Below are 72,089 nucleotides of genomic sequence, written 5' to 3'. Positions count from 1 at the left end.
CAGTCTGATCCGAGCACTAATTTTGATAACTAATAGTTTCATTTGGTATGTTCACATGGTACTCCCATTACGCTAACACCCTATAATCCACGATAAACGCTGCAGCAGCTGTTTCTATCACCCTCATGCCACAGGCCAGAGAACAGGAGTGCAACTACATTAACATTGCCATGTTCAGAAAACATTCACTAATTTTGTGCATCCAAGTGAAAAAACCTAAGATTACTTTTTTTTTTCCCCCCCAGTACTAGGTGTTCTTGTACTTGGCACACAGGTGTAGTTATGAACTTTCAGCATTTCTGCAGTCTCATTTTAGGCAACCAATAAATGAAAATCCTGTTGTGCGTACGTTATGGCTGAGTCAGCACTTGAATAAAATCTTGCCTCATCTGACCAAGTTGTGCAGATGAAAATCTTTGCTCACATGCGAGTCCAAGGCCTCTGGGGAGTGCCAGAGCTGTAACCTTCCGTATCCCTATGTATCCATCTACGATGACCTTTGTTCTTAAGTGAGCCCTTCTGAATCACATACAAACTTGTTGGTGTCAGAGACAAAATCTCTCCTCCAGTTTCCCCATTTTCTTAATCATGAGAACACACTTTCTCTATGTTAGCCCTTCCCTCTCTAATTATACCCTCCAACACTTGCAAATTAATAAATAAATAAAGACTCTTTCTGGCAGAAACCTCAATTGCTGATTCACCTGCAGATAAGGTTCACCTATAGTTGAAATCTGTGCAAGAAAAAATATGAAGTGATGTAAGGATATAATGCTCTACTTTTATAAGGTTTTTACTTGATTTTCCTGTCCCTCTAACTCTAGCTTAACTCTGCTTTCTGCTCCTACCTACCACCCTCTGTCCTGCTTCTGTTTGAGTTGTCCGTGCTCAGCAGACTGAAAGACTTCACAAGCCTCAACATGTGGAGCAGTTTCAAGGTAGCTTATTCAGCTCTGTGTCCTGCAGTTCCGTTGCTATATCTTCACCTGGATTAACACATAAAAAAACCTTCTCCATTATTCTTAAACACAACAGCATGATTTACGACTGTATGGCTAACATAAGTAAGACCATACAGCTTCTGTGAGCTGATTTTTGGACTGCAGTAGTACTGCAGTTAATGTTTGGGGCATTATGTGAAACAGTCTTTGCCCTTCATTGTGCCTCTGTGTAACATGTTTCTGTAGCCTTTGCCTCTACCAAAATCACTCTTTTCAGACACCAGAATGACTATTTACAATACTTATTTTTCTACTCAGTTATTGCTGAAATAATAATGGTGACTGTAATAATAAAGGACTGATGAGTTTTGGTAACTATACACTAATTACTGAAAGAGATGCTTACAGACAGAAAAGAATTAAATGCTTTGATGGAGTTGGGTCTAACTTCTCTTCCTCTAAAAAAAAAAAAAAAAAAAAAAAAAAGGCAATTCAGAAGGCATGGAGACTTCCTGAACATTCACTTTAGCATGACTCTCAGTTTCCATATAAGACAGTTTTCAGTAACTTGCAGAACAGCAATATTTCTAGAAGCTGGTATTTATTTTGTCAAAACAGAACTTAACAGCTTCAAAACTTGTTCATACACTTAGTTTCCATTAGTAGTTCCTAATGCATTATCATCATTGCCTCTTTTCCTCAATCTATCTTAAATGAATCTGAATATTATATTTATTAATGCACATATTTATCAGATTCTTAGTATTCACTTTATGTGTTCCAAGTATTCACAGTGTAATAGTATTAAAGTCTACATATTGAAATATTGAAGTGCAATTCCCATTTTATACTGCAGCTTAATAAATTTATAAAAAAGCTTGTTAGCGTCAACAGATAATTATTTAGTCAAGTTTTATGGCAAATTTTTAGGGGCACAAGGTTACTGATAATATTTTAAAGCCTTGTTAAGGCTAGGACTAAAAGTGGTATCAGAAAGCTAATGCATTCTGCAATAATGTCAATGCTCTAAACAATCAGCCCAGTTAACATTATAATTAGCTACTAAAATAATGCATGTAATAAACTTGCCTACTTTGAGAAATTCTTTTCCAATACAAACATAGGATAGAAATTGTAAATTGATATAAAGAAAAGATTCTGTCCATGCAGACCATGTTTCTATATTTGGAAAATATACTGTACAAATATATAGTACTGGATTTCTTTCAACAAAGAATCTTAATTTCTGACCGAAACCCATGCCTTGCATATGTCGATCAACTCAATAAGATTTTGCACTGATACTTGTTTTCTTGCAAGTTTTATAAAACAAGCACAGGATTATCTTGGAAACGGTTAAGTATTTTTCTGTGATCTCATGACCACAGCTGCCTTAGCTGGATGGACACCTGAAACTGATTATTGGATTCCTTTTGCAGGAAGAAGAGGCACTACCAGCTGAGCTTACAGAAGATCAAATATTGATGTTACCCTGAAATTAAGAAAATGGGATTTACAAGAGGAAACAAGTTGAAAATACTCAGTATAGAAGTTGAGTAGCAAGATGGTTTACTTCGTACTCAAGATGAGTTCTGTTTCTTCAGAATGGATCTTAACCACGGAGTTGTAACAGAGCAGGTAAATATCAGCTATATATAGCTGAGAATTTTGATGCTTAAATACTGTATTTTTTTCCTTATATTATATTGATATGAACCTGGAGATTATTTAATAGTGAAATCTTGAGGACAGTCCTGCTTTCTACAGAACCTTTGAGGATGCAAAATGCTTTTTGTAGTTATTAGCTAACTCCATAATTATTTTTGTTTTATTATTAGATAGTTATCCTACATTATCTCTGCAGGAATGTTGGATACCTGGAATTATGGGGTGTCTAAATATGCATTTATACGCTGTCCTAAGGTGTATGCAAGCTAGAGGATTGCCCAAGGAACTGCATATATGGAATCATCTCACCAATTTTAGTCCAGAAATCTAGAATTATCTGCAGATGATTCTGAAGTTTCTGTAACCCACATGAACTGATCTGATTTTAATTTGTTTCGTGTCAAACTCAACCATATAATAAAATTAGTATGATTAACTAGTCAGTTGAGAGAAGAAAAGTCTTAAGTGTTAACTGACTGGATAAAATGAGTTGGTCTTTCACTTGAAAGGGTTAAGCCCATGTAATTGGTAACAAATTACACCGGTAATTCAATACCTTCTTAGTGTACAAAAAGGTGCTGTTAGTTACCAGATCACCTGACTTAAATTCCTTTGAACTATATTACATTTACCAACAGATCTTTAAAAAAGAACAAGTGCAAGAACTCAACACCTAAAACCCAGCAAAATAAGATTCTAGGGAAAAAGTTACTTGCTACATTCCGTAACTTTCCAGCAGATGGCATGAGTATTTCCCTAGAAAGCAAGGATCTGTGCAATACAGATCCTGTTATATTTCAGGAAGTAACAAAAATAACAGTTTATGAGACAAAATACATTCCTTATTACATATATGCCTTTTTTTTTTTTTACTACCTAAGTGGTTTTCACAGCACTTCACTTTTTTTTTTTTTTTTCCCAAGGTGGAGCTTGTCTAGAGATTCTCTTGTATAAGTAAAACTAGCCAGTTTAATACCATGACATAGCATGAGTTCAGAGCTCCCAAGTATGAAGACAGTACCACTGTCATGCTGAACTCCTGGTCTAGCAGGGGTGGGGTACTGGGGTCACTTGGTATAATGCTTGCAGTGATTGCTCCTGACAAAGCATTATGGTATTTACAGACTGTTTTGGGAAGAAAAGTAATTTAAATAATGAAGACTTATCAGCAGACTTAGCTTCATCAGAGATACTTCCATGTTGGATTTCTTTATTATATAGTTCAAGGGCAGTGAAAATTTTAAATGAGTTCACAAATGCTATTTTAATTCTGCAATACAGGGGAATAATTAAATTAGCTATGGCAATATTTTAATTTTGCGTAGACTTACTTCATTAAGCTCTCAATTTGGTAAAGCAGAAAAAAAATGTACTCATTTCTTGTGTATCTAAAACTGAGTTGGTTCCCTAAGGAAACCTCTCTGGGCAGCAGGATAAATAGACTGCATCAAAATTAGAGAACTCAGAAATTCAAGGAAGCAACTCATCAGAAGCCTAGTCCTAACATGTTTTCAGTTCCCTACATTTAAAGAATATTTTACTTATTGTGGAGCCAGATCTTTTTGAATATTCCACCACTATCTGTAGTCTCAAGAGAAAATTTTAATAAGAAGCTTCTAGATGTAAGTATTTTAATGGACTTTTATGTTTTATTTATATGGGACTTTGGTGTGTGAACTGTCTCTTCACCAATTAGAATGGATTTGGAAAAAAAAATTAAATGGTGCAGGAAACACTGTTGTCCTTTTCTATACAGGTATCTGGAACCTCCTTCTATTCTCTGCCACAGAATAGACTGTGATAATACATATTCATAGTCTGTGCCACAGTACACATAAAAGGTAGATCTCCTGCCAGGAGGTGCTGTATTATAGCATGACACTTGCCCAGCAATCAAAGTATTAAAAGCTGCACTGTACTGTAAGCATTACATCAATGAAAGGCTACAAGATGTGGAGTTCAACTGGCTTCTCTATGGCTTTTTGTTGACATCATCACCCTTTCACCTTTATAAGGGCATCATCTGTTGACTTGATGAAAAGGGAACGTATTGCACAGTTGGCTCCTTTGTACCACTTCACTGCCTTCTCACTAGAGTCATGTTAATGATGAAAAGAAAACACAAAAGAGATTAAGGAGCATACGTTCTGGTGATAGTTTTATATGCTATTCCACAGACTTACCTTTCAGGTTTCAGACCTTTGTTCACAGATGTGCAGCCTAGTCTGTGGGTCATGTGTCCATCTGATACAGAATCATAGAACAGTTTCAGTTGGAAGAGATTTTCAAGACCATTGAGTCCAACCTTTATCCTAGCTCTATGAACCACTAAACCATGTCCCTAAGTACAACATCTACCTGTCTCTTAAACACCTCCAGGGATGGTGACTCCACCACCTCCCTGGGCAGGCTGTTCCAATGCCTGACAACCCTTTCAGTAAAGAAATTCTTCCTAATAGCCAGCCTGAACCTCCCCTGGTGCAGCTTAAGGCCATTTCCCCTTGTTCTATCGCTTGTTGCTTGCAAGAACAGACCAACCCCCACCTCACTACAACTTCCTTTCAGGTAGCTGTAGAGAGTGATAAGGTCTCCCCTCAGCCTTCTCTTCTCCAGGCTAAACAGCCCCAGATCCCTCAAGCCGTTCCTCATACGAGACATGCTCCAAATCCTTCACTACCTTGGTAACCCGCCTCTGTACCCTCTCCAGCACCTCAATGTCCTTCTTGTACAGAAGGGCCCAAAACTGGACACAGTACTCAAGGTGCGGCCTCACCAAAGCGAAGTACAGGGGCATGATCACCTCCCTACTCCTCCTGACAACATTATTCCTGATACAGGCCAGGATGCCATTGGCCTTCTTGGCCACCTGAGCACACTGCTGGCTCATGTTCAGCCAGCTGTCAATCAAACTCCCAGGTCTGCCTCTGTCTGGCAGCACTCCAGCCACTCCTCCCCAAGCCTGTAGTGCTGCTGGGGGTTGTTGTGATCGAAGTGCAGGACCCGGCACTTGGTCTTACTGAAACTCATGGAATTGGCCTTGGCCCAGCAATCCAGACTATCTAGATCCCTCCATAGAGCTTCCCTACCCTCAAGCAGATCGACACTTCCACCCAGCTTGGTGTCATCTGCAAACTTACTAAGGGCGCACTCCATCCCCTCGTCCAAATCATTGATAATGATGTTAAACAGGAGTGGCCCCAGTACTAAGCCCTGGGGAACACCCCTCGTGACTGGCTGCCAACTGGATTTTACTCCATTGACCACAACTCTCTGGACTCAGCCATCCAACCAGTTTTTCACCCAGCAAAGCGTATGCCCATCCAAGCCAAGATCACTGGCTAAAGTGTATGAAACCCAGCTTTTGCTTCTTTGTATTTGCCCTAATATTATTGGCAGTATTTTTAATGGACAGATGGATGTGCTAGCTGTGAAATATTTACTAATGAGAAATGCAAAAGCAGTACTCCAGGGAGAGATATGCCAAAATAGTATATTAGCATTTAAACTTACTACCTATGAGAAATGGGCACATCTTTTGGCCAAAAGAAGTGGTCATTTGCTACATAAACATTACTGCACACAATGAAGCTACTTTCATCATCTAGCGTTATTAGCTTCTGAAGACAAATCTGGAAACAAACAAGCCAGTGTGACCCAAAGTAGGTTTAATGCTGCCTTTCCTTTGGCAGACACTGCCCGAATGGCCAACTCCTTTTTCCCAGCATCTCTGAGTGGGTGTGTCTGTGTTAGAGGACAACTTTGTGGGCTTGCGCATCCTGTATGAGGATGCAGAACTGTAGCTGCTGCTGTGCAACTATGTCTGAGGACAGACTACAAAACAAAGGATGTAATTCACATTGTCCATGCTAATCTGTCTGATGGTCACTGGTACAGTTATCTCTATACAAATCTTCCCTCAGTAGTAGACATATCTTGTTCCTTGCTGCTTCTCCTTATGTTTTAATCTGAGCAGCAGGCTTGAACTGGATCTATTTTGGCATTGCCACTCGCTGTTCTGTGATACTGGGCAATTAACCTCAGTCTATGAAACCTACTGTATGCGGCTGTGGTAATATATCACTTCCCTGAGCAGGATACTGCAAGAACTGACTAGTATCATAAAGTACTCTCAGATCTTTGGACACAGACAAAATGTAGTAGGTGTCTGTAGGGCACGCAAGAATTCAGTATTCTTTTTCATAATCACCTCTACGCTTTTTCAGGCCGTTTATTTTCATGCTACAATAATAGTTCCTAATCTAATTTCCTAATTTTTTTTCACATGTGTAGGCATAAAATGAGAAATCACTCAAACAGTTTCCAGATACTAAACATTTTAACAGGCAGGTGACATAAAAAAATTCTTGTCACCAAACACAAAAAGGAGACTAACACTGTTGTACTGGGTTGGCTGATCAGCATTTAAGTGAAAACAGCTCTTGAACTAGAATTGAAGAATGGATGTGCCCCTGTGCTATATCACCTCAACTTCTCTGACTGCAAAATGTAATGCCAGGCCCTCAAAAATAACTTACTCAAAGAGAAACACAGAAGACAATCTACTCCTTAAATTTAATCAGTTAAAAAAAATAATTCAATGTCCTTACCAGAACTTATAGTCCACTTGCAGTCCAACAAGTGTAACCTTTTGGAAATGTTTAATTATACTTTTTCCCTCCACTGACTTGTCAAAAAACCTGCTCAAGAAGAGGCAGTCATGAAATTTGAGCTAGTAATTAGTTTCATTGCTTTGCTGAAGGAAATATAGCCAGTCATCAGTGAGAAAAGCAACTATATATTTAATTTTACTTCGGAACTTTTCCATGTAATCTAATGTAATCTAATCACAGGTAAAACACATCTTCACACCAGATTCAAGTCTGTAATGCGTTTATGCATACTTTATTAACTCATCCTGAATTCTTTTAAATTTACCATTATTAATATGCACTTGGGATATAGATATGGGATATACAACTTAGCCTGTGTCTTAGCTACTCTGCATCTAACACATAGTTTTCAGAAATAAAAAGCACAATCTAAACAGAAGACATTTTATTTACTGGCCTTGAATAAAATCAGACTTATCATTCAGTCAAAATAAACTATAGAGTATCTCCTCAGCTAGCTCACAGTACCTCATTTGTTTTGAATGATATTTCAGCTTAGTTTCTTTTAAACTGATTTAGCAATAGTTACTGACTTGAAAAATAATTTTACATATTCAGGTGAAGGAACTGTCAATACTGCATACTTGTGGTTTTTAACATTTAGACCAACTTAAATATTTGGTAAGTCAATAAGGACTTGGAGAATCATGTGGCTTAATATGTTGTCTGGGTAAAAATGCTGTGTATCATCACATCAGAACAGATTTCTGTACCAGCAATGAAACTTGGAAGAGCTTTCTGTGGGCAACTCCTTTAGCTGAGTCAGGATGCAATCTTCCCAATAGCTTCCCACACTGTCTCACTTCATGATACCACAGCGCCTACATGCTTGTGGTTAAGAAGTATCATCTGTCTCTTGGGTACATTAAATTTAAATATAAAATTTACATCCATACTTAAGTAATAGTTTTTATGCCTGAACTAGATGTCAGACTGGTAGTGCTGCCTTACAGGCCTCTTGCACTCTAATCTATTCCCCAATGTTTGTTGTGTTGGGTTTTTTAATCAGTTAAGTAATGACTTACAGCTTTTCACTCTTCACTTACGTACAATAATTTTGCTGAGCAACGGTCATTGAAAAGTGTTATATTTGTTTTGCAAAGCATTCAGAGGCAAAGTAAGGATCCCAACTACACAAATGTGAAACCGGAGCTGAATTTCACTTGAAAAATCAACAAGGAATAAGCTCCCGGTGTACAACCTGGATCAGAGCATCTGTTTGGATGAGATCAGATGTGCACTCTGACACAAGAAAGCAAGCATTGCTATTCATGAAAAAAGTGTTTTCCCTTCCTTTGCTGTTGCTTCCACTCAGGCAGCATTCCAGACTGTTTGAACACTTGTTCTTTTTACAATGCCAAGAAACAACAAAAACCTTAATTTCTCCTCCCAACCAAATTCTTGTTTTCTTTTATGCTTTCATTTTAAATAAAATGTATTTGATTTAAGGGCTGAAGAACACATAATGGAAACATCCCACATGCTGCTATTTTTCCAAGATGTCAGAAGGTGTGGGTGTCAATTTACTTTTTTTTTTTTTTTTCCATACCTCTTTATTCAATTCTATTCATCAGGAAGCATTTTCTCTACACCCTCTCACAAAACTTGAGAAACAGACTGCAAGCTCCCTTTAATCATTAAGAGCAAGCTGAAGTGAAAAAAAAAAGCAGCAAAAGGCTCTTACCAGCTGTAGCATGCAGATAAAACCAGGAACTGCCAAAAAGAAAATTATCTTCTTTGAGACTGCAGTTGGTAGCTCCTGCCAGATTTAAAAGAACTGCACAGAGAATCACATGGGAAAAGTTTTGTAAAAATAATCCTGCAGTGGATAAAGGTTAGAAAGCAACAGGATGATGCTAGTGAGAAGCCTCTGTTTCAGTGCCATTGCTGCCACTATCACCCACCTTTCCAAAATCAATCTGTACAATATATATTAAGAATTTCACAATTAATAGTCAGTTCACTGAACCAGCTACAAACAGTTCATTCCAGAACCACGTTCTAAAATGTTTCTTAGGTTAATAAATCAGAACACAGATGACAGCAGTTTAAACAGCGTACATTGAGATTTATTAGAACAAGCACTAATAGCAGCAGTGTACAGAGTGATGGAGACAATGTACTGTATGCACTGAACAATAATAATTATACAATTGCACTTCTTCAGAGATCTATTAGAAAATGCTTTTCAGTAAACAGTTTCCCAAATCTAGCATTGTTTGGATTTGCCTCTGAGGAAAAAAAATACAAAAAATACGCTTTTTTTTTTTTTGGTAAGGCATTAGCAACATTCATTGGCAGGCTAAACAAGTCATTTGTACATGCATTATCCAATTACATTGCAACAGGTAAAAGAGCATCATGTTTCCTCAAAATCTAGAACTGCGTGTGTGATTTTTTGAACACAATATCCTGGTAAATCTGGCTTAGCCCGAAGGAAACAGGTGACATCTTTTGTTACGTTTTAGAGCAGAACATAAACTATAGCACAGCCAAGTTCACGTTTGTTTCCTACCAGAAGCTGTAGGACCTCCCTCAGTTGGAGTTGGTATTATGGGTATTGTATATACCACCTACATCACTGGAATAAAGTCTTAATTAAATTAATTTCTTTTGTTTACTATTCCCTCCAACTACCACCTCCCTGAATCATGTGGCCAAAAGATGCATGACTGCATTCAACATTAACTACTGTATGAGCTTGGGTTTTATTGCATGAGAGGTAGTCAGCATGAGGCCTTATCTGCATTCTGGATTACTACAACAGTATGTTCAAAATCAACTCACAAGTGCAAAGACAGAGAATAAGTGTTGCAGCTGCGTTATGGGGGAATTTAAAAACTGGTTTTCTACTGCTCCTTCCTGGCTATGTTCAATCTCTGAAGTAGCCAGAGAACCTCATATACCTAAAAAGCAATTCTGTTTATGTGCTAAAGCCTAGAAGGAAAGAGGGGAGGCACTTTCTCACATTCATGCTGCTCTAGGCTGAGATTAGGAGCATGCTTTTAGTTAGCCACCCCTTTCTTTGCAAATCAGAAAGATTAGTCTCCCTTTTTGATGGGCATACAGTACTAGCAACCCTCACTCTGGGCTGGCACCATCCTGAGGAAACTACAGGGAAATGGGGACAGGATTTGCAAATATTCTTACAATTAAGCTTGCCAGAGTGAGACATAATATGATGAATTGTCGTTGATTTAATCTCCTGTTCTTTCTTCCAAATGTCATATATAATCGAGCTTTGCAGAGACATGAGGTTAACTAGTTTTTAAGTACTACAAGCCCCAGATTAAGGTTCCAAGATGCAAGAGAGACAAAGGAAAGTCAAATATATTGCTCTGACTGGCAAGAAGTCAAACCAGCTGTATTTCAGACATTTCTGCTCCACAAGACAGTACATATGTTCAAAATTAAGCTTAAGTGTAACTAGTTGAACACATAGGCTTGATGGTACATTAGGCCTAGAGTTGAAATAGATTTGGGCAGCTAGATCATCCATTCACCTGGAAGCTCACTGAGTTCAGTGGAGTAACAACAGCAGCCCAGCCTCATCTGCATAGGTGCTTATTTCTTTAAGCATGTAGGAATTAAAAATCAAGTACTATAAAGCCTGATGTAACCAATGTAATCATTGTTTTGATTTCTTAGGAATGTCACTGTTGAGCCTTTTTGTTTGAACTTTAGTATCTACATCTTTTAAATTGTATTCAATGAGACTGTTTGCAATGTTTATTCTAAGTCCATATTCATGCCTGTGCAAGATCAGAGCCCAAGCACATGAAGCAGAAAAAAAAAAATCTGATGTGTATTGCTGATTAACTTTCGCATGTGAAATAATAGTCTATAGATTTGGAATATACAAACTATATTCTACCTATATTATTCCTCAGCTGTTGATGCTTAGTAACGGTAAGCAATAGAATTGTTTCTACAGGCATGATTTGGAGCCAGTATTTGGAGTCAGAATTAATAAGATGTAAAGAAGAATCACCCTGAAATTTATCCTAAACTTGTGAATAGTCAAACATAAATGAATGCATTTGCAGGAAAGCAATCAAGATCCATCAAGACTGTTTTTTAAAATGTGAAATTACTGAATGTACTATGATGGGCTAAACTTGCACTTTTAAAATTTGCGATACTTTAAGTAGCTTACACAGTTTTCAAAACAAATATTTGCAAATCAATTTTCTATTGTGTTATTTAGAAATTATGGTACTGACTGGTTTTTTCCAGTATCCTTTTCTTCTTCATCTCATTATGGAAGTCCACATTCTAAGCATAAAATTAAGGGTGTTTCAGGCAAGGTTTAATATTACAGTGCTCAAAAATAATGCTGTCTGCAACATTTGGGTAGCTGGGTACATAAATGCTTCTTATTTTCTTTCTTTCCCTTAAGTAACAGTTTTCTATTGCTTTCAAACAACAGTAAAAATGTTGTCTGCTGCATCTAGGAACACAGACCCTTTCTAGTTACAGTCTGTTATTTCCCTCTAAAACAGACACTGTCTACCCAGTACTCAAAAGTAGCACTGGCTTTGTATGTTAGGCTTCTAGAAAGCAACTATGCGCCTTTAAAATTCATCTTAAACCTGGGAATTGAGTTTCTGTATACCTCTCCAGCTGACACAATAGCATAATCACAGTGGAAAGACTCCAAGGACCTCCTTTTATAAGTATGCTACACAAAGAGGTGTACAAGAAATCAATAGAGTTGGGTGTTTTTTTTGTAGAACGAGCACAGGGATATGGGCAATCAGTAAAGAATGCTCTTTTAGGTTTTGACATTTTGACCTGCTAAAGAATTGGTGCAGGGCTGTTTCCCATCTGAAATTAAAGGCTGTTAAAAGCAAAGAAGCTCAGTAAGGCAACGAAAAACTGACAACTAATCTGAACCTTACTCTTCTAATGGCATTCTCAGAGTCGAGCAAGATATAAATGCTAAAATTCACTACATTTCACACATGTGCATAAGGGATCTAAGCTCACCAAAATAAGTGTGACATTATTCCAAATTCATATCAACCTTGTGCAAAAATGAGAAAAAATACAGAATTCTTTGCTGTTAAAATACTGAGAAATCGTAATTCACCGATCAGTTAATTACACAAAGGAAAGTAGCAAAAGATCCAAAGAACAGTCTTGCTACTGGTTACAACAAAGAAAATATACCTAATATAGAATGATCATAATGATCCCTCTGGATACCACAGTAGTTTAATTTTATGATGGTTTTTACGTGCTAAATAAAGTATCTGCTTCAGACAATCTAGCAGTTACAGATAAAGAACAACAAGGTTGCTATGCATTTTGGTGAAGGAAAAGATTTTCAGACACCAGATGCTAGCAGCTTGGTTTCTTACTTATTTTACAGTAACATAGACACAAATCAATACACAAGAAGAATCCCATCCAGAGAAGCCCACTGATATTTCTTTTTGGTCCAAGGATGAAATTTTAGTGAGTAAGCACTATAGGTCCACCCTGCTCTGACAGCTAGAGATTTAACAAGATCTGAGCATCAGGTGCAATCAGAAGCACCACTCTTCATGTCTGTGGAGTTCCAAACATTGTTTAACTTTTAAAACTCAAACTTCACATGTAATTAATTCTTAGTGAGGAATTAATGTTTGAAAATAATTAGTTTAGAAATAATTATAAAGGAACAAGAACAGTGCATTTGCTAATTAGAAGGTAGAAGTTTCCATATCTGCATTTACGCCTGCATACTAAAATACACTCATCATTTATTTCTCAGCTCATAAACAGATCTTGTTTGAGACTCAGCTGAAAATAAAATTTATTGTGCTCTGAATTTGTTACACTATATTTCAACCACTAAAGAATACCAGTAACATTTATTTCAAGAACTAAATTGACCTAATTTCTAACCTCAGATTGGGGTGATGATAATTTTCAATGTTGACTTCAAGATATGTTACAAAGCAAGTTTAATATATTTATGTATAATTTCATTATTGGTGGTCCAATCTCAAAATATTTTATAAAATACTAAGCAAATACAAAGATAATTGAAGATCTCATCTCTATTTCTTTAACACAGTTGAAGAAGCTATCCTGAATTTTCCTTTGCCTGGAAAATACTGAGGACTTAACCTATATTAATTTTGTTAATGTTACTGTAATATTCCCTGTTCAGGTGAGTTTAACAAAGGAATAGAGAGAGCATTCAGCACAGGACTACTAGAAAAGAAATCTCAGTTTGCAATCCTGACTAACACTGATTGTCGTCAGTGGACCTGAGAAATCAACCCCTAGGCCACAAGCACAATCATAAATATTAATGCAATTTCAGACAAAGATGTTGCATGTGCAGCTACACCAACTGGCACAAGGAACGAGTACCTCGGTGAAGAAGAATAGTTCTGGTTGAACACTTGTCACTCTGTGTGCTGCTTTTGTATAGCACTTACATCACTTTGATGCTCAGGGTGTAAAAGATAAGTTACCCACTTCTGACTTTTTGAAGCAATCTCCTCACCTCTTCCCTTTCTGCATTCCTAACATTCTAGGACAGCAACTTATACAATAGGATAAGATATCCCTCTTTCATTAATGCAGACCATTAAAAGTATCAGTCAATACAGAAATACCTTTTAGTGTTTCACAGCAGACATCTGGATCATTGCTCCAGGAATACGAATAAGTAGCTTTACCATACTTCAGTGAATTATTCATAGGTCAAGACAGAATATATTACCAACTGCTGATTACATATTCCAACTTTATGATTTCCTTATTTATAAAATATGTAACTCTTTGTCCACATTACCAATACACTTTCAGCCAAATGCTGGCTACAGTCATTTTTATTTACAAAAGGAATAAAAACTTTCTTTCACCTTCAGAATTAATTCTGAGCAAATGTCACCAAGCTTCCCTTTTTTCATCCTGTCATGGATCAGTGGAAAGAAAAATGGTATTAAGATAACCTGCCTGAAACAGATTCAGCAGCTCTGCTGACATTTTAATTCATAAAAGTTAGAAAACTTTCTATTTTGTTACAGCTGAGCCACTGACAGAGCTGCTGTGACTAGTTCCACTGTTGTCCACTGTAGCCCCTCCCTCCCTTTTCTGAGGTTTGTCAAAGACTGCAAGGAAGGGAAAAAAAATAAAGATATGATGGGTTTACCATACCACAAAACTTGACGAAAGGGGAGACAGGCAGATAAAACACCTACAAGTACACTGCTATCACTTTTTAAACCTACAAGATACCATATAAAAATGCTTTTATAAAGAGGCTTTTCAATTTAGAGGAAGAAAGACATAGCTTAGACCAAAGCTAATGAATTCAGGTGTTTTATATTCCCTAGTTCAAAGAGCAAATAATGTATTTGCTTTTGTAAGTAGACTCCTTACAACATATAATACAAAAATAAAATAAATTGCTGTAAATAAGCCATTTCTCTGAGCTTACTTAGATTTGCAACATTCTTGTGAGTGACGTGAGACCTTTCTCCATGAAACTACTTCTGAGTGATACCAGTATTATAATAAAAGTAACCAGGGATGGTAAAGTAGAAAATTGTACTACTTTTCATACTAAATACATCTTTGCAATTTTGAGCATATTAACAAAAACCCTTAGTTGGCACTGTATCCCTGCCTACCCCTGCTTTTATCAATATATGCTCTAAAGAGCAAATTCAAGTTTTATACAATTTTGATGACTGTTACTTAATGACAGACAGGAAGAAAACTCAAGATAGTATTTTCAGCTCCAGTAGTTGCCAAAGTAAGTGGTTATGACAGTAAAATTTGTAAGCTTTCTCCCAGGTCTGTGTATAACACAGGGTGACCACTGAGACCCTTCCAGTGTTTCTTACACACCTCTGTCAATATTAATCTTTCTCCCCCAGCTGGGCCAAATCCTCTAACTTAACCCCTCCTGTCATTTTAGCATATGAATACAAATACCCTTTCCTTTCAGGTGGATTTAATCTGAAAACTCTCCTTTACTTTCACTATGCAGCTCCAGTATTAGTAATGACATATAAAATAGAGTTAATTCCTCAGATTATGACTGCAGCCAACAGCATGTCAAACAACTAGTGTTTACCTCTGCATCAGACAATATTCAAAATCCTATAAAACAAGGAGACCAGACAAACCTTCCCTATACTAACAGAGCTTTGCTAGTAAAAGCAAGTTTTGCAAAACTCACAGAGAATTGGCATATTCAGCCCTCTTGGTTATTGTGCAAGTGCAAATGAACCTCCCCTCCCTTCCCGGGTATTTCTAAAAATTCAGGTTCTTTGAGAGAAACCTATGAACAAGACCACATTGCACTGGGCTCCACTCTGCCTGGCTCAAGGGTAAGAAAATCCCATGTTACCTCCATGGGAAACACAGGGCATGGCCCAGATGCAAGCTCCTCACCAGGCACCCATGAGGGCAGGACCAGCGCTGGCTCCTAGTGTACCTTCAGGTTTGTGTAATTTGTTTCCATAAAGCTCTGACAGTGTTCAGTAGGGAATTAAGTGCCACACCTTTCAAAACTCTGTCATATATAAGTACTGCAACACGCAACATAGGCCTAGCATGTGCTATTCACATAAAACCCACACATGCCATACAAGCACATTCAGAGTCAGAAGTTCAAAATGAAGGGAAAAAAAAGGGCAACATTATGTGTAAGATGAAAAGAATATTATAGTGGGAGTTCACTTTTAAAGCCAAATACAAAAAAGTTTATTTCATGCAACTTACATCTGTCTAAAATAAGAATGCGTGTCTAGATCACTTTTTAATCACAGTGATACTGTACGAAAATCAACTCATATTCAAATGGTATCTCCCAGTGAGATAACAATTTCTAATATGCCAAAAAATCTACCATCTTGTTAATACAGATCTAAAATAAATGAAGCTATTTAAGTCTTTATAAGACATTACATTTGATGAAAATAGCTACTATTACCTTAACATCCGCAGTACCAGAAAAGGGAACAAATTAAGGTACAGTTTTAAAATATTAATTGAAAGTACAGTTCACTATTGAGAAACAAAAGCATACGGGTTGTGTATTTTACATAGAAATAAGCACCTTGAGAAAACACAGGAAAAAGCAACGTATATGTCTTTGTAGTGAAAGTCAGCACTTCTTAAATTGTTTAAAGGGTTTTAAATGTCAAATGATTTGCACTAATTTTCATCACATACCAAACTTATAGCAATTAAATCTACTGAGTTGCTAAGTATTTTTCATGCCTTTCAGAAAGAAATACTGCCTGGATGAAGGGAATGAGGTGGGCTGAAAACTGCCTGAATGGCCCGGCTTGAAAGGCGCTGATCAATGGCTTACACCCTGATGGCAGCCCGCAATGAGGACAGCCCTGCAGGGGTCAATTTTGTGGCCTATGTCAATCAACATCTCACTAGTGACCTGGGCAAGGACATAGACTACATACTATCAAGTTTGCAGCTGACATTAAATTAGAAGGATGAGACTGCACACCAAATGGCAGAGCTTCAAACTGGACAATGGTCGGCTTGAGGACTGCACCAGAAGACACTTCACGAGGTTCAATAGAAGTGCAAAGGTCTGCACCTGGGATGGAAATATCCCATGTGCCAAAGGGACAGCTGAGCAGCAGTCCTGCTGAAAAGCAGCAGGCACTTACAATGGGTGCCAGGCTGCAAAGAAGCCAACAGTGCGTTCTCATCGCAACATGGGAAACCCCATTCTGCACTGCACTGGCAGGGGATGTGGAAAGCCCACTATTCCCCACAACTCAGTGAAATTTCACAGGCTGTCTAAAAATCATCACTTGGATAGAACCTATCCTCTGTCAACCCACTCTCTTTAGAAACGGAACAAAATATGTCATGATGTCCCCCAAGGTTACAGGAAAAACTCAATAAAAGATTTTTCACAGAATCCAGAGAATTCTGCGCTATAGGAAATAGCCTTATGGTATATCTGCTAACATTTTTCAATTTCTGATAAAGACTGCAAATATTTTGTGATGCATTGTTTTGTGTTTCCTCTACTTACTAATCAACTAATTTAACATTCAGTAGGCTTGAAAAGTGCCTTCAATGAAAAGATTTAGCATGTCACAATTTCTTTTAATACTAAAAATGTTAATGCTATTTTTATTTCAATGAGTGTCAAATAAACAATTGTAAAAAATAATTAAATCAGTGACAGCATCTTTAGTGTTCACCAAGTTTCAGTTTGCGTTGCAAATAATGGCATTCACAAAGCACTAGCAGAACACTGTAAAACCAAAGATCTTATTTACGTATTTAAATTAAAAACCAACTTTCAAAAAATGTGAGGACATGAATTTTCTCGAATGTACTTGCAGTCATACACACATAATGCTTTCTAATATCACATAAAGACTGGAGCATGAGGTGGGCAAATGTTTGATAATGCTGTTTTTAAGGAAAGTGACACAGAATAATTAATTGCTATTTTGTACACAGTGTGCCAACTTGATTCATAGTGTGATGTCATTAAAGCAAGTAGGATGAAGTTAACCAAACATGACTAAAAAAAACCCAAACTTTGATATATTTTCATTTTCTTACCATAACAATTGCAGAACTAGGAAAAAAAAAAAAAACACAAAGTTTAAAAAAAAAAAAATCAGACTAGGATCAACTAGGAAAGAAAAAGATACCATTCTTTGTATTAAAAATTTTCTTTGGAAGAAATCCTGTCAATCTGGACACAGGCTTTTTTTTATACCACACATTCATAAGCAATTCATGAGCATTCACAATTCTTAAAACGTCTACTTAATATTTTCTTTACATTTTCCTAGTTCTTTGTGATAGCAGAATTGTGTGAAGAAATTGGATTCATTAGTAGCTAGTTGCCCTGCTGATTGCTTTGCCATACAAACAAGTGGGAGAACTAAATGTAATCTTAGCTCTGTAGGCACCTGACTGCAAAAGAAAGAAGCAGGCAGAGCGCTGGGTATGTGCGCTAGTCTACTGAGAACTGTTCAAGCAGCTCTGCTGGCAGGATTACATGCCTATCTCATCATTTTTTTATGTCTCAGAACTGGAATAAATCTTAAATAGAAAAAAATCAAGTGCGCTATGTATGCTATGTATGTGTAGAAAGACATACAGTGTATATGCATGAAATCTAACCTATCATCAGTGCCTGGATGTATAATACATGCATAAATGGAAGACTAGATCATACCATATGGAATGAAGTTTTTACCTAACAAAATTACTTTTTTCCTTTTATTAAAATCTGCCCTCCTACTGTTCAGTGTTTCAGAGATTTTCAAATAGAAAGTGCCAAGCCTTCTCCCACATATATTAAGTGAGGCTTAGCAACAAATAAAAGACTTGGTTCTTAATCAAAAAATATAGAATCACTTTATGAAAAACTGTAAAATATAATTTTGCACAAAGGCTATTTTGGCAACACAAGTAGTAGTTGTTAGCTACAACACATGGGAGCCTCTGCCATACTCTCAAACACAAATTTAGATATGAAAAGTGGATGGGGAAAAAACAGAGCCAGTGAACAGTGCGTGTGGCAGAAAATAGTTACATTTACAGTACTATCCAGCCTCTGGAGAGAAGCCAGGGGCCTTCCCATGAAATCTTTCTGTGCTTTTAACACTGTTGCAAAGCTTCAGGGAATTCTAATTGTATAAACAGTTATGGGGAAATGAGATTCACTGAGAGACTATGTCCAGCCAGTGGTAAAAGTGATGATTGCAAGTCAGTATCACTCATTTAGAATATGAACTTCCTGCTAGCAATTTATATGCATTTACCAAAATTGTCTCAAAATCAACCAGTTAGTTTCTTTTCAGTCTGATTATACAGTCAGCTTCCCAAGGCATGTACAGTAGATCTCATTCCGCTGAAATACAGCTAGATGTTTCATTGTCTTTTGATTTTAAATAATGCAGGTTCTCCAATATTTATATAGTGACAAAATTCTAGTGCTTTAAAAATCTGCCCTTCACACAAGCCTAAGCATACGTATTTTAAAATTACTTACTGTACATCTTCATATTTTGTTTAAGGCATGAACAATGGCATATGAATGGGAACAGCTTCCGGAAAAGCATATCTTTTTGTCAAAGGCCAGTCCAAGCACATCACACCAAAGGACTAACCTGAAGCCAGAAATGACAGTGTTGTGACCCAAGAGTTTTTAACAAAACCAGTCAAAACAAAATGGATTTTTTTTTTCTCTTTTTCTTCCCCCCCCCTTTTTTTTTTTAATTTAAATTACATTACACTTAATGTCTGTTTAAAGCACCGGTTGCAGTTTTGCGTTTACCACCTCTTCCGAGTGACTTTGGATAACTCATCTGCTTCTTTTGTTCTGAATTTTCAGTGTATGAAACTTCAAAAGGTTTCTGTTTCCTTTTTTTTTCTTTTTTTCTTTTTTTTTTTTTTTTTTAATGGCTGCTGCAAAATTAAAAAGATCCAGAAGTGGTCAGGGGCCTCGTCTAATGCACTTTCAGAAGTCCATTATAAAGATGAATATAAATGCAAATGATAGAGGTTTTTCCATAGACCCACAAACCACGCTTAGCTATAAGAACATATTGTGCATAGTTATTTTTTTCTTCAGAGTGATATGTTTACTAGATCTACATTCTCAGTTTACCATAGTACAGGAATTTCTACTTTACTAAAGCCAGGATCCTTTCGCAGTTCCCAGTAGGTGTCGTTGGTAACCCAGGCTTCTCTTTGATTAGCATCGATAACTTTTCTGTAGAAAGAAAAAAAAGTAAAATAAAACACATAAAAGAGAGGAAAAAAAAAGTTCTGACCAGAGATCTCTGTTCTTACGCAATATGAAATCAAATTCCATACCTCTCTAGTCTAACCCAATACTAAACCTGATTTCTTATTTCTAAAGGACACAAGAACAGTCAGTGATTTAAAAACAAAAATCAAACTCTACCTGTGTCAAAAGCAGAAGGTTTAGAAAACAGCCAAGATTGCAAAGCTGTTTCCTGATCTCTGTGAGCAGGTCTTAAAGCCTCTTTGGCCATTACAGATCCTGACTATGTGCAGGAGATCAACCAAGAGATGTAGCTTGCAGAATATAAGCCTTTTACCCTTTATACCATTTGTATATCCTCTGTATATTGCTTATCTTCCACTACAAAACTGCATCAAGCACATTCAAACTTTTCACTTTTGATTCCCCATGCTAAACATCAGGCTATTTGGTATGACTATCCCTTCTTTCAGAAGAATGCTTAATTTAAAATAACAACAACTGAAGCCATCCTCCCCCCCCCCCCCCGCCAAAAAAATAAACAAATTGTAATTTAAGAGTGTGTGTGTATATACACACACACACACATATTTATATATACCTATATATATATATATATATGGATGTATGATGTTGTTCAGGTCACTATTTATTACTTTGTTTATGCAATGACTTAAACCAATAACTTACATCCTAATATTATACTTCTATTCCACTTCAAAGTTCAAAAAACATTGTCCAAGAGGTGCATCAGGCTTGTACAGCTGTTGCCTTTTGTGAGAATATGATCTTTAAATTATGAAGCTTTAAACTACATAAAAATTGCTTCAGGCAGAGATCAGGCATCTCATTATTTTCCTTAAAATTGCCATTTTCCAGGCTTTCATGATTAACAGACTACATTGGTGGTAATTCTTGTAGTACTTTGTCGAGTCATGCTAGAGAAAACTGAAACTTACTACTGAAATGAACAGACTCACTTAAAAAATTTGGGTACATATTCAATGCTGTTTTCTTCCATGTACCGCCTCCGACCTCTCTGAAGCTCCTCTATTCTTAGTTTCTCAGATGCTGCCGCTTCTATATTTCCTTCCTCCAGAAGCCTGTATGAAGAACAGCAGGTCCTATAGCAATCATACAGTGTCCAGAACAAGGGATTTTCTAGTACCAACCATCATGAAAGACAAGTAGAAGCCAAGCCTGTTGTCTGTGTTGAACCCACTTTCAGATCTAGTCGTAACATCATAAAATAAGAATAACCAAGATGTGACTCCCCAGTTACATGTACCTGACCTATAGCCTAAGGCATACACTTTCTTTAATAACTTCAGCAGATCACAAACATTGAAGTACTATGAACTGAGAGTTAGGAGGGAATTGATGTTGCTTGCATTCATAGGAGGAGGGCATGATATTTCAGAGCCTGTCTTTCCAGTTTGTTATGAGGAACCCCACCTCTGCCCAAAGCCTGCACTATAGCTCTACTATACCAACAGGTATATAGAACCCCTCAACGGGGTAAAGCAGAACTTTGATTGCAATACTGAATACCTTCTCTGCTAGCAGAATCCTCCAAAACTTAGTTCAGACTGTAGTGAAGACATAGACAAAATTCAATACTCAGCCAAACCCAGCCTTAAAACCACAAAATACTCAGTGTATAAGCATTCTTGCCTTTGATCCGGCCTGAATCGCGCATCTGTTGTAGGAAGAAGATCTTTCAGTAAAGGATCTAATTCATTGAGCTCAATAGCAAACCTTGTGAAGCCATAATAACGTTCATAATTGGTTGGCATGGAGCCTGTACGAATATGTATGAGAAAGAAAAAAGCTTTTTAAACTATTACTCTAAATATGCAAGAGATTATTTATTAAACTATAACAGCAAAAATATTAATATATTTTATTCTTACACACAATTAAAAAGCATCAGAAGCTATCTCTAGGTGGAAAAACATTCACTAAATATTAATTTCAAGTGCTTATCCTGCAGAGGTTGTAATTACATGCTAATAGATTCAAAACTTCTATGATCTTCCTTCCTTTTTAAATAAAAATTACTGCTTTCAAGATTTTCAAGATAGTTTCCTGTTTCCTGGAAAGTGGGCTTATCAAATGTCCATATAAAAGCCAACCTTAACTGATTTCAGAGTTAATTTTGGAACATAACGCCCACTCGCAGACTGATTTGGCACTGTCCAACACCTTCAGCACCAACGGCAGTCAGAGTGGACATTGCAAAGAGCAGGATGCAAAGTAGGGTTCAAAATACTAACAATAATTACAATTCTTGGACAATCACTCTGCATGTACGAAAGACAGTGTAGGTGCAAAGAATGACTAATGCAACCTCAGTGCCTCCAAGCAAGCAGTAAGGAAGTTGAAATCAGCTCCTGAAATCACAGGAGCTCCCCATCTCTCAGGACTAATCCTTTAGGCTAATAAAGCCTGAAGACAACAAACTCAATGAACTGGCACCTCCTATTTGTCGAATCCAAACAAGCTACCCTGCTCTCCGTGAGAAAGCAGGCAGGCAGGCCCAGACAACCAATTTTTTTTTTTTCTTAATTTTATTCTTAATGTTGACCCCAAAACACCAGGATATTTGACCAGGAGTCAGACTGAGATGTGGAACACTATGCCCTGTAAGAACATTTCCATTTACCATTATTATAAACTCATGTAAATTCTTGTTTATTTGTCTAGCCAAAAATTTAATTGCTCCAGTAGTATTTTGTGTATTTGAAATGAAGGCTAGAACAGCTTTACATAGTTAAGGGTTATACTACAGGGCCTGTCAGAGTTTATTACAAGCTTCTTACCTGGCCTCCATATGCATTTGGCTGAAGGTGCAACTCCACAATAAAGGCCTTCATGCCACTTTCCAAATAGGCGATGAACCACTTTCCCTTCTTGATCTATCACAACACCCTGGACCTCATTTACATTTGAATTCCAGTAGTTCACCTGCAAGTTTAACAAAGAATTACTAGTTCACACTGTTTTTCACATTACCCATTGTATCAATACAGATACTGCACGAATCTTAGTATGTGGCACTGACTGTCCAAATTTTGTATTGGAACAGATCACCTGGAACCAAGAATACCAGAATTCATAATTCACATGATCTGAATATTAATTTATTTATTACATGAGAAACCCTGAACAATTTGATAGATGGGTTTGGTATAAAGGCATTTAAATTATCTGCACATATGAGAACTATATTGTTGTTCATTAACCCAAATCCCACACAATTCAGCAACAATGACACTGCAAGTTGCAAGCTCAGAGCCATCTAACTCTCTTCTTCTATATGGAGAAATACAGAATATAGCTGTAAGGGAATCCTTTGATGGGTGCTGCACACTACTGTTTGCAGCAGGGAAGATGTTCAGCCAGTGTTGTTATTCGTTGCTTTCTGTTTCTCTTCTCTGTCTTGCTTTTCTTAGACATATTTAATGGCCAGTCACCCATTCTCAGAACATCCATCAAAATGTGAATTTCAGATTTACAGTAATGAACCATTGCTAACACTGCAATGGTATTGATGTATTTTGATGCAATATGAAGACATACTTATTTTTAGGGAAAATAATTGCTAGTAACATAGCTATACAGTGATCTGTTTTTATATATGGTCTTTGTCTGGATATTAAAATACTATGAACCACAGCAGCATTATTTAATCTAAAGAGATAAAATATTGACTGCTAAATTCTCATAGAGGCAGAAGTAAAATAGAACAGAAGTCTACAGCGACTTTGTGTTTTCATCGTGGTAATAGAAAAGAAATTTTGACATTTCATTGTTAACCTAAAAACAACAGCAGCATAGCACGCAGCTATACAGCAATGCAGCACACTGATATCAAAAGTTTAATGCGATAGCGTCATACTATTTGACAATTCACATATTTACAAATGTTTAATAGACAAAATGTGGAATGTGCATTTCAGGAATACTGAAGAAACACCTTAATTTATGCTTAAACTATGCAGGTTTATGAATATATGATACGTATTAGAATACATATGTTACCTTGACAAACGTGAGTTTACAAATACAAACACTGCTTTTTGTGTTTCTGATAGTTATCTCTCCATAGTGTTCTATCCACCTCCTTCCACTAAGAATATTATGTATGCAAGTAGTGACTTTGTTCCAGACATAGTAGTCTCCATACCTAAGAACAGATTAACAAGCAGTTGGTAAGATACATTAATCATGATCATTATGGGCAACACATAAAACCATAACTCTGTTACTGTAAATATAAGACCATATTCCTCAAAAACTTTTGAAACAATAACTTTAATAAGTTATTGTTTATTTAATAAGTTACTGGTTCTGGCTACATTACTAGTCCTCCATAGAGGAGCTCACCTAAGCTGTAGCATAGAGAACTGAAGAATGGTTCTATAAACCACAAATCAAGACATTAGGAACCACAAAAGCCCCCCACAACATATTCACTGTCCTCAGAACATTAACTGTGATGTGGTCACAATTCCTTTAGGGGCAGGACAGGGACCAAAAGATCAACATAAGGCTGAATTGAGGCTATAAGCAGACAATGTAATTAAACTACAAATAGAACAAAAAAAGGAGATAACTGAAAGGAAGTAGGAAGCAGAAGCTCACTGGCATATCATCCCTTTCCCTCTGTAACACCTACTTAAAGTCAGAGCATCTCTATTGTCAAACAATAAATAAAGTGAGCGAACTAATATTGTGCAAAGCACAATTTCCTTCAGAGCTGAGGAGCAAGCATGAAGACAGGAGACAGAGATGCTCCTGAGTGGATTTACTTCAATTTTCATGAGATGGATAAAGAGGTGAAGTGTAGGGATGTCATACTGTTAGAAGCAGAAAGAAAGGCTGGCTGCAATGTACAGGAGCAGGAATAGTACTGCAAAATCAGCAGACACGTTTCAACTATGCTCTCCTTGCATATTCTCAGGATTTACAACTTGCAACTAGTCTCACCTGTGGTGAAACTACTTCTGCTCACTACTCTGTCAACTTCTGAAGAACACATTTTGGCAGATCTACATTTTGAAAAATGACCTTAAATTGTTACTAGTGGTTGTTCTGAGGGAACTCAGTACTATTGAGTACCTTCGTACGAATGGCGCTAGCTGCTGGCAGTCCTATATTGCAGCCTTGTTCTGAAGAGTTGATCGCTACTGTACACGTAAAACTTGGGATCTCCTAAAACATTTCTATCCCACTCTGTCTATCATTTTCTAGAGAGTTTGTATATTTTTCCTCCAAAAACCCAAACGGATCTTCAGGCTCAAAAATGCTTCAGTATCCCCACCTGTACACTAAGGAGGGATTTGAGCTCAGCCCTAAATCTCACCAGTACAATTCATGTGATGTCTGCATACACTTCCCCCAATCCATTCACAAGGCAGCACAGATTAGATTGCAGCAAAGACCAAAACCAGAAGGAAACAGGACAGTAGCTTACTTTGGAAGAGTCACATTCAAGGTTCCAACTGGCAGAATTTCCATTGATTTCCCCCAGAATTTGTTTTTCCACCTGATATCTGAATATAATAGTGAAATATTTACAAAATCAAAAGGACCAAAGTCTCCCCCTTGCAGTGATCTGCGTCACACAGGAGATGATCTATGCTAGGCCATCCAGTTTAAAACAGGATAGTATGAGGTTGCCATGAAAATACAAAAGAAAAAAAAAAACACAAAACCAAAAAACAACCAGAAAACTAGATAATGACATTAGGTTAGAAAAGCTAAAGATAAGTTTGATTTTCTTCTAGAAGTCATGCTTGTGCTACGTTATTGTCAAATCTCTCATGAAAACATTCAATACAAATTAAATGCATGTGCCAGCAGATACAAGGAAAGAAAGAGCTGCTTGTTCAACTGTGTAAAAAGAACTGCTTGTGTTTGTAAGAAATAATAATTTTCTTGGTAAACAGTTTTTAAGCAGAAAAGTATAAACAGACTGCAAGTGACAAGGGAAGTTGTAGCATGTCTGCTCACTCTTAAGAATGAGAATTTCAAGTGAAGTAATTCAGAGCATCAGTTCGTAATATGTTACTACAAAAATAATAAGTATAGAAATTTTGAGTAAGTTCCAAATGCCAAGCTCAGCTTGTATAGACAAAGTTTTTACTTGCTAATAAAAAAAGGAGTTATGTTTTTGAATTAAAAACGTATACCTTGCCAAAACACAAAGTTCTTCGATTCACAGTGACAGGCCGAAATGGGAGGATGGTGGCTAACCTGGAAAACAGTTTGGCTGAGTTAAACATGATTCATTTTAATTTCTAAGACAATACAACTGTTACTACAATATGAAAATACTAAATAGCCCACACTATTTATCAGCCTATGTTGCTATGAAAACAGATGCAACTTAAGTTTGTACTTAAAACACTATGTACTTAAATCACTTCCTTGTGATTACTATAAAAATACAGCATTTAACAAATTTCACTCATACTAACCACCTTCTTTACTACTAAGAAAGCAAGCTATTCTAACTAGACAGAAAAAACAAGATTACTCTATTTAAAAAAAAAAGAATCTAAACAGGAGTGTCTATCTAGAAACAAGCTTTACCTGCTCTGAGAAAAATCGAAATCCTTTGTCTTCTCTAATACATTCATAAGTTTCACCAAGCACTGGGTTAAATGGCTTGCTTCCTGCTCTAAAGTACGTAGAGGCATAGCCTGATGCTGCAAAAGCAGCTATGAGAACCTGTGAAAATACAGACAAGAACATAAGTGAGAATAGGCAGAGATTCTTGTGTATATGCCATCACTATGTGATATCATGCAACTCACTCGGAGTGAAATCTGGATTAATGAAGCATGCCTAAGAGTGAAGCCATACAGCCCAGCCAGAACCAGTATAAATTGTGTTTCTTTTGTTGATATAATTTGTTTTTCCTCATGGCCTCAGTCAGTGTCTTTCAACAGTCCCCTAAAATAACAATCTGCACAAGATAGGTTTTCTACCTTTGACCAGGCTTATCACTAATAATCTAAAACACAGACCCACCTCTAGTCCATGCTCTCTCTGAATAAATATTATATGACAACTTCTAATGACAAGATCACACACCATTTTCCTATGGGAACTACTTTATTTAGTGCCAAATATAAACAGCTCTCACTTAGGATGTCCCTAAGGCAGAGTTATCTCAGGATCTGCCATGCATGCAGAGCCTTATCAGCCCCTTGTCTACATGTACAACCAAAATTTAGTAATCTCTACACCAGACCTAGTTGAGAGTAATAAGCTAAGTGACATGCCACAGTAATTCAGATTACTGCTCCCTTTGGCAGAGTTAAAAACAAAACAAAACAAAACAAAAACATCACAACAGGCACTCAGAAGTCCAAAACTTCAGAAGAGCAATACAGGGATAAAAATCACTCAGCTATGGATAATCTGTTAACCGTGGGGTGAACCTTAACCACATCACCCTCTCCTCATGCTAGCAAGGACTTAACTTGTGTGAGCTTTTACAAAAATTTTTTATTTTCTTCCCACTGTGTAATGGGTACTCTATCAATTTCATCTTTTTCATAAATGCAGCATCAACAGAATTAACGCTCTTTTTACAGGCTTTTCTTCAACAGTAAAAACCTTCATTCTTCCAAAACCTTTTTCATTAATTTAATTATAAGATACTACAGAGAAATGAGGGGGTTTACTATCTTTATGATATATAGAGCAGTAAGAAGAAAAAAGTTTCCACCACTATTGAATGCTTATTTAAGATAGCAAAGTCCTGATTTTTCAGAGAACAGTGAAGAAGCAGGCAACATATTCACAGCACTGCTACCACTGATGCTTTGGGTATTCAGCACTTCTGCCAAGTAGTCATAGAATCATAGAATTCATCGGGCTGGAAGGGACCCTCAAAGGTCATCTAGTCCAACCCCCCTGCAGTGAGCAGGGACATCTTTAGCTGGATCAGGTTGCCCAGAGCCCCATCAAGCCTGACCTTGAATGTCTCCCTGGGCAAACTGTTCCAGTGCTTTACCACCCTTATGGTAAAGAACTTCTTCCTAATATCCAATCTAAATCTACCCATTTCTAGTTTAAAACCATTGCTCCTCGTCCTATCGCTACATGTCCTTGTAAACAGTCCCTCCCCACCTTTCCTGTAGGCCCCCCTCAGGTACTGGAAGGTCGCTATAAGGTCTCCCCGGAGCCTTCTCTTCTCCAGGCTTAACAACCCCAACTCTCTCAGCCTGTCTTCACAGGGGAGGTGCTCCAGCCCCATGATCATCTTCATGGCCCTCTTCTGGACCTGTTCCAACAGGTCCATGTCCTTCTTGTCAGCTTGAGTGTGCAATCTGCATTTTTAAGGTGCTTGTTAAAAGTTTGGCTTCCATCCCCAGTATTGCACTAGATATCTGGTGCAGAGAAGGGCACTGAATACACATTTCCAAGGAAGCTTTCAGTTGCATCATGGTTTTTCCTTCCTGAACTCTCCTGACGCCTTCAACACTCTCCTTCCAAGCTTTTCAACAAAGGAAGCAGAGTCCTACAGGCAAACGCCCACTTTACTCAGCATAACCATGCCCAATCCTTACAGGATCTCCCTTTTGTCAGGCACATAAGGAGTCTTGTAGGAAAACAGCATGTGATGGTAAATAATTCAAACCCCTATCATAAGACACATCCAACTTCTTCAGTGGCAAGGAAAAAATACCAGTGTTTAGGACCCCTCATTGTCCTGCAGGCCACGTAAACATGGCAGTTCATGGACCTGAGTATGTGGCTTCATGACAGCCACAAGCAACCTCTCTTCTCCCAATCATCCACAGTCCTGCCAACCCATAGCAGGGAACAATATATATGTTCAGCAACAATACTGTCAACTTTCCCCTAACAGCCTTTCCCTCTTTCTTCTGAGGAAAAGGAGACATGATGGATCAAAACACTCTGAGAGCTGAACATAGGCTGTTGGCTGTCAGTTAAAAAACAGGACACACTTATAGAGGAGCTGAAGTGAGGCTGCTCAGGCAAATTTTGGGTGTTTCGGAACTTCTCTATTAGAAATTGCCTAGGATGACACCTTATTGACACCTACAGTGATCATAAGCCAGCCACAGACTTGATTAGATCTTGGAGGCTGCTGGACTTGATCACTGAAAGCCAGGAAAGGATGCTGCAAGGTGAGAAACTGCCAATGCCTACATATACAGTCCTAGAAAGTGAGGTCAGTCTTCACATCAATGAGTCACAACTGCAGGATTTGGTTTAAAGTCAAGAAAACTCCCTTGGCATTTTTCAGTTCAAATCTACCACCTGTGATTGTTTACAGCATTCGTCTGACCCAGCAGGGAGGTCTGTTGTCTGTGAACAGGAACAGGAAGAGAGGACCCTGCACAGATCTCCACTCCACAGCTCCCTTTTTCATAGATGTAAGAAGTGCTATACTAAATTTATTACCATGCGTTCATAAGGATCATCTGTTTCAGCAGCCTTGTCCAAGAGTTCACTGTATTCCAGCTCCTCACAAAGATGTTGCAAGGTATTCAGAGGTTCATTTAGCTCAACTGGCATGGATACTTTGGAAAGATCTTTGCCAATGTTATTTCTCAAAATATTCCACAGATTGATGTTACTGGTGTCAGGGCTGGGAGCTGGGAGACAAGTTCTTCGTCCATTCCTAAATGCGCCTCCTGTTAGCTCACCATTAAGAACTGGGAAGGGAAAAAAAACTATCATAAGAAAGCACCAGGTCAAGAAAAACAGAATTATCCATTGAACCAAATGACTGTCAGAACAAGCAAGCCCAACTTCACTGATCTCAGCTGAGTTGGTCTTGAGATGGTCTTGTACAGACATGCAGTACAGACATGAACATAGCCAATGTAATTTCCCAAAGTTTAAAATATAGCAGTATACTTTGTCGAGAAATGTTGTCTGCAACACTGGTGTTGTCCTCAGATATATTATCACTCACATCACTGATATAAGATTCATCATCAGAAGCCTAAAACATAAATAAAATATCAATTAAGTCAAATACATATAAAATATACTGATAAATTAGAGAAAAATAATTAATTGAAACACAAATATTCAAAGAAATTATCTCTACTCAATTAGAGATTTAACTAAGTCAACTGGATGTTTCAACCAGCCCATACTGCCAATTCACTAAAAGTGTGAAAACAAATGTTAGGGTCTCTTCTGTTTCTGAATTCCTTATTATGAAGCCAAATACAGACCTTAAATTTGCAAAAGGGTGACTTCAAACGAGATCAGAGATGAACAAAAAATTTACAATGTAACATGCTGGGGATGGGAGGTGAAAAGAGACAGTCAGATTTGTGCTCTTTATAAACGGCCAAACAATAAAACACAGCTTGTGTTTCAGCAAAAAATTATATAAACATCAACCTGAAATTTTGCAAAACAAGCACTACACCAGCGCTAAGACTATTTTTAAGAAATATTTTTTAACAATTTTTTTTTCATAAATATCACTTTCAAAATATTTTACAGAATTTACTGAAGACAAAGTATTTATTTTAAGGCCTACACCATTTGGGGGTGATTTTGTAAAGTTTCCATTTTGTTTATACCATACAGACACATCAATTTTCCATGTTCACATAGACAATCCAGACTACTTAGATAACATGTACTTTACACCTGCCAGAAGCAATAAGATAAGGAACGATTCCATTCTTTAGATGAAGGACTCTAGTTGTGGTTGTGCCAATTCATGGCACATGAGCAATTCTTGTCAAAGACAAAATATGGTGGCACACTCTTATTTCCTCCTACAGAAGAGTTGTGGTAGACCACAGCACTACTGTGGCTTTATAAAAAGGTATTTTAAAAAAAAAACAAATTTTTTAAATTGAAGAATTTATTCAGGATAGCACAGTAAAGCTGTGGACACCAACATGATTCAGGAGCCTGAACTGTGTCTGACTGCTTCAACTTTGAGCTTGAGTAAGCCAATTTTTCAGACTTTCGTCTACTTCTCTGATTACAGAGAATAACTTTATATGTATACTAGACACCTTTTTTCTTTTAAAGAATATTTTAAAATCTAAATTAGTTGACTACATAGTCAGACATAACTGCTCCTGTCTATGTAATCCTTATCAGAAACTGGCATAGTCTAACAAGGACATGTATTGAACATATGCTACTGATACAATCAACTTTTGACTCAGTTTTACACTTCAGGGAACTTCTGCACCCTATCACAAGGGAGTTTCAGGTTCATTTATCGACACCTTACACACTCTGACACCTTTTTATCTAAATAGCATTATTAAAAGAAAAATCATTCACTAGTGGTAGCAATACCTAAATCTGTCCAATGGCAAAGCTGCAGCATGCTGTCATAGCCTACCTCGTTTTCTGACGAGCTGGCAGATAGAAGCACTTCCTGTGCATCAAAGAACTCTGAAACAGATTCAGACATAGAGAGCCTGCTCTCGTTAGAAACTTGCTGAGACAGCGGCAAACCAACATGAATTTGTTCACCCGCCTGCAAATAAAGCACAGAAAAAAAATTATTTCTGATATAAAAGAAATATGCTCAGAACGGGTGAATAATCCGAATAATTTTTCTGTGCCAAGTATAAAGTACAGATAGTAAAATCAGCATTTTAGTTGGGCTTTGTGTGTACCTAACAGATGAGACTTCGACAATTACAAAATAAAGTGCATTTTGAGCAGTGAGATACATGTCTTCATTTGAGGCCTACTCAGCACCAACTGTTGAGTTTTGGCTGTGCGAATAATCACAGATCTAGTTCTGTATCCAGAGGAATGATTTTGTGGACAATAGCCGGATTGTGTCAGACAAGTGCAACCATGAAATTCAGATGGAAAGACACCTGGTCGTAAGAAATTATATCACTGGGAGCTAGCTTTGATACAACCAAAACTCAAACATAAAGCTTTATAAGGTCAGGGAGTTATGTTACTTTCAAAATAAATGTGCTTGTGAACCAGTTTAGTAACAAATGTTTGAAATGTTTGAATATTCAGGAGGATGGCTATAATATACATTTATGTGCTCTTATTCCATGTTTGTTCTCCAGATCTCATTTGAATTATGCCGTTAACACTGACTCAATACTACTAAAGGGAAGGAACTCTCTATGGTTTATTATAAAGAGAATTTAACAGCAAAGGCAAAGGTTCAAAATTGTGTTATGTGTATATCTGTAGAGGGGCAACCTAATTTAAATAGTTGAACATATCTTCCTCTTCCTGCTATCGATGGGAGGAACACCAGGTTTCAACACGTTACTCTACAGGCTATCACTTTAAGAAGGGGCAAGGGGGGAATTAAGATTCTCTCTCTGTACCATTCCACCAAAGGAGCTGCTGCTGTGGAGCGAATCAGGCTTCTGACTTAATCCCTTACTTTATAAAGCATGTGGCTTCTGGAAGATAATGCTGATGAAATTACTGAAGCCCTTGTAAACACAGTTAACTCTTCAGATTGCAACTCCATCCCTATTAATCCTACTAGATAAATCCTACAAATGGTTTTGTTGACATCTTAATCCTGTAGAATTATTTTATATAGTTGACTCAAAATGCACTAACACAAAAAAAAAAAAAAACAAACATAAACAAGCCAAGAGGTCAAAAAACATTCCTTTTTCACTGGGGCTTATAAGCTTGTAGAACATTTATGATGATGATGATCAATTATAATGGAAACAGAAGCTCATTTCACTGTTATTCTTACAGGAAGTGATTAAAATTTTAAGTTTTTGTATAAACTAAAGTGAATTGGAAAAATACACACGCCCCTACCCGAAAAAGATGCTCACACAGGCATTATCTACACACTGCAAGATCACATATACAGCAAATCAAGAAAAGCGAACGAGAGATTTGGGAACCTCTTTGAAAACCTGCTTCAGTCAGACACACTTGTACCAAGATAATGATGTACATATGAAAAAGAAAAAGCTAACCAACAAAAAATACAAAATAGAAGAGATGGTCATTGCTCAGAACTTCACTGCAGATTGCTGTGCTGTGGCACTGCTTCACCTCTATCTTCTGTTGCTAGTGTCCAACATGCTGGCCTTTCAGAAAAATCGTTTCGACATTTTCAAAAAGCAAATAAGAAGCAATTGGAAACGTATTTTCACCTTCCTTTCTTGTTGGAAGAAATAATTACGAGACAAGAACATGCAAATTGAAATGGCATATTCATAGGAAAAAAACAGTGGAAATGATGAATGAAAAATATTTTGATAAAATGCAAACAAAACGGCTGTAGAAGTGACCACATTAATTGTAACGTATTACCGCAAATTCAGATTTGTCCTTCTCATGAGGGAAGCTGACTTGTTATTAATACAAATGTTTGGTAATCTGTTGACTGAGGAAAGCAAAACAAGAAAGACTAGATGTTGTCAACATGATATTAGTATAGTGCTTGGTTCATAGACTGAACCTTTTCATTTCAGCAGCTCCTCTCAAGATATTACACATCAGGCCCTTTAAGCACTTGCAGGATCCAGCCATTAAATACTAAACTGTTCTGTTGATTTTTCAAGAAACTAAGTTACAGAATTGGTTAGCTACTGTGTGTTACATTCAAATACAGTAAACCTCACTAATTCCCACAGCCAACAATTAATACTCCAAAACTGGAGTGCTTCCCTGTTTCTCTGCAGAGACCAAACTCAGTTCTTTCATGAGATCTGACACACGCAAAATAAAAGACAGAAGTTTTATTTTATGTAGGGAAAATACAATCTGATTTTCTATAAAAGAACACTTGCCAATCTGAAAAACTCTATAATTTTCCAGGTGTGTTTCAGTTATTAGTGAGAATTAGCAAGGTTTGATTGTAATCTAAATCCATTAAAGGCCAAAGTCTTACCTCATCAGGACTAGGGATAATATTTACACTGACAACCTGATCACAAATAACAGATTCTGAATGTATTCTGTTCAAGCGACTCCTTAGTTCAGCATTCTGGTTGAGAGCCTTAAAATAAAAATTGCATATTTCATTTAAAATTAAAAAATAAAGAGTTAAACAGGAAAAAAAAAAAAAAAAAAAGTAGTTTCCCAACAATTTCCTAAGAAATCACGGAACCTCCTTGCTTCCATTTTTAGAGAGAGACCTATTTTGAGATCCTCTCTAACATGACTTAATCTTTTGGTTGCTTTGCCTTCAGAGGCAGGGAGGACAGATATTCTCCCACAATGTAACAGTGGCATTCTACCTTAATTCTTCAGATAGCTCTTTGGCAGCTGCACTGGTATGTTTTGTACATTATGGAAATGGGGAGTGAATGCAGCAAGAAAGAATGAAACTGCAGAACAACAAACAGTAACTACCCACAAAACGCCCAAAGAGGCAATTCTTGGTTTACAACTCTAGAGCCCTTTCTGAACCAATGTTATCAGCACTTAGAGCCTGCAAAAGGAAATTGCTTTCTTTCCAGGAAAAAAACAGCATAACTGCTAGTATCATTGGGTGTTTGTTTGCCCAGATCAATTTGATGTATTCACATGTGTCTACTCACTTCAAGCTACTGATTCATTAGTCAGAAATACCAATAGAATTCAACTGGTATCTGCTGATTTTTCTCCTTTTTTAAAGCCCAGCCTAGGTTATAAATTTGGGTGCATATATACACGTTGTCTGTTATCTAGAAAGACTCGTGCAAAATTCTGAAATCCAGAAAAAGTATAATATGTTACATACCTAGAACATGAACTGACGTAACGCTAATATATCCCCAACACTGAGGATTATAGAAAAGTATAAGACAGACATGCTGTTTTAGTAAAGAATGACTGTTATAATGCAGTAAATATCTTCTTCTGCTTCCCCCTAGTGCAAACTCAGGAATAGATTGCATGAACCTACTGAAACAAAGTAGGACCAAAGTAAAATAGGTTAGCTTAAACTGTCACAAAACAGTTTAAATTACCCCATTTTGCTTTGTTCTGAAAGAGTCTGAGCATGTTCACTGTTGCCGTCTACCAGGAAGGGAAGGTGATGACTAACAGCAGCCCAGCAGTAGCTTCTTAAACTGCCCAAACCTGCTCATGAGACTGGTCAAAACCAGCCGTCTGACTAAGGTCAAATTTCCACTTATTCTCCATTGAAACTATGATCTAATGTGTGACAGTGACTTTAACAGTAACACTGGAAGCCAGGAACAAGAAGAAAACATTATCACTTATTTCATACAAGTTGCTATGAAGTCTCTACAGGTCTTAGTTAAATTTGTATCAAGAACCAGAAATGGCTACCCTTATCTCTTGTCCTTAGCCTTTATGACAACACACGGTAATCAACCTGTGTAACATGATGTGCATCTGTATCTATAGAAAGGTTGTGCATCAGTTTTAATCTCATAGCAAAAACCTCCAACACAGTAACAGTGTACAAAATTATATACACGTTTGGGCGAAGTTCTGTTTGCTTTTAAATCTCTGCTCACATTTCTTGCAGATGCAGTACTCCACACCAATCCATTCTTCAGGGTAAATGCTTTCATGTTTCCTTGACAATAAATTTAAAAATTTGAGTTATTTTGCAACCTGTTGACTTACTGTTGCTTTACCTCTTCTTGTCCACTAAAGCAAATGACAATTTTTCTTTTGGCTTAAGTGGGAGAGAGGCTGGACAGTAACTGGTGTGTATCTGAGACTCCAATTTACCCATGCTTATCCTGTGACCCATCATTCCTTTTGCAGTTAGAGACATGGACACAAAAAACATTAAAATATAGAGTCAAAATTTAAAACTTCATTAAGAAAACAAGACTATCGCCTTGGCTGTGTTGGAAACAGCACCAGGAAAGATATCTAGCATTTGTATAAAAACATTTGATCCTTCTTCTTTACTTTGGAAAATCGTAACAGATACATGCTTACACAAAGAAACAATATCCTTCACCTCCACAGGCATTGAGGTTAGACCTATGTCATAACAGACCATATGTCATAGTTCTGCTCAAGAACTTGGCTTTTTCTTGGATCCTTCTAACTCAGAAAAAGGTCAAAATACAAAAGAATAGTGCATCTGGGAAGTTAGATGTGCTTGAAATCAAATCAAGAACATACCTGAGAGAGGGACTGTCTGAGGTGTGTTATTTGCACATTGTGGCCTGTAAGATCCTGCTCTGAAACAACCTGCTTAAGCTTCTCCTTCTCTATAGCTATGCTGTTAAAGGCAGACTTCAAGAGAGAATGCACTAAACAAAAAGAAAAAAAGAAAATAATTGTTTTCGCAGCTACAAAACCGCACACTGACATCTATTACAATATTTCAGCAATAAAGACAGAGAGTGACATTTCCATCCCACGGTTATGGAAATCTGAAACAAGGATTTGAACTTCAAGTAATCCATGCCACATTAAATACAAATACTTACAGCTCGAGGTTGTAATATGCATACTGTATGCTCACATATATGTCATCTGAGCATATTCTTGCTGCTGAACATGTGGAAAGGTGCATAGAAAAGGTGCATATTTGGAAAACCTGTTTCCAATGTGTGTTCTTTCTGTTACTTTATTTTTCTTTTCAGAGTAAAAAAAAAAAATAAAATCAATTCTGCTAAGGCGCAATAGTGCACTAATAAAAAGGATTGCTTGGTCTTTACATAGGTTTTTGACATTTTTTAAAGATATCAGTCTCACATTTTTCCTATGTTTGTTATATAACAGATAGCAAATTGATAACAAACCCTTTTAAAAATAGTATTTTTCAGTCTGTAGGATCATTCATTCATTGATAATAAAATGGCATTTACAAAGTCCATTCTAGTAATAAGTTCTTCTGTTGTTTCCACTGACAGAGAAAACATTGCATAAAAATTAATTGCACAGCATTACATGTAGCCGTGACATTCTGATCCATCTTTGTTGAGAAATAAAGCATTTTATTGAGAAACAAAATGTTTGCAAATTCAGTCACCTATTTACAAGATGCAGAGAGTAGTTCAGAAGACTTCTGAAAAAAAAAAAATTTCTTTCATCAGACAGCGTTTCCCTATCTCTATATTCTCATGACATCAATGGAAAATGTAAGAAGGATAATACATGTCATCTGTATGTAAGCCACTTGACCAGCTAAAAAATCTTATACAGTATGTTCTAATTAGAGGAATGCCCTGGCCATAACAAAATGAAGGCAATAAAAAAACACAACAGAGAAGCACAATAAAGGAAAGGCTTGACATTTCCAGTTACCTTTTTGAGCCATCAGGCAGAATTCTTCTTGAAGCTTCATGTACTCAGTAGAGCACTCCAGAGGATCCGTTACATGGCTTGGGGGTGTCTGAAAGTCAATGTCTGCACAAAGGTTGGGATTGGATGAATGCAGTCGAACAGGTGACATTGTAGCACTGAAAGGGACCTACAGCGAGAAACAGTGAAGAAATATTACATAAGGTGCAACCAACCTTCTGACTCTGTTGAAACAAAATACAAATTTCTTCGAAAGATTTAGTTCACACTGTGAAGAACATGGTAAGAGTGAACATAAAACTTTTTCCTCTCCTAAACCTCAGCACAGCTGATGCAGAATTCTCTTGAAATTTTTCACTGAAACAGACAAAAAAGTCCTAAACACATAGCTGACACTAACTAGGGATCATTTCAATTCTATCATTTACAAAAATGAACCAATTCCTAATGCTTAAAAGATGACTGGAAAACTGAACCATGACACATGCTGCTTTGTATTCAGACATTTGAGAGTACACGTAGTATGACTTTGTTGTTACAATACCAACATTTGAAGCATGCAAATTCCTCCACAGATCTAGAAACAGAATATAAATTTATCAAATATACCATTGAAGTTTTTCAAAAATGCTGGTAAATCTTGAGTTGAAACTCACTGTACGAGCAACTATGACGATGGAAAAAGCATACAGACTTTCTATATTCTTTCCAACTAATCAAATAAACCATGCTAAAAAAACCCTCAAAACTCCACCTGATTTTCATTTAAAGTACATGAACCATAAATAAGTGCAAAGAGATACAGTTTGGTAAGATGGAGCAAAGAATTTAGTTTATTATCATTTCCACTTCTCTTTCTCCTTCTATACTTTTAGGTACAGTAATAAAAAATATACATGCAAATCTTTGTAAGTTATTACACATGTATCGTGTAATAAACAGTTACCTGTATGCTATGTAGGCAGTGTATGGCTACCACTGTTATGTATGTGATGCATGTGTGTAACCATATGTTGTATTTTACTCTAATTTTACCATTTACACACATTTGTACGAAAATCAGGCCAAGAACCCAATTTTCAAATTCAAATGCAAAGGAAAGGCATGCAGAACTACATTTTTTTACTTAAATATTAAGCACTGTTAAACACACTAAATCTAATTTATTTCATTATATTGATCAAATGTATAAATCAAGAATTTCCACACTGCAGCCCAATGTAATTATTCAAATATGAAAAATGGGGCCAAAATATAAAATGCGTCTTCTGAGGTATGATAAAGAACAGCAGATAACATAAAAAGTCATATTATGAAGAGTTCTTATCCACAGATAAGCTCTATACTACAGTCAGTATCTGAAATTGGTACCTCGTTATTTGATTAGATCAGTCAACAGTTTTATCAATCCCTTCCTGTAAAAGTTGTCATCAATATGTTTTAGGTTTCTGATTTCCCAATGAAACCCTCAAAACCCTGTTGGATCTATTCATCACATCTCATTCAACTCATGAGCATATTCTGCAAAATACCATTTTCCATCCTGTTGTTCCTCAATTTCCAGATACACATAATACATAAAATAATAGCTCTGTGGCACATATCCAGTATTAACTTTATTCTCTTCTCTCATGTATTTTGATTTCCAGCTATACCAACAAAGGTATTTTTTATTGGACCTCATTTTAGCCTCACATCAAGACAACTTCATTAAGAGGAGATGTAGAATAAACTCCTTCCATTTGTACTGGATATTTACCCCATTATCTTCTTCACAAGTACCAGACGGCCCCTCTCAACAGCCCAACAAAACTACGTTAATTGAATAATGTGACTAAATGTAGGTTAATTTCAAGTTTCCTTCACAAAACCTTTTCACTTCTCAAATCAGAGAGCATGCTCCCAGAACTTTCTGACTGGGAGCACTGCAAAGGTTCAATTGCTCCAGGTGGCTCCAGGATCGCAGAGTAGGTGGCAACATGATAGCTTTGCGTTCAGGGAGCACATACCCAACCCTCAAGGCCACTTGGAAGGCAGGAAAGAAAGCTGATCCCAGCTATAATGCAGGAGCTTGAGGGAGAGTCCCTGCAGCCCCACATGCCTGTGGTGATGGGGCAGGTTGCTCCAGCTCCACATCGACTGGCAGAGCTGCAGGCAGGCTGCCCACACACACAGGGGGGCTGTCCAGTCACTTTGTGATGAACCTAGCTGAAAAGACCAGCTTTAGATCCATCATTTCTGTCTCATACCTCAGCTGGCCAGCCTAAAAAGCAACATTTCTGCAGTGAAGTCTATTTTAAAGTATGTCCTAGAAACAGCTTATACATGTTCTACAAGTACTGTCACACTGCTTGCAAGAAATACACAATCACGACAGACAAGTACCTGCTTTGCTGACTGCTTTAAATACAAGAACCAAAAACACTGAACTGTTGACTGACATGAACTCCCCTCATATACATCTTTTCTAAAAGTTTCCAAGCTACTTTCCACAACAGATGAAAAAACCCACATTGAAAAAACTTTTTCATTCTCTTGAACAGACAACAGTTCAAGAATCACTGCCAATGTATTTCTCCATTTTTTCCTTTCACTGCTGTGCTTTCTCTTTATATCCACGTGACTCGATTCTGATTTTATAGCCCATTTTTTTTTTATTTGCTTTGTTGTTGGTTTTTTGGAGTTTGGGTTTTTTTGTTGTTGTTTGGGGGGGGTGGTTTGGTTGGTTGGTTTGGGGGTTTTGGGGTTTTGGTTTGTTTTTTAAATATTTCACTTCTTCATGCATCACTCTGGTTTCCTCCATACATACACTCTTCTAGGCATGACCTCAGATGCACCTTGTCCTGACCTTGTGCTTTACACCAGGGGCGTAATAGACCCTCATCCATCACCTTCTTCACAATTACATGTTCACGTAGGAACAGTTCTTGGTAGAGTGGGTTGTAAGGAAAACCTCCTCTTTCAACTGTTCATTTAGCTGATAATTCTGTATCCTTCAGTCTATACACACAGCTTCACTGTCTGGGAGACATAAGCACTTTGCTACATCAACCAGGAAGAACAGACCATTGCCACGGTCACTGCAACAGTTGCAGAGTCATTTCAGTGCCTCTAGTTTTCCTTCCTCCTGCGCTTTTTCCAGCTCCTCCAAGACCGCCCTTAACAGGTCCTCACTTTGGCTGCAGGTTACACCTCAGCGATTCCCTGGACTCCTACCACCTTGCAATCTAAGTCCAACTGTATTTGCTCCACTTAAGCGTTCCTTGGTACAGCTCTTGCCAATGCTCTTTAACTACTGCTGAACCTACTGGTTAGAGCCTCCCACTGACACTGCTCAGCCACGTCAACTGAGAAGCAGGTCGATTTCTCTGCTAGGCAGGCAGACCAACGAGGCCAGAATATCAATCAATTATTGAGCAAAGCATTCAGCATCAATTGATTATGGAGGATTAAATTTAGATGAGTTTATTTGGGAACTGGAGAAACACTGCTTTCTCTCATGCTTTTTAGAAAGGCGTAACAGTAATTGAGTTTTGTGGTTCAGGTAGCAGGAGCTCAACGTATTCAGGCTTAAGCAGAAGCTATGTCTGATCTAGGGGATTTTAGCTATAGGCTGGAGCAACAGACCCTGGAATACTTTAGCCTGGTGAAGATAATCGCTGCTTGGGCTGGGTAAGGGGTACGCATTTAAAGCTCACTTCAATCGTTGGCTGCACAGACTCTTCCCTACCTAGCTGTTATACTAATCAGTTGATGGACTAGTACTAATGTCTATGCTGTGCATTCCTAATAAGTGCTTTCCTGATAAAGCAGCAGCAGAAGATATCCTTTTGATGCTAATTTGATTTCACAAACAGCACTTCTCCCTCCCAATTCCCTGTGTTCATTTCATCGCTCCAGATTTTGCATCAAAGACTTAGAAAATTAGCAAAACTAAATACAGACACTAGAGGTAGTAATATGACTTTTTGGGGTTGTGGAATGTAAACAGGAAGTGTCTCAAATGAAAAGGCTAACCCTTATACTACTTTATTTAAAAAAAAAAAAAATTCATGAAAGTTTATAATTCCATGGTTGGTCGTAACAAACCTTGGTTCTGCTGTCTTGCTATAGACTGTCACAAGGCTCTTTAACAGAATCTAATCACTACTTTCTATTTTGAATAGTATATAGCAGAGTATGTCAAAGACATGTTCAAATAGTGCAGGGCCTAAGTCTAACCATCACTTGCACTTGCATAAAGAAGGAGGGACGTGTACCATGTAAACAAGCTCAGACCCACATTTATGGAATTCATTTGTGTCAGGCCTGACCACTTCTACGCAACTCAGCTGAAAGTGGGTAGCATGGACACCTCCAAAAAGTGCAAGAAACATTATTACGCATTCAAGTTACACAGCTTCCCATCTTTAGAGCTATCCCTTGATTTTTAAATCCACTCACTGTTGTAGCCACTGCAGCTGCTAGTCTCTGCCGGCGTCGTGTTGTGCTGAACTGGCCCTTCGGTGCTGGCCCTTCCTGACAGTGAATGCAATAAGAGAAGGAGGTAGAAAAAGAGAAGGGAAGGGGTGATGGGACATAGGAAGATGAAAGGTGATCAGAAAAGGGAGACGAAGAGTCTTTAAGCGGATTTTAATTTTGTTAACTCTTACGGCCTACACATTCTGAAGACATACCACATGTTTTCAGTTGTGTATGCCAGAGACATAAAAAAGCTAGATACTTCACTAAAGTTATCTCCAGATGTGTTGGACTGCAGTGCACTAAGACTACCAAAAAAAAAAAAAAAGAAAAAAAAGAAAATCCTATTAGCATTTCCATTTAAAATCATAAGGAAATTATGGAATAAGAAAACAAAAAGGATGCTATGGCATGGCAGAAAACACAAAACCCAAACTCCGTCTGGGGGTCACTTGACCATCTAGAAGATGAATTCTGAAAGAGATCACTTTGCATTAGTGGAAGTGCATGAACTGTGGTCCTTGAAGATGCATGTATCTCAATGGTAAAACTTTTCAGTGTGTATGTTATAGTGAGCTTGCTTATGTAAACATTCCTGTGCATAACTCCTGCATTTCCATGTCCATCCTTGAGCCTATTTGTTCATTTTCTCCACACATCACTTTTTTGAGTTCCAACTACTTCTGTGCATCACTGAAGGCTTAGCTTCCAAAACAATGTAAAAACTCAGATAAAGCAGCACAAATGAAAAATAAGTATTCCAATAACTACTTCTTTTTCTGCATGCCTAATCTGTGGCCTCATCCTGCTTAATTTCACTTTTATTTTACTTTTAAGAAAATTCATCATCATACATCAGTCAAGCAAGTAATTGTCTAATGCAGATCTACAGAAGCGGGTCTAGGACAATTCTGTGCAGCCAACTCTCCTCAGGGATAACTCTCCACAGGTCAGCAGATTACACTGATCTTCCCTGCCACACTGCGCTGGTCCTCCCCAACACACAGCACCGTGCCCATCCTCCCCACAGCTCTAGACACGGGGAGGACCACAGTCCCCGCCGCTTCTCCCTCATCCGCACAACATGCACGGCAGTACCAGCACCACATATACATAAAGCAGAAACAGGTCCAGGACTCTTCAGCTTGGCAGTGCTCAGGTGGCCAGCTTCCCCCTCCATGCCCAGAGCGGCTCACCCCGATGCTTCCTCCCCACGTCCCCCACCGCTCACCCCCCTGCCTGCATGCCTCCTACTCCTTGCCCTAAAGCACTGCCTACCACAGGCATGGCAGGAACAAGCCCGTGGGCGTCCTCCCCTTCACCTCCAGTGAGAGACCACTCGCTGTCAGGTGCTCAGGGCTCCCTGCAGCACTGCACAGAGTCTCTGCTGATGTTCAAGGGCTTTGCAGAGCTCATTGTGTGGTGGGGAGGACCAGTGTGGCACCGCATGGTGGGGAGGACCAGGAGAATATGCCGACTCACGAAGAGTTGTCCCCACACAGATTTGTCCCATTCTGTACAGAAAACCATCTATCCTGAGAATAAGTGGGAAGAATATTCTTGTTTAACTAATAGGGACATATATAAATATATACATGTGTACAGAAAGACATGCACAAGTATGTATCTGCAAGATTATGAATGCAGATACACATTCTTAAAATGGGAACAATGAGCTCTGCAGCAGCACATAATCCCTGCAACACAATAGAAAGTGAGGTCATAATCTAAGTTATGATATAAAGAAATACTTATTTAAGGGAAAAGGTAATAAGCCAGTCTTTGGGCCTGGTTTCATTTCTGAAGTCAGCAAGCTGACTTTTCAGGTTGCTCCATACTATACAGGTCTATTAAGCTATTTCTCCTGAAAAAAAAAAAAAGAAAAGAAAAGAAAAAGAAAATCAGCCTTGGAACTTCACAACTCCAAGCTTTTGAGGGAAATTAAATCAATGTCAGTTCATTTTTACGCTTTTCAGTAATATATTTTTTCTTCTTTTGAAGATCTTTAGATTGTCATGAGAATGACAAATAGCTCTTTTACCCAAAGGGAAAAAAAAAACAAACAACAAAACGCTCAGTTTTTCTACAAAAGTATCATTTGTAAAATGAATGAATACTGGTCAACTAACTTGTTGTAGGCCATTTTCATAAGATTTTAAATGGGCTTTTTAAAAACAAAATAAGCCTCCTTCGTAAAAGCAATCTTTCTTCAGAGAAGCAGTCCATGTATTACTCTTGAGTAAAGGCCTGTAAATTAAGCTGTTAACTCTAAACAATTTAGCAATACTAAACCCCCAAACCTGCTATGCTCAATTTTACTTTGGAAAGTAACCCCACTCTAGTCACTGGGATTAGCTGTGTGAGCAAAGTTAACTGCATACAGGACTGGTACACCTAATTGGTAGATATATATTTCTAAGAAACAAAGCAAGCAGCTTTTCTTACAAGAAAAAGCATGTTTTACACACATTATACTCCTAGCATTCATATTCCAGAATGTGTCAGCAGGAATAGAACAAAAGTTCTCTTCTTAACAAAAAACTGGTAACAAGTATAACACAAAATCTGGATGGGAGAATTCTCTCCTTGCCTCTTACACAGCAGACACTGAGGTAGCAAAAATTACACCCTTGTTCCCCATTATTCATGAATAAGACACTTTACATAGAGAGCTTTCTAATTTTTATGATCCCCAGAAGGATGGCTCTCAACATCATACTATCAGAGGGCCTTTCGAAGGTAGTTAATGACTACTCACTCTAAAATAAATAGGTGCAAGTACATCCAATGAAATTAATAGTGCAACTAGTTTAAAGTTAGTATGTTAGTATTAGCATTAAAAACTAATGAGATGTATGGAGACATGGGGAAAGGAAAAGGACAACAGAAGCTTTCCTAGTACCAAATGTCAACCATTTTAATAGCAAATCATGTGTAGGCACCATGAAGAAATGATCACAAAGTGATTCTCAGTAGTGGATGCCTTGATAAACAGTTTATAAAGAATTGGAGTAGTCTTGAAAAAATTACCTATAAGGAAGGCCAATGAAGCTAGAAGGAATGGATAACAGAAGGACAAAATGGGACTGTAAGCTCAAAAAGCACACAGGCATGGGAGGAAATCTCCATTTTACTGGAATGGTAAGATGAGCAAAGTAGGAATAACACAGTAAGTAAGAGTGAGGCCATCTTCCACAGATCACAGCTTTAGACCACAGCTTTAGACCATTCATGGGACAGGACAGCCCCTGAAGAATAAACAATGTGTTGAGCTCATCAAACTAGGCAAGCTAATAGAGCATTCAAAAAGGAGTCTTCATTTTCTATATAATTTTGAATAATTTGTTTCTGTTTCACTATGAATTAATTTATAAATCAGTCATCAATAATTTAATGCTTTGTTATAAAATTATTTTGCATTTCCAGCATTAATGTTGCCAGGAGTTAATGCTGATCCAGGTTAGGTAAAGTTCATTATCAAGCCAGAAATGATAGACCCATGAAGAGCAGTGCTATGCACACAAACTCTCTCAGGGGAACCTGCAAATCGACTGTATTTGAGAATTTCAGGAGCTGAGGCACAACTCTTGCCAAGTAACAAACAGCAGTTTGAGAGTCAGGAGCCAGGACAGAAGCCCAGATCAGTGTCACTTTGGCAAACTGCAGGTAACAAAGGGACAGCTCCTAATTCCTTGTGACCCAGCCTAGATCATCCTACATTGACTGGTTCATCATTTTTTCATCATTTTTGTGGAGAGGAATTTCTCTGAGACCACTGGGGCATGAAAGAAGAACATGCAGCGTTGACTCTGTCTCTTCATACTCTTCAAGTACTTGCATCCGTTTTCCTGATATTTTTATTGCCTATGTTATTCAGCAGCGAAGAAATACAGTGACCTTTCAAATGCAGGTAATAAGGCATGACATCAGTCACCAAAATTACTTTGTTAATAAACCATTTTAATCCTAACAGATGCTTCATTGTTCCACCTATTGTGATTTATCTAGTATAACAGGGTAGAAAGAAAAATCACCTACAACAGCTGCAACAAGACAGAGGATGCAACTACAATTTCTTGTTTCTTTAAGATTATTAATCTTAAATGTGTCAGAGAGCTCCGTGCTGTGCCTCTGAGTCACAGAAAAGTCCTTATTGTGCCTCTAGAGGACATATTAAAGGCTTTCAAAGTTTGCATGAATTTAAAGGAATTTAAATGGATCAAAAGTTGCTGACTTCTTTTTATTCTGTATCAGATAGAACAGTAGTGATTGTTAGCTCCTGAAGTCAGTTGAATATAGTCTTCATTATCGATTGCTCAATTACAAAAAAGATTAGGTTTTGGATTAGGCCTTAAAACACACAACTACTTCCAAGAAAACACAGTAAGACACCCTGGATCTAGCAGTAACGCAAGCATGTTGTGCTTATTTCTGTGCTTTTACTTTTCAGCTCTAAGGCAGGATGGAGTAAATTCTTTCTTCACATAATTTATTCTTTGGTTTATTCAGTTGGTTCCCATACTACCCTTCTCCATAAGAGAAGGCTTGTGAAAATACTTATCATTGGTAATATTCCTAGTACAGGTCTTGACAAAGGCAATGGGTGTGTTTACTATTTCATTCATGTTTTCTGCTTTTAGCTTGATATCACTTTCTCAACTGCCCTTCTTGGCAAGTTTGAGATGGAACACCATTATCCCCATATGCTGCATGCATATTACCTTTTTCGTACCTTAATTTACCAGTATTCAGATCCCACTCCTTTCACAACAAACTGATTAATTTACTTCATCAGGAACATAAAAGACAGTACACTGACTTCCTACTTTCAGCTAATATGTCATTTCATGATTAAAAGTTAATCTAAAAGTACAGTGAAGAGTAAAACATTGTGCATTCAGTACCTGAAGTTGAATTTTTGCATCTTTGCTGACACTTTTTGTTCTCCATCGTCTTGTGACCCGCTTGTCTTTCTTTGAAATATCTACACAGTTAGCCTACATTACACAAATAGTTAAAAGTGACAAAGTACTATTAAGTTGACACAAGAAACACAGACAGTACAGTAAGTTAGTAAAGAATCGTAGCGTTAGACATCTACAAATTAGAAAGTAAGGAGAAGAATGCCACTGCCAGGGCCTGCCACTACAGCAGTGACCAGCTGTAGCTATACACACAGTTCTATAAATACATGGTATATTTAGCTCATTTAGCAAAACTACTGGTACACTTTCCTCATGAGTGCACAACATTTAGGACCAGATCTCGAAATCCTTATGGATTTCTATCCTGATACTACTCAGAAAAATGTAGAGTTCAGCTCTTCCTGAAATCAATGGTAAGTCTCTTTACCTCATTGGAACTAGACTTCCCAACACACCAACACCATTGGGAGATCTGTGTATTCAAGGGGACTGAGTGAAAAGGGAAGAAAGTATTTAGGATTTAGGATCTGCTGTTGCTTTCTTGTGGTCAAGCGGAAAACACACCCTGAATTGGGCAACAGTCCAGCCCTTGAGACCTTTGTACTATGCTCCCTTTTCTAGAGCATGCAACTTTGAGGGTCTTTGGGTCTCCACTGCTTAAAAACTTTAAATTATATCTTACTCAGCACAATAAAAACTCCTTAAATACAATTTCAGTGAATACATTATTTCTATTGTAATAGCTCTCAGTTTTGCTTTGCAAATGACTGAATCATTTGATTTGTCTTATTTAATGCAAATAGTCTTAATTATTTGCTTACACATGAAACATTATTATACATGATTAAGATAAACATGTAAGATAAACCTTTCATCCAAGATTTACTATGATTTCAGAAAATCATTCTAAGTTAACTGACAACTTCTCTGTATTTCCCTTAACACAAAGAACAAATGTTTCAGTGTGATGATTTATGTTCAAGCATATTTACCTGCATGTCTGTGAAATTTGGTGCTGACTGAGTTCTCTGTAGTATTTCTAAATTTTGAAGGAGTTTACTGAGTTCCACAAGGTTTGACTGACAATGAGCAAGATCTAACAGATGTAAAACAAGAATACATTAGGTGCTTCAGTTCGAACTTCAGGGGGTTTTTTGCCATGATGTCTATCATTGGCACTTTATTGCGTTATAAAAGTTAAATGTCTAAATCCCTGATAGTAAGGCATCTAAGTTTAGATTATTTTAGAGTTATTTCTAATGGGAGTCAGCAACAAGTGTGGACTTCAAAAGTTGATCATAGTTTAACAATTATATCCATTAAAATAATACAGATTATCAAGATAAATTTTAAAAGCAACATCGCAAAACATGCAGAGAGAAGACCCCACCACAAGCACCTAACTATCTGAAGAGCTACTTCATGTGCATGTAAAGATGTAACTTAACCAGTTTACTGTTTCTTATTTTATAACAAGAAGCTTTGCTGAAAGAACAAGTCATGAAACTGTAAAGACTAACCTTCTGCACATCTGTCCATCTCTTCAGAGTCCTGCAACCAGGCTGCTACTTTACTCTGACCAGTAGTGCAGGTGGCAGGAAGGCTATTACTGCATGGTATAGGAGACTGCCAGGGAAAGCTATTCTGTTGTACCTAAGGCATAATAAAATGCTTAAATTTACTGTTGCTATATTGCTGAGTTGGTGTAATCACCATACTACTTCAGATTATGAAAATAAAATAAACATTGTGATTTCAATGACATCTGTGATTTGACTATACAGTTCCCCAAGATGCAGATTTTTCTGAGCAGCTTGTTGGGAGAACCAAACCAAGATCCTCACAAGCAAACTGTGTTTGGTAACCACCACTTAGAAAAGCTCTTGTTTAAGAACAACAACATTGTCAAACAGTAAAGAGACGGATTTAACCTCAATGACAAAGGCAAGTGCAAATTGTTCTGGGGATGGTGAACTGTTGCAAGATCTCTACAGCAGACCATTAACGAAGGCTGCAGTAAGGCTAGATTAGACAGTCTTTCAGCTACACACACTCACAGGTTTTTGCTGGCCATTGGTTCCCACAGTGGAAACTCCTCTCTATAGGCATTACAAGCAGAGCCCACTGAAACTGCCCTTGAGCAAGTCCAGCAGGCATGAGTTTTCAACAAAAGACCACTACATACCTTTCCATCCAACACATTAGCCGCTGGTGAAGACTCTGTAGTAGAGGCTGAAGGGAATATATGAAAGCTGGCATCTCTCGGAGATCTCACAATCTCATTCTGACGGTACAACCGGTGATGCCGTAATTTTGAAACCCATGCATCAAATGAATCCTGGGACTTCACCTGGAAACAAATTCGCTATCAAGAAAGCATTCAAAACACTACTTTTCTGCACATCTTTTACAGTTTTATTTATTTCCACTGTAGATGAAAAGAGAAGTATTTGCACCACTTTTTACCTTCAGATGATAGATGTGTTCTTCTGTGTCAAGATCTATTCTACGAGCCTTCTTTTTTATAGACATAACTGATAAACCAACATCAATGCTCCCATGGACTTTGCCTTTCTGTATCTAAAATCAAAAAGCAGGGTAAGAAATTGGTAGTATCACACACTTCTTCACTGTATTTAACAGGAGAAATATCTGGTGCTGAAATGGTTTCCCTTTTTATGAACATTTTAATATAAAGCCATATTAAAAAATAAAACCTGTAGTCAGACTAAACACTTATTATATTTATAGACAAAGTATTTCACAAGAAGTGTGCTTGGTGCAGAGCCATCTCCAAAGTTAAAGTGTGTTTGTTCACACCAGTACACAGCTACAGGAAGTGAGAAGCAGAGAAAATTAGACAGTACTGAGCTCCCTGCTGGTATCGCTTGATAGTTATTGGTATCAGATCTAACTAATTTAATGCTACCCTTTATATCTCTTGAGTACATTGTAATCACTTCTCTGTCATATCCACACATCTCAGAATAATCAGCTCTGACTGACATAAAAACTGAAAAAGAAAAATACATGGTCAGGCTAATTTCTCAAGCAGCTTCTTTAAATAAACTACTTTAAGTAATGTCATTTTTATTTTTATAGAATAAGAAAAGGTAGAATTCTTGAGGACAGAACTCAACCAAAATCTTACATGCTTTCCATACACAGACCTCTCTCTGAATCTATCAACAAATTTCATGTGTGTGCTCTCATAAATATGCCTAGAGCAAGTACGAGATTTAAACATCCTGGCAGGCTGAATTCCAATACTTATTTTAAAATGGTCGTCAACTTTACTTACATCAATTGGTGACTTTGAATATTTTAACATTCCATTATCCAGGACAAAAAACCTCTGAAAGAAAAAAAATTAATTCTTTCTTAATGAGCAGATGCAATTCAAACTATGTACAATAATTCATCTGCAAAAGAAAAGGATTACTCTGCGGCAACTAAGGAATGTTTGTGGGTTGGAAAGTGAGGGTAAATACAGTATTGAATAATTTTCTTGGTTGTTTTTTGAACAACAATTATCTTCTAAGCAAGAAAAACTAGATTTCCTTTTTCCAACATTATGTTCTAGGTTTAACTTAGTAAACCTTGATAATGAAGGGTACTTTTTTCAGTTTTCCAGTCAATTCAACAAAGTCTATAAGAAAGACTCTGTAGGCCAAAAGAGTTATGTCTGTCTCTTCATTTTCTTCCTGGTTTTCTCCCCATAGAAGCTGGTCACATTTCAAATTAACAACCTGCCTTCCCTATCCAGAAACTGAAAAGTTTTTCCTAGCATAAGATCTATATATATTCCAAAAGGAAGACCCACATTGTGGTCTCCTTGATCTCCAGCTGGGAAAAAAAATGCAGGCTGTATAAGACACTGCTCTACCATCCAAAACTTTGTGCCTCATGGTATACCTCTATGCAGTGAGGTAAAGATGAGATTGTAATTCATGCTGATTATACCTTTCCTAGCTGTAATCTAGCCAATACAGGTAGCAGTACGAGTGTAAATATTACCACATTCCCAGCAACATACCCAGGTCATGGGAGGGCTTACGTTTTGGGTGTCAGTCATTGCTACAGTGTGAGCCACTACATCTTCATTGACATAGTTACCAGAGCTAGGCTAACCTGATGATGCCTATCTGTGCTGTTGCTACACCTTTATTTTGCGGATTGGCTCTTACACTACAGCAAAGAGCAGAATCCCCTATTCACAATGTGTTTCTCCTGCAACTAAAGTTGCCCTAGCTTGTGTTTACCAGGCCACTTGAGCTGTATTGAGGACAAGTTAGCATAGACTTTGGCACACAGCATAAAGATACAGCCTAGCAAGAAACTTTAAATTAGATTCACTAACTTGTGTTTACCACCACTAACTTTCAAAACATTCTAATTAATAGAAACTGATTCATATTTGTAGAGTTTAACCTAAAGCACTAATCTATGTTAAAAATCTAGAACACAGCAAAATATTATCCTAGATTCTCTAAGCTGTCAGACATGGAAGGGAAGGATGATGTTTTCATGATGTGAACCTGTTAAATTGACACTATGAGCCAGGGTCAGTAGTTAGACAGCAGAAAATATCTCCTGAAGATGGTTCTGGAAATTATGTCAGTCTCAAAATAGATGATTACTGATATCTCACACAGGGCAAGAAAACAGTGCTTTCCTAGAGATGCGACTTCTGGAATAAGGTGTCAAAACAGCAGGAGGGGTTTGGTTCTGTGATCTTTTAACTAGGTGTGGTCATTAATGGACTTCAATAGAATATTCATTTCATATTGCTCTGCCTCTCTAAGTTCCACACACAAAAGAAAATTATCTTTTCTCATCCTTCGTTCCAAAGCATACTGGACTTCAGAAAATTATAAGCTACTCTCAAAGTTGTACACATTATACCTAGTATGCTACTAAAGCACACTCAGAACTGTCAGAATATGACATGCAATGTCCAATAGACAGAGGATGCTATGGGTTTGCTAGCAGAACGCTAACGCGGCACATGCTACAATTACTGTCCGGCATTCCCCACTGGGCTATCAGCACAAAAGACTGATATGGAAACTGCAGGATACCAAAGAAGCAGTTGAGGGAAAAAAAGTAAAAAATAATACAAAAAAGAAATTAAGCTTATTAACAAATCCACAGTTTCTAAACATAAGTTCAGCATAGATGCTTAGGTGAAATGAAAGGCAGAGTAGAGAGCGATGCTGAACTGTGAAGCTCTTAATCACATTAAAGATTATTTACACAGGTAACTGCTCTAAAGCCATTGTGAAAAACCAGATCATCAGTAATGATCTTCTTTATAGAACTGTGAAGTTGGACTTCCCTTGCTGTCCGGTATAGTCCCTTGCCAAAACAGACACTTGACGAAGAAACAACACATTAAGACAATGTATTTTAAAGGAGTGGAAGCAGTGTGTTATTCAATGTATTCTTATACATCTGATTAATTGTTTTAGGTTTTTTGGGGGGTGGTTTGTTGGGGTTTTGTTTCTTTGGGGGTTTTTGGTGTGCTTGTTTTTTTCTTAAAATAAGATCTCCTTTTGCGTCCTTTCAGTGTTTCAGGTATGTTATTTTGAAATCCTTAAATCCCCCTAGACTAAATACAAGTAGTGCATATGTATTTGATTGCCAAAACTAGAAACACTAGTTAAGTAAAACAAACAAACAAACAAAAAATCTAAGATAGGCATGCACAGAAAAGGGTGGCAGGCATATGTACAAGTTAGCATAACATTCAGAAAGAATAGAGAAATTAGAAGAAAAATGTAATTTATACTAGTATGGACTGCATTTGGACTCAGACCTGAATAGGTCCCACAATGTTTAGCAAAAAAAAGAAAGTTAATGCTTTCCCAGAAAAAAAAAGCCATATATACAAATGGTTTCATTAGCCTTTGCAGTAAAACACATTCTGTCCTGGAAAATTATCCTGCTTCAACTACCCTCAGCTACAAAAAGACAGGTGACCATCAATACCATACATCATCTTGTTAAAAAGGGTGAAAAAATGTAATTATTATGGTATAACATAGAGACAAAAACGTTTATGAACACCAGGTTTAGGGCTAACAAAAGGTAGGATTATGCATGGAGAAATGTCTCGAAATTAACTAAATAGAAACAGGAGATTTAGAGTTGAGTTTTGAGGTGTTTTCTTTTGGTTTGTTTTTTTTTTTTTAATTGAGACATCTAACGGCAAAAGTGTGTAGTCCCACTGCATGCCCACACAGAAGATTGCAGTGAAGAAGACAAACACAATTCAGAGACAAAGCTGAGCAAACCTGCCCATTCAGCATGCCTGAAGGTGAATGCTCTCCCATACAAACACCTTGGGTCCATGCAAAAGCCCCTCGGGTCTCCTCTGCTATCACGAAAACCTGTGTACTTCACTGTAAACTCAATGCAATCTTACAGTACACGGCTACATTTTGTTATAATATATTAGAAAAAACGAAAGGGATATCGATGAAATCTCTTATATAAGGCATCTGCTGCATTATTTACAACTTCTGCCTGGATTTTTGAATACAATATTAGGCAGCAGGCACTGCAATTTGGAAGCCATGAGCTGTGTGTGAAATTCTTTACACAATCTGAAGAAAAAGTCATGCACCAAAATCCTGGGCATCCTAATTTCCTCTAGACAAAAATCCCATCTCACAACATGAGGTAATAATCTTTTGACTGTTTTGAGACATTTACCTTGTGCCAACCTTTTAAAGGCCATTTTCTCTTTTTCAGCATGAAACCTTCATGTTTGTCTGGCTTCTGGACATTGGTCTGGCCTATTTTCAGACCCTCTATGATTTCCCAGCTGTCAGGTTCCTGGTGAAAAAGTACAAAGACACATTGATTAATTAACTGCACACACATGACAAAAAATTGCATTTTATGTAGCACAAATTCTCCAGTGCAAGATAGAGAGTAAAGGAGGGCTAGGCTTTTAAATCAGCCTATTTAGATACCAAACTACAAGGTCACTGTAGTACAACCAGATGTATCACATTTAAAATCACTGAATACAGATATTGTTTGAAGTCTAAGCCTTACTATGTAACTAAAATGAAACTGAAGCTTTTAAAAAAGTCTGACACTGTAACTGAACGACAATCTGAGGGTGGGTTTGGATGTTCACCACAAGGACTGCATCCCAATGAAATAAATACATCCAAATACGTGAAAACAAGATCAAATTGTGGCTGAACTAAGAATAAGAAAGGTCAGACTTGCTACTGGACGTAACAGTGCAAAAGTGCAGGTGGCTCTGACCACCTGTTAAGTCTATTCAGAAGGCACCCCACAAATTAGCACTGCACTGTAAGAGCTAAAAGGAATGAAGAGATTTTGCAAGTGGGGTATGGGCAGAATCTGCATGCTAAAAAATTTACCTTTACTCACAGTATTCCTTCTCTAAAAAAAGATGGGATTGCAAGATGAAATGAGGAAGCAACCATACTGTTAAATATATGGGCATAAATTAACAGTGCCCTTTGTGGTATTCCCTGATCATAAAAAACTGTAAATTTTCTGATCTTTAAAGTAGAAGCTACATTGATTCTGCACACTCTGATTTTTCCTTAAAATCAGAAAAACAAGGAGAAGAAGTTGGCTTGTTGATGGTTTTGGATGTAGCAAGCTCTTGTCTTCAAAGGCATTTTAGGATAGTTTCACAGGCTAATTGCGCTTTTAGAAATCTGCAAAAGGAAATTAATCTTTTTTTAAATTTTCCTGTATTCATTTTCACTGTATTAAGAGAAATTTATAGGAAAGCTAACTAATTTTCTCTCCAGAGAAAAGAATAGGAACTGTATCATTTTGGATACAACCAGTTGTATGCAATTCAGGGAGCCAATTAAAGCATACTTCTTCTACATACCACTTTTACACATGACAACTTGTACAACTCAAGCCAGACTTAAATATACCATAGTGAACAGCCAAAGAACAATATTTTAAAGAGAAAAAAGTCATGCCTTTATATCTGTCCTCTTGCTATTACTGTAATCAACAAAATTCTATACCAATTTCAAAATCTCCTATTGCCTGCTCATTAAGACTCTACTGATTGTATCCTAAAAAGGTGTAAATTTCCATTTTCTCAGATGATCTGTCACATCTCCCAGCAATGTTAAGAAAAGCTACCGAGAGAGGAAGAAGGTTATGCAGCATCAAATATTTAAAAGGAAAAAAAGAAAGTCTCCTCCATCTTCTACAAACCTGTTGAATGCCGAGCACTGACGCTCTTTTGTAACACCTCCAAGTAAGTTACACAGCCCTGATAACATTAACATTGCTATTATCAAAATATGATTTCAAAAGTAACAGTAAATGTCAAATCTGCAATTTGCAATAAGGCCTTGTTATTTTGCGAAGGGTGAAAAGCTCTATCCCAGATAATACTGCAGTAAATTTTAATAGAAATGTTTACTCAGTTTAGTTTCCATGCATAACCATAAACTGGAACTATCCCAGTGCCAGTAAACGTCGTGCTCAATAAAACACCTTTTTTACTTCCCTGTGTTTTGCTTGAATATCCTATTTCCACTACTGTGGAGGGAAGCACATATGCATCATTTTTTCCCTACAAAGACGCATTTGGAACTTGAGGGGGGCAAATTAAGCTATGAGTCCCCTTGGGTGAGCAGAGAATCTCTCTCTGCAACTCTGCCAACTGATTCTTCACCATATTGATTTCCCCTTTAGAAGATCAGCTGCAGGCATAAATCTTTTATCTAGTAGATAACATCAGTATTGAGTACTTCTCAACTAGAAATCACACAATTATTCAGTTCAATGTGGATACCTGTCTTCTGCTGCACCAGTGCTACAAGCTGTTCTTAAAACCATCCTAACAATCCTAACTGTGCCTCATCCCACAGGCTTGGTGTGATGAAATACGCCCAATACAAGGGACATTATGCAAGAGCAGCCAGAAACAGGGGAAAACCAGAGTGAAAGTGATGTGCTTTAAGGGTCCTCATCCAATGCTGATTCTCAAGCACTGCATTAGTCCTAAAGTACAGAATCCAATGCAACTATGTGAGAAGCAGCACTGCATGAAGCAGCAGGACCAAGGGAACACGAGCACAACTTACAGTACCCAGGTCTGCATATGTCCCAGGTGCTGGGAGTAAGGGAGCCACTATCAACAGCTATCTGAACCCAGTCTTCTTGTCTGCAAAACATGTCTTTTCCAAATAAAACAGAATGAATCATTTCATTTTTCCCAGAATGAACAGAAAGTTTCCTTTTGAATTTGTTTTACCAGTTCAGTTTCAGAACTCACAGACATTTAATTTCAGATTTTTCTTTTCCACCAAAGTCACCTTTTCAGTAACAATCTTGTTTTTTCATATGAAATACCTTAAAATGAAGCTTCTTTACGTGGAATTAGACTTATTGGGAATCAGTTACTCCAAAACTGAGGAATTCAGCCAGGAAGAAGTTGACTGCAAAGCACCACACACAAGGCTGCACCTTTCAGGAACTAGTGGTATTACCCCTACAGTTCTATGCATTTCTCTGCCTCAGGAAAAAAGGTCTAAGCAAGAGATTTTAAACTCCAAATTTTAAGAAACTACCCACAAGGAATGTCATTCAAATTAATATAATTACTGATTAGCAGCACTTTTAGACTTGAATATGATTTGCTCTACCTTAATAAGAGGTTTGGACTGGATCATTTCTCAAAGTTCCTTCTAGCCCCATACTCCAAGATTGTAAAACTTGTTCCTGGGGGCCATCCATGGGCAATAAAAACCAAAAACAGACCACCATCACCATCCAAATCCTTACTTTTGTCAATATAGCATCTACTAAAGATTACTGGCCCCTCTGACAGCTCAGCTAGGGAATAGGAAGCTCCAGGGCAGGCTCACAACATTCTGCTCAGTGGCAGAATCATACAAAACAATATCCCAAAGCTGTTAGTCAAACTATTTTGTAACTACGGAGAGAAACTCATCACCTGGATTACAGCTCATGTTTCTGCTTACCTTAGATAGTGAGATAGGGTCGCTTTCAAGGAACTGCTTGCTTAAAGAAGGGTCTGTGCTTCCCGAAGAAGCCTTCCGCTCCAAAATATGAACACTCTTTAAAAAATAAAAAAGTAATTAAAGATAACTATTTATCACTCAGTTACTTTTTAAAATACATATTAATTAATGCATGACAGATCATTACACTCCTTATATAAAATATCAGCATCATGGCTCCAAACGTACCAAGTACTATCCATGCATAATATAAATGCACAAGTATTTGTCTTATGAGGCAATACACCTCTCTCTCTCTTTTTTTTTCTTATTATTGGTTTTTAAACTAATTACCCTGTTCAGCCTAGAAATGACTGAGAACTAAAAAAGCCAGGAAAGACAAGTAATGTAGTTCTTACCCACAGAAATGCAAAGTGCTCCTAGCCAGTCCTATTACGTTTTCTGCTAAGATACAAGATGCTGACTATACATATGCAGTCGGCACTGTCCTACATTCACTTCTGAAGCAAACCATTGCACACAAGATATTACTGCTTCTGTATTTGTTATCACACCTCGGCATTTTGTTATTGGTTTCTCAACTGAGGTGAAGTGACTTATTAGATGAATGCTTCTAACAGATTACAGGCGTTCACAAGATCAGTTACAGGGTCTCAGCTGATAAGCTTGCTAATGAACATTTATAGAACACTGTCTTAAACCAGTACAGCTGTTTTACCTATGACAATACTATAAAATTTTGTATCTTCAAAGCATGGTACAAAAATGAAATACATAATGTCACAACTAATCTTGAAAAAACAGTTATTTTTAAAAGATATCTAAAAATGTCTTCCCATTTTCCAGAAATTTTTCACTCTTATTTTGTAAAAGAAAAAGCATCTTTTCTACAGGAGAAAACAACCACATTCTGCCTGCTTGGATTTGCATTTTGTTCTCTGGTGAAATTTTGCTACATCTCATATTATTATTTGGTAAGAATTCTACCACAACATGTCAGTAGTGTCTCTTTGGCATGAAATAAAACCATTTCATTTCCAGGACATGTAACATAATGACAACCTTGCAATCACAATTACCCTCTGAGAAGGGCAAGTTTTCCTCAAGCGAAAACAACAGATAAATTTTGTTCACAATTAAGCTTCTTTACACTCACTGAAGAAGAGATTACACAGGTACATGTGACAGCAGAAACAATCAGGGAATATAAAAATATATACAAACAGCAGACTAAATATTATTGTTCAAACAGATAACTAAGTACATAAGGACCATAACCAAACTAAATGAAAACAAGGACAGCTGTTCATACAAATGTATGTATCACACAGACCACATCTTGCTGCAGAGCAACACACAGACCTTCATTGTTCTCTTTCAATTTGCAACTATGAATGAGAATAAGAAAATATAGGGATTTCTCTATCGTATTGGAGATTAATAAGCATCCCTGTGACTATGCACCAATGATCAGCATTTATTTTCAGTAACTTTTAATTTAATTTTACAGTGAAGAATGTGGAAAGGCAGCAGTATTATGTTAGCTGCCACATTCCCCAGGGCCAACCAGCAAAAGCTTTGTCATCTATGCTTTGAAATCTTCTGCTTTATCAAAGAAAGGTCAATCGTATTACTTAGCCCAATGTCTATCACTAGCCAGACGAGAAAAACATTTGTGTTTATGTAGCACAAGTTCCTACATTACATGTGAACTGATTTAATACGCTTTTTGAGCTGAGCACCACAAAGTTACTAATGATAAACTATGATAAAATTTTCTCATTGAATAGATTAAATGCTACTTATGCACACAGTAACACATTTAAACAATATAAAAGAAAGCCTAAATCTGCTCCTCCAAGGAAGATTAAAATGTCACTTGATTAGCATAATCAGGATGATTCCCAACTTTCTTGCCAGTTTTGTTTGGCAGGCAGGAATCCCTCCATCTTGAGATGGAGCAATGCCCAACACAGATGTTCTGAAGGTCTCACATGTAGCAGCCAGTGCAGTTTGTTGTTACATAACTGCAATTTCACTTTGTACAATATTTACAGTGGAGTAACCCAACAGCCCTTGGCATGCCAGATTTCCAATGACATTTTCAATCACATGATTTTAAGCAAAGGGGTTTTGTGGTTGTTCTTTTTTCCTTTTAATCAGCCCTCAGTCATTACAGTTCCAATTCTGCTGAGAAATACATTACCAGCTAACAGCCTTTTAATGAATGCTGACTTACTCAACTATTTGTTTGGAAATAAGAAAATGAACACTTAAAATAAAATTGTCTTCCTCATATTTCTTTCTTCAAATGTTGTCTTCTTGTCTGTAAATGTCTGATTTCCATTTCTTTTCTGTCATGACCACTATTACACTGACACAGAATCATGTTTTTAAATTTGTGACATGTCTCTAGCATATTAAGAGACATTACTTGGTGAAAAATGTTTTCCATTAATGCATGTTATTTTTCTGCAAAATTAAAGCTAGAAATTACACAATTATTTGACATTTTGAAAAGCAGCTATTTTTATAATGCAGAAGTTTAGTTATTTAGCATCACAGAAATGAAAATTATTTAGATCTTGAAGTTATCAAGTTTTTTTGTTTTAAGAAGAAAAATAGAGTTGGTAAAGGAAGCAGTTAAAAAAAGCTGATGAGAAGAAAAGGAAGAAAGAGGCAAATCAATACAGCTTCTAAGTTTTCTTTATATGAACAGAAAAATTATGAATCCATTAATCTAGGCATATCAATCAGCCTGGTACTCTTACTCCTCTCATTCCAAGAATACAGGCAGACAAAATCAGCCTCTGCGTTATTCTGTTCCAGACTTCCCTCATGCTTCAGGATTACCTGTGCACTATATCTGGCTTGTCCTGGAGAAAAACACCAGCACTATCAAATTCTGTGTGCTCTTGGAAATTGATTCAGCGAAATTACAAGTTTAATTGAAACTGCTCTGTAATCCCGTTGCTAAACCTTAGTTCTAACTACGATCCTTCCTTCAGCTTTGAGATTATTCACGACATACACTATATATGTGAACACAGATTTGCCCCAAAATGGCTCTAACAAGCCTACAGGTGGGGAACACAAATGTCAACTCTGCCCTGCATTTTTTTCATGTTGCTTCCCAAAGACACGTGAGAAAGAAGGAAGCTGACTGAGAGAATAACAATATGATGTTGTTTCACAGTCTCATCTTCTCTGGAGAGCAAGAATAGAAAATGTATTTTATAATATCTTTCTACATATCTTGCCAATTTTGTTTCTCAATTAAGAGTTCGGTCACCCGTTCACTTCATCCACCATAACAAATGCTAGCATATGGAACACCTGGTCTCCATCAGGCCAGAGGCTGAAGACCCTAACGTTTCTTAACTTAATCTGACTTCCTACTAAAAGAAAAGACATGCATCAGTTCTCAAAGGAAAGGCAAAGAAAGAAAAGAGATATTGGGTAAGTAGAGACAGGAAATCCAGTGAAGGACAAGTCACAGAATCATCGAATTGTTTGGGTTGGAAGGGCCCTTAAAGATCATCTAGTTCCAACCCCCCTGCCATGGGCAGGGACACCTTCCACTACACTAGGTTGCTCAAAGCCCCATCCAACCTGGCCTTGAACACTTCCAGGGAGGGGGCAGCCACAGCTTCTCTTGGCAATCTGTTCCAGTGTCTCATCGCCCTCACAGTAAAGAATTTCTTCCTAGTAGCTACTCTCTTTCACTTTGAAACGGTTACACCTCGTTCTACTGCTACACTCCCTGATAAAAAGTCCCTCCCTTGCCCAGAGTCTGGCACCCATGTCTCCCTGTCTGCTTTGCTGCTTAATTACTTAATGGAATTTAATTATATTTAATGCAATGAGTTCTCTCTAATTTATAATTTATTCATTTTCAAGAAAAAGACAAGCTGGTGAGGAATTTATCACTCATATTGGACTCAGACTCTCTTTAGTTCAGAAACGTGCACAACATGTGGCTAACAGTTAATTGATGAAAAAGAACTGGTGGGTCATTTTGCGTGCTCAAGGCATTCAGCAGTCTTCAACACCTATAACTATGGGGCCCAGGTTTTTGCTCTGGGTTGTTTGTGTTGGGGTTTTTTCAATGTGAAGAACTAACTAGTGCATCTTTTATTATCTGCTATTCATTGGCATTCTTTTCGCAACCTAGCTACCCCTGCACAGACCTTATTGAATCAGTTCAGTATGAGGTGCAATGCTTAACCCCTTTCTCAAAACTAAAAACATAGTATTCCCCCTTATCCGAAATACAGCAGCAGTAATAAGGTAGCTATAGATTTGACTGCAGACATAAGAGTTTTTACTGCCTTTTAAATAGAGCTGTGATATATGCGGAGTTAATCTGCAATATTATTTGCAAATAGAATAACCTTGAAATTTGCATTCATCTTAGGCTGCTTCTTGGTAGGCTCTGGCTTTCCTTCTGCTGATGTTGGAAGAAAGACAGAGTCTTGAATATCACTGTGAGAGAAGGGTGAGTACAAAACAAAACAGCCATGTCTCCACCAGTGTATTTTTCCTTTCTTTCTTCTAGCACATTTTTTTGTTTGTTTGTATAAAGCAACCATGGTCCTAATCTCATCCTCAGTCACTGACACTGCTCCACAGCTGTTTTCAACAGTTTGGCCTATCAACCAACAGACAAAGGAACTTAACAATACTTTATTGTATCGGGTCTGCGTGGCAAGGTTTTGGTAGCAGGGAGGTTACAGGGGTGGCTTCTGTAAGAAGCTGCTAGAAGTTTCCTTCTGTCAGATATAGCCAATACCGGCCGGCTTTAAGATGGACCCGCTGCTGGCCAAGGCCGAGCCAAGCAGCGACAGTGGTTTCGCCTCTGTGATAACGTATTTAAGAAAAGGAAAAAGTTGTCGGGCAGCAGTAATTGCAGCGAGTGAGAGGAATGAGAATATCTGAGAGAAACCTCCTGCAGACACCAAGGTCAGTGAAGAAGGAAGGGGAGGAGATGCTCCAGGCGCCGGAGCAGCGATTCCCCTGCAGCCTGTGGTGAAGACCATGGTGAGGCAGGCTGTCCCCCTGCAGCCCGTGGGCGGTGGAGCAGATGACGGCCTACACCCCGTGGAGGGCCCCCACACCGGAGTAGGTGGATACCTGAAGGAAGCTGTGACCCCGTGGGAAGCCTGCACCGGAGCAGGCTCCTGGCAGGACCTGTGGCCCGTGGAGAGAGAGAAGCCCACGCTGGAGCAGGTTTGCTGCCAGAGACCCCATGAGGGGGGCTCACGCTGGAGCAGTTGGTTCCTGAAGGACTGCACACCATGGAGGAGACCCACGCTGGAGCAGTTCATGAAGAACTGAACCCGTGGGAAGACTCATGTTGGAGAAGTCATGGAGGACTCTCTCCCGTGAGAGGGACCCCACATTGGAGCAGGGGAAACGTGTGAGGAGTCCTCCCCCTGAGGAGGAAGGAGCGGCAGGAACAACAGAGTGATGGACTGACCCCAACCCCCATTCCTGTTTTTTCCCCCCTGTGCTGCTGGGGGGGAGGAGGGAGAGAAATTGGGATCAAAGTTAAGCTTGGGAAGGAAGGGAGGGGTGGGGGAAAGGTGTTTTAAGATTTGGTTTTATTTCTTATTACTCCTCTCTGAGCTAAATGGTAATAAATTACATTTCCTTTCAGTTGAGTCTGTTTTGCCCGTGACGGTAAATGTTGAATGATCTCCCTGTTCTTATCTCAACCCCACAAGCCTGTTGTTACATTTTTTTTCCTCTCCCCTGTTCAGTTGAGGAGGGGGGAGTGATAGAGTGGCTTTGGTAGGCACCTGGCATTTGGCCAGGGTCAACCCACCACATTTATGAATAGTACATCTAGTTAATTTTTTTTTCTTGTAGCACACGCTTGTCTTGTACAGAAATGTGCTTAAGAGCCACATTTTCTCTTCATAACCTTCTTACTGAAAGACAAGTACAGCTAAGCAGCAGTTCTGTAGTGTATTAATAACATACAGGTATGTACATCTCTACTTCTTTCCTGGGATATGTGAAATATATACTTCTTGTGTTACAGAAATGTCAAGGATTTGTTAGCTCAGGAGCTCTGTGTCAGCCCTTTCTGCAACTCCAGCTTTGTATTGTACGTAGCACTTCACGTCAGTGCTTTTAGGCTTTGAAGCAAAGAAACCTACTTTTTGACAGACTCTGAAGAGAAATAAGCTCTGGCTCCTCTGAAGAGCTTCTTGGAGGGAAGTATTAGCACAACTGGATAAAGCAGAAAAGAGCTATCATTGTAACAGCAATCTTCTCTCTGCCAGAGCGATGGTTTGGAACGACTACCAAGTCGCAGTCTGAGTCTTTAATGACAGTCTTCTCCTTTTACACTTTAGATTTTGACAGCTTATCTCAAAATAGAGCAAACACATACATTGACAATACCTAATAGAGAGAATTCAAATGTTTGCTAATGATACAAAGCTTTTTTATGACTATTGAATAATCATAATTAAAAGGATTCGTATTTTGCTAAATAGTCTCAGGCTAGCAATTAAATTTATTTTATTTCATTTACTACTGATATAGTTTAAAAAAAAGGAAGGAAAATAAACTTACACAAAAGAAAACCATTCATTGATATGTTAATTTGTTAACTAATGAAAGCACTCTAGACACATTGAATGGCCTTCTTCAGAAAATATATGTATTTTTCACTTTAATTAATGGTTGCAAGGGAGTCTAAGTTAACACAAATCATAGGTCAAAAAGTTGGACACACCTAAAAAAGTGTCTATGTTCAAAAAAAAAAAAACCACTTTCTTCCTAGGGCTCTCATTCACATTCTTGTGTAAGCTACCCACTTAGACTTTCTCAATATCCTTTAAAGTTTAATATATGTAGTACAAAAATATAGGAGCTAAGAAAAAAAGAGGGTTGAAAAATTTTTAATCAAAAAAAATTTTTTTTTATTATTACATGAACTCTTAATTCTACTGGGGGGGGAAGAGTTTGGATGCAACAGTGTCATTTGCAATTCCAGGATAAAGTATTTAATAAAAACAGGAAAAGAGAGATGTCAGAACAGCAAACAGCTTTACTAAGGCAGACATTTATTCTGCCTAATACATCTGCATTTCTTGAAGGTGGATAATCCAAATCATGCATGAGTGTCTTGAAAACAGAAGCCTTCATATCATACCTGCCATCACCCTCCCTCTTCTTTTCACTTTTGTGTCTTTCCTCTCCACTAAGGAAATGAAAAGAAAATCATGCTTCTCTTTCTTCCCTCCATTTTTTCCCAAGAAATCCTAAATGACACTTCAAGTGTTGTACTTCTTCCCTCTGAATTCGTGTGTGTGTGTGTGTGTACACACACATTCCTCACTGATCCCAGACAGCCTATTTTGGATTGAGTTGCAGTTAGAAAACAAGTGCATATTATGATAATACCAATCAGTGTTTGAAGACAGTTGAATTGCATTAATATCTTTTTTTTTTTTTTAATTGTGCAAGCTGGCCTTTTAGTTTATATTCTCAAGGGAAGTGAGACATGCTTATGTAGGTATGAATGTGCATGGACAGTAGAGAGGAAAAAATGAGACAGGAGGAATGCAAGAGCGACCATGTTCTGAAAACACCACTTTAAATTATCTGTCATATTTTGCATGGGTAATTAAGCTTTTATGTGAGCAATTTCCTGGGTTTTGGAATAGAAGATAGCTAGATACACCATCTTTAATCAAACTGACATAGTTTAAAAAATAAATCTTTCTTCATGGCACGTACCTGCACTTCAGCATTCTCTATGCAGTCTGTAAAGCACTCCTAGAGGTAAGAAAACTCAGATAGCAATGTTTATGAACTCAGAGAACATGTACACATGGCCCTGTAGGACAGCTTGGCATGCACACTATCACTGTCAAGAACCGAATCAAGTCTCCCTGCACAGCCTTTTTTTCCTCACAGGTCTTTCAGACATTGTGCTGGCTGGCCTTATAGACCAGGCTATCTGTCTCTCCTTGACTGCTCCAGGCCATTTTATTTCTTCAACAGCTTTAAGGCCAAGCCTTTCGTAGAAAGAGGCAGCATTTCCCTCTACTAACCTCCTGGATTGTACTCTGGGAGATCTTGTCTCCAAACCACTGTCGGTCTTACCAAGGGTAGGGGCCCTCATGATCCAAATATCTACTGACTGCAGAGGGCCCATCCAGTGCATATGCACACAGACATACTTCTTCTGGTTGCCCTGTATCTATCATGTACATTCTGGGCAGAAATAGAGGTACAAGACAAGGGACATCTGCTGCGTGCCTGCAGGCTAGCTTCACAACATACAGACAGCGAGTCTGATGCATCCAGCCTGAACTGGGCTCCTGGGCACGTGTTGCTGCCAATGTGTGCCAGCAGACCTGTCCCCAAGGATTCCAAGTGCTGAAACAGGAATGCCTCATACTTTCAATGTACCCACTGGCATCAGTGCTCGGCGTGGGGGGGCCTGCTCACCCCTGGGGTCAATCTGCACCAGTTCCCTCTGAGTCTTACTCACACAGGTTCCTACGCTGCCCCTGGACAAATCCAGACAGCTTTGCTCTGAAAGTCCTTACCTTCTTCTGAAGTTCAGACTGTGCCACGTGTAGATGTTCACTCACTGAGCAGTTCACTGTTATTCACTTGAGTGCTGAAAAAGGAATCTAACAGGCCTGAGATTTATGATTTCACTTAAGCTAAGTGTTATGGCATTGAACTTAATGTAACAGTCACATGGGTGTCCTGCAGCTTCCTAAGTTGCTCTATTCATTGTTTCAGACATTTTTTCAGATACTGAAGTAAGACCCACTACCTCCTGAACCTAAGACTTTATTAAAGACACAGAATTATCAAAAAAAAGTCTTGCAGAGTAGCAGGAGCTAACTAATTTAAATAATAATTGCATGGTTTTGTCCACAATTTTGCCACTTCATTCTTTGGCTCCCTCAGAACATTTGTTTGCTCCAGTGAGTTGTTACCTTTGATGTACTTATTTAACACTTCCTGCTCTAATGCTGTTTCAACCATGTTACGTGAAGAGGGTTAATTACAAGAGAGAGCAAAAGAGAATTACATCACTGTAATAACAGTACTTGGCATTTAGTTTGAAACTCTCAAAAAGATTAATCAATATTATTGAAATAATTCTCACAAACTACGCAGAAGTAAAAATGCTCTTTTGCTACACAGCAAAGCTAGGAATAAAGCTCCATGATCTCAGGTCTATACCTTAACTACAGGACAACTGTCCATCATTGCTTTCCTTTCTTTTAAAGTCACAGAGACAGAAACAAGTGAAATTTACAGGTAACCACCAAGAATTTTTTTCTCAGATGTCACTTCAGGCCATCAGCAGTGAGCAAGCATGTAGGCTGCTACTCAAATTAAGAATAAAGAAGGGTTATTAATGGCCTCAGACTTCTCTTCCACATGGAATATACTACGTTATGCTATATTGCGATCTTGTATGAGCAACACTGTCTAAAGCACACTGGACAGATAGACAGGCATGGCAAAAAAACCAATCAATTATATTGTCATTGTTTATGAGGCAGAAATCTATAATGAAGCCACAAAAGTGTCCTTGATGCTGTGTCACTGATCATAACTGGTCATAAACAGAGAGAAAATTGAGTTTCAGGTACCTCAACATACTAAAAAAAAAATAAATAAGACTACATGTGCATGAACACTCCCTCCTACCCCTTCACGAACTCTCACACATCCAATTGTTCTCAGTCTCCCAGAAAAAGCACCAAAAATGCTAAACAAAATAGGCCAATGAAAAGAGAGAGATTCTTCCAAAGGACTTTAATTTCCATCAGGCAAGACGGATCTGTGTATATGGACCTTACCCTGCTAACATAGCCTAGCAAAGGAAAAGCTAAAATCCCATAGCTGCTGCCACCAGAGCTGCTCCTGCTATGACTCTTCCCTTTGCCACTGCTCTGCTACTTCCCATTGAGCCGACAGGAAAGGTGTAGCAGCAACAGAAGCCAAAGCAATAGCAACAGCAGGTCTCATTTAAAGGCCCAGCATTTCACATTAAGTAGCTTCAGTCGCAAACACTAGACCGCTTTTTTTGTGGGAGAGATAAAAAGTGAACCCGCTATTGTTTAGAATAACCACACAAAAAGAGCTTCTTAAACATCAAGGAGTTAAGACTGAAAGATTGTTTGTGACCTTTTTTCCTCCCATCAACCAGCTCTTCCAGATACTGCTGATTACAACAAAAGAAAACAAAACAAAACAAAAAAGAATCTTTCCCCTTGTCTTCCTTCTCTCTACTGTGCATTACTTTTCCAGCCAGTTGTTGTTCTCCCTACAAACCAGTCCTTAGCTTCTTAGTTTCTTCTTTCAACCTCACAAAACATTTGGCCCACCCAGTTCTCTCTCTCCTACTCATATCTTTCACCTATTCATTTCCTGACCAAAAGTCTCACTGTAAATCAAGTACCTTTTGCTTCCTGCACTGCTCAGCTGAGCACTCCACTCTTGGCACCTCTCGCTTCTCCCTCGTGCACCACGCACTTCCTGTAGCACACAGATTGCCCATGTGAACTTCACCTCACAAAACCTGATGGTCCCTGCAGTACACCTATGAAAAACTGGCAGCTCTATCTCCTGGGAAAAAAGTTGATGGTGGCTTTCCTAGCCAAGAGACTTCCCTTTCTAATTCTACTTTTATTCTTCTTAAACATTAGTTGAAAGCCTGAAACTCTAGAATTGACATAGAACCCATGATATTTTCCCGTTATGCTCTTCTCATTATGCTTTATCATTAGTTGATGAAAGAGACAACAGACAAGTGACCTCTCTTTTTCTGCTCCCAATCTATGTCTGTCTCATCTAATCAGTGACTGCCTTTTCTTACGTGCTTAATACAGTGCATAGCACTGTGAGGCCTAGATTTCTACTGCATCCCTATATCCAAATAACAATTATTAGTCTGTTTTTTTCAGGTACCATACATTTCATTCCTAGATTCACCTACTGCAATAACTGTTTTATAGTCTTCCAGTTACTCTATAAACTAAGGTTTGGTTAAGGTTGCTGCAGACAAATTACTTGACCCTTCCATCATCATTAAAGCCCTTATATCTACAAAATGGTGATACCCACCTTAGGAAATACTGCTTTCAGGAGATTTTGAAAATTAAAATATAGTGGTTATAAAAAGCTAACTAGGCATTTTCCAGCACAGACCTCTAGGCAAGACCAGAACCTTGACTTTAGAATCGCACTCCGCTCCTAAATTTCAAGGCCAGGTAAACATCTTCAGCCCAAACTCAGCCCTTTCCGCATCCCTTAAGTACACCCCTTCTCCTATTAGTTGATATTGCTCTTACAGAAAGGAAAAAAAAAAAGAAACAACATTAAAATCTGAAAAGCAGATAACTACTGCTCTAGAAAATCTTTTTCCTTTTTCCTTCAAAGCCCCTATCTTTCACTTTTTACATATGGCTGAAAGACAACAGTAATTTGAAATATGAAAGCTCTCCTAGTTGAAAGGTGACCACACAAGCCAAAATTCAACAGGACTAAAAGCTTTTCTCCTTTTGTGTTTGCTGTGTGGGAAAAGAACGAAACAACAACCTGACAAACAGAGAGAGAAAGAGGTAACAGCTGATTATTCCTTCCCCCTAAGAGACCAAAAAGAAAATTGAGATATTAGAAGATAAATCCTCACATTTAAAATAGCAGACATTGCTAAATCCACTTCATATCGTGTATTAGCTACCCTTTAGATGGTGGTCAGAAAAGTCAAAATCTCTCCCTTGTTCACAGTTTCCTTATTATTACTCTCCTTCTATATCACTCCCTCTGCTTAACAGCCTGGGGTCAGGACGCAATTTACCAAACTGCACATTGTTAAACCTATAATGTATTTACTTTTTTCTGCCTTCTCAGCACAATATTACTACCCGTGCATTGCAGGAAATATATAATGCGTAGCAGTCTGCAGTATGAATTGCATAACTAGTCAATAAACAAAATATGGAATATTTATAAAGAACTTACACCCAAACTGAATACACAACACATGATTTTATCATATTCAATCGTACTTTCTAAAAACTGTTAGTTTTCCTCCTTTTTGTTGTGCAACAGGCTATGACTAGCCTTTTTAGAGTTTCACAAGGCATGAAAACCAAGAATCTCCCTTTCCAGGATGGCTCACAGAAAAGGCTGTCAGAATTGCAGTTTTTATGCTCACCTTTGAATGGGGACTCTTAGTTTTCTTACGGAGATCCCCTGACAGTGGAAATGACCAGGGTTCCATGCTCTGCAACAGCTCCACAGTAGGAAAAACAGCCGCTGCTCCATTCTAAAGTATTCCTTATCAAGGATACCACAACTGCCCTGCCACCCTGCTCAGCACAGGGGTTAAATAAAACAGGTTGGTCCTGGGCCTTCTTCTATCTAATAGTCCAAATTAACCATGATTTTGACGAAAATGAATGATGCTAAAGTTCCTACAATGACGAAAATCTGAACCCAGTTTTTTGGTTATTGCTGGCTTCAGTAGTCATTCATTTACCAATTACTTAGTCATGGAGCCTGCAAATTGGCAATGTCAAAGCTTTTGCTGACTGCTAATTCTCTTAGGTATATTGCACAAATAAGAAAGCTATATTAAAATGCCAGCATTATATACAGCATACCATTTTCCACTCTTCCTGAAATGATTTATCATAGTCATGTTCACAGTCATTCAGCCTCCTGCACCATAATTTATTGGGAAACCGTTCCATAGTTGCTGGTATGACTTTGACAAGAATTATATGATGAGAAGATTTCAGCCATTAACCATCTAGAAATACCAAGTGTTATCCTCACAAATGACAATGAAATCTACGTTGACAATTCATCCAGTCACATCACTTTCCATATCCATACACATTACCCTTTCAGGAAGGGTGCTTTTCTCCTTGCTGCTACAAAGAGTCCAGAGCAAGACAGAATTTTCAAGCCTTTTCAAAGTAAAATGCAACAGACCCCAAGACAAAATCCCCTACCTCCTAGCTGTCATTGTGTTTGGGGGAAAGCCTATGAAAACCAAAATATAGAAATACAATTGTTACAGTAGATGATACAATAAAGCTGGTGGATTTATTGTGTCTACATGCACAAAGGAAACATTCGTATGTTTCTTTCCCCAGATACAGTACCATTGCAGCTCATGCTGTGCTGCACACCATAGCTCAGTTTCACTGCAGAAGAAATTGCCCATCCATTCATTCTCCTGGATATTTCTGTGCCTTTAACACTAAAGCACTAAGGCAAACAAATGAATGCCTAGCTTTAGCCATTTATATGACTAAATATACTTGTTAAGCATGACCAAACATTATTGGATCCAAGAGAGCCCTTCAGCATCGGTTTAAAATCATGCTTCACATTTCAGTGACCAAATATGGACTTAAAGTTAAGCATCCATTTCATTATGACGACAGGTAAACCTTGCTCTACCCCGTTGCTATGGTAACAGACACGGTAACCATTAGATTTATGGTAAAATATATTCCCAAAAGGTTTGGGTTTGGTTTTTTTCCATTCTCACTTGCAAGATTATACCAAACTACCTAATTACAAAGAGAACTCGAAGGATATGCTCTTAGCTAATCTCAGCAGTTTCTAGAAGTCTTACATTCGCCTTTTTTGGGTTTAAATGTGGGAGATAAAATATACTGATGCTTTAAACAAAAGATGTCAAAATTCTTGCTCCAGATGGAGCTAACAAAAAATTAAGAGATCATATGCTAACCAGGACTTAACTGAATTCAGCTGTCCCAAATCCCGTACAGCATGTAAGCAAAAATATTTATCACCTGTGAGAACATCATCTTTGGTTTCACTGAAAAGCAATGGAAATTATTAAAAAAATTCCAGACATATTTCCTGCCTGTTATTGAACACACATCAGAATTATTCTCCTGGTTTAACATTTTAAACATATCTTATGGTGAGACTACATTCAAAGCTGTAAGTGTTACAGTTTTCATCAAAATTCTCAGTTTTCAAAATTTTTATAAGTCAGATAGGTAAAAAAAACCTCCTTCAGCAGCAATGTCACAGCTGGCACACTAGTAACTTGGAGAATGTTTTTAAGCTACAGGCATTCAAGTAAATGCATATCACAGCAAACAATTATTTAAGTTCTTTTTCTGCCTCTTTTCCTTGTCAAGCTAAAAGAAGCCAGTCAGTATTGCATTAATGAAAATATTTTCACAATATTTTAAATTATAGAGTTTTTATATTCTTACATTTCATACATTTCTTTTTTAAAGATGTTTAAACTAACTTGGAAGCTGATTTGGTGTTCAAGGTTTCCATGGATCAAAGTTTCAAAGTATGTTTCTGTTCTAATAGAATTTTCAGTATCAACCTTTCTATTTGTAAACATACATGTAACAACCTACTTGAAATCTAATGGGTAGCTCTGACACTTTCTGAAGTGCTCCCACTGATGCTGGGGCCAGACTGTACACCCAGCCCTTACAAAAAAAACACAGGAATGTCTAAGTTGTTTTGAGGGGAAATAATACAGCCCTCATCTCAAAGGGATCCTGGAGAAGAGACGTGTTACATCCACATAGACAAGGGTCTCTTGAAAATGGAAGTCTAACATAACTGGACTAGTACTATATGACGTGGGACAATTAGTGTAAATTTGTAGTAAAACAAATAATATTTAAAATGTTAGATGCTTCCATAAAGGATTAATAATACAGTATTTAAATCAAATTGAAATAGCACTTTGTAAAGAAGATAATACATCTCCGTAGTTAGATTTACAAAAAGACATTCACAGAGGACACCAAACAATTGGAAGCAACTGCAGGTTCACTCTGCCAAAGAAACTACTTCCCAAAAGACTTCAGAACAAGTTTCCTACTTGTCCTTCACGCTCCAGCGCTACACATAGTGCCCATGTTGCTTCTGAATCTTTTTCAAATCATATTACAAAGTGGGGGAAAAAAATTAAAAAAAAAAAAAAAAAAAATCAACAGTTCTTGGCTATAGTGATATCATCCAGCACTATAAGCAAGTGAATTTAGAGCTAGCAAGAACTAATGGCCACATTACAGGAATAAATGAATCATTTCACCAGATGTTACAGATGTCTAGATCTTTTCCTTACCTGCCTCCTGTCCCTCTGAGACGATGATGAAGAGGAGGCACTTCTATGTGATGGAGTGGACGTTTTGTGAGCCGGAGATATACTCTTCTCCTCTGAACTCATCTTTGCAGCAAACTTTTATAAGCTATCTTGTGCTCTTATCACTCATGTACAAAAAGGCAAGGGATAGTCTTCTGCATCCTTCTGTTTCACAGTTTACAGACAGCCAAAGTGGAATTCAATCTCAGCTGAACTGCACCTTAATAAAGAAAAATGCAAGAGAAAGAGTGAATGAATACACCCTTGCTCCAAAGTAGCTTTGCAGCAAAGA

The 72,089-nt window shown here is 37.8% G+C and overlaps 1 protein-coding gene across 4 annotated transcripts; it reads right to left on the bottom strand.

The window, feature by feature from the left end:
• Positions 1–19,900: 19,900 nt before the first annotated feature.
• Positions 19,901–71,881, bottom strand: OSBPL6 (oxysterol binding protein like 6). 4 transcript variants are annotated; one of them, XM_086466240.1, is made up of 24 exons: positions 71,780–71,881; positions 56,638–56,733; positions 53,345–53,467; positions 49,929–49,982; positions 49,094–49,207; positions 48,813–48,977; positions 48,148–48,280; positions 47,620–47,723; positions 46,607–46,699; positions 41,685–41,759; positions 37,245–37,410; positions 36,114–36,244; positions 33,910–34,017; positions 31,402–31,539; positions 29,934–30,021; positions 29,475–29,728; positions 26,625–26,762; positions 26,222–26,285; positions 25,504–25,582; positions 24,069–24,213; positions 22,847–22,991; positions 21,699–21,825; positions 21,005–21,127; positions 19,901–20,009 (listed from the first exon to the last, which is right to left on the bottom strand). In XM_086466240.1, exons 1-24 carry the CDS (start codon positions 71,879–71,881, stop codon positions 19,901–19,903), a joined length of 2,874 nt encoding a protein of 957 aa, XP_086322366.1. The 4 variants fall into 4 exon arrangements, with proteins under 4 accessions (XP_086322366.1, XP_086322367.1, XP_086322369.1 ...); XM_086466241.1 differs by lacking the exon at positions 41,685–41,759; XM_086466243.1 differs by lacking the exons at positions 33,910–34,017; positions 41,685–41,759.
• Positions 71,882–72,089: the final 208 nt, after the last annotated feature.

This window comes from Leptosomus discolor, chromosome 5 (genome assembly GCF_034619465.1).
Source record: "Leptosomus discolor isolate bLepDis1 chromosome 5, bLepDis1.hap2, whole genome shotgun sequence".
NCBI classification, from domain to species: Eukaryota; Metazoa; Chordata; class Aves; order Leptosomiformes; family Leptosomidae; genus Leptosomus; species Leptosomus discolor.
Note: the sequence above shows the minus strand (reverse complement) of the source record. Positions and strands in the feature narration are given on the sequence as shown.

Bases quoted from the DNA above. Each gene is read 5' to 3' on its own strand.
- OSBPL6 (XM_086466240.1), bottom strand. From the start codon at position 71,881: ATGAGTTCAGAGGAGAAGAGTATATCTCCGGCTCACAAAACGTCCACT. The intron at 21,826-22,846 runs GTAAGAAGCTTG...ATATTCGTACAG, and splicing joins CAAATGCATATGGAGGCCAG to GCTCCATGCCAACCAATTAT. The intron at 20,010-21,004 runs GTGAGTCTGTTC...TTCTTTCTACAG, and splicing joins TATGTACCCAAATTTTTTAA to AAAAGTTATCGATGCTAATC.